Source organism: Nicotiana sylvestris, chromosome 1, assembly GCF_000393655.2.
Source record: "Nicotiana sylvestris chromosome 1, ASM39365v2, whole genome shotgun sequence".
NCBI classification, from domain to species: domain Eukaryota; kingdom Viridiplantae; phylum Streptophyta; class Magnoliopsida; order Solanales; family Solanaceae; genus Nicotiana; species Nicotiana sylvestris.
Window position 1 is genome coordinate 82,309,541 of NC_091057.1, and position 72,089 is coordinate 82,381,629.

The 72,089-nt window shown below is 38.2% G+C and overlaps 2 protein-coding genes and 1 long non-coding RNA gene across 9 annotated transcripts; 1 reads left to right on the forward strand and 2 right to left on the reverse strand.

Moving 5' to 3' along the window:
* Nucleotides 1-21,163: 21,163 nt before the first annotated feature.
* LOC104242890 (uncharacterized) lies at nt 21,164-25,117 on the reverse strand. 7 transcript variants are annotated; one of them, XR_715104.2, is made up of 4 exons: nt 24,937-25,111; nt 24,192-24,311; nt 23,708-23,761; nt 21,164-23,490 (listed from the first exon to the last, which is right to left on the reverse strand). It is a non-coding gene; the product is annotated as an uncharacterized lncRNA (long non-coding RNA). The 7 variants fall into 7 exon arrangements; XR_715102.2 differs by having other exon boundaries at nt 23,708-24,311; nt 24,937-25,117; XR_715105.2 differs by having other exon boundaries at nt 21,164-21,435; nt 23,322-24,311; nt 24,937-25,117.
* Nucleotides 25,118-62,700: 37,583 nt separating this feature from the next.
* On the forward strand, nt 62,701-70,010 carry LOC104242889 (protein LIFEGUARD 4-like). The gene is made up of 5 exons (XM_009798004.2): nt 62,701-62,909; nt 62,997-63,287; nt 64,065-64,178; nt 69,330-69,487; nt 69,596-70,010. Exons 2-5 carry the CDS (start codon nt 63,020-63,022, stop codon nt 69,791-69,793), a joined length of 738 nt encoding a protein of 245 aa, XP_009796306.1. The 5' UTR covers nt 62,701-62,909; nt 62,997-63,019; the 3' UTR covers nt 69,794-70,010.
* An 864-nt stretch (nt 70,011-70,874) lies between these two features.
* Nucleotides 70,875-71,231, reverse strand: LOC138871944 (uncharacterized mitochondrial protein AtMg00810-like). Its single transcript, XM_070149871.1, has one exon. The coding sequence runs from the start codon at nt 71,229-71,231 to the stop codon at nt 70,875-70,877; it is 357 nt and encodes a 118-aa protein (XP_070005972.1).
* Nucleotides 71,232-72,089: the final 858 nt, after the last annotated feature.

The following is a 72,089-nucleotide window of genomic DNA, read 5'->3' on the forward strand; positions in this document are numbered from 1 at the left end:
TGATGGTCTTCAAGGAGCTGGTTTTTTCCCTATGAATAGGTCGAAAGATGCGGCAAAGGTTTTTGGTTGGCGGATAGGTTCGTGACCGATAGAAGAACTGATCGTGGCTAGAGTAATAGGTTGTTACAGGACAAGGAAACTTTGAGTTCTTGAGATGCTTCCTACCCCAGACTTTCCAAATATAACTTCAAAGTCAGCATAGTAGAGTTGGTATCGGCTATGAGAAACATTAAAGAAGCACGGTTCCCGAAGCCAATGAGATCTGATCCCAGCTAGAGGGATCCTAATTTATGGTGCGAATACCACGGGACAAACGGTTACTAAACTGGGGACTACTGACATCTGTGTTAAGAGGTGGTGATACTACTGAAAAATGGCCATCTCAGGGAATTCTTAAGTGACCGTGCTAAGAACAATTATTGTCACAATCGTGATAACAGGAAGAGCTCAAAAGTAGGAGAAGATCCCCCGCGCCTAACGATCAACATGATTTTTTGGGGGAACGAGATTAATGGGGTTACCTTCTCGATAGCAAAAAAGATGAAGGTATCAGTAACCTACCGCAAGAGACTCCGGGAAGTCGATGAAGATGACATCACTTTAACGGAAGAAGACGTAGATGGATTGTTGCTTCCGTACATTGATGTATTGGTAATTTCTTTAAATGTATTAGATTTTAAAATCAAACGTGTTTTGGTGGATCTAGGGAGTTCGGCCAATATTATACAATGGATGGTAATGGAGCAAGACAAACTTACTAGAAGCATCATTCCGACCACAAAGATCCTTATCGAGTTCAACCTAGCAAACGTGACAATCGGAGGAGAGATTTTGCTGCCCACGAATACCGAAGGGGTGATGAAGACGACCCTTTTTGAGGTGTTGGATGGTGATATGGGCTACAATATTATCCTGGGAAGACCATGGTTGCATGTGATGAAAGTTGTGCCATCGACATATCACCAGTTGCTTAAATTCCCAACTCCCAAGTAAATCAAACAAATAAGGGGCGGCCAACCGGCAACAAGGGATATTAATGCAATTTCGGTCTCCAGTAGTAAAGGGAAAGAGCATGCGGCGTAGCACTTACAGGACCCGATGCCAGCTCCCGAATCAAGTTAGTTGGGGGAGAAGAGGTGTCAAAATCTTATGATGTGCCAAGGTATTCCTAGGTACCAAACGAAATGGACGCAACAAAGTCCATAGCGGAAGAGCTTGAGCAAGTCGCATTGTTCGAAAAGTTTTTGGAGAGGAAATTCCACTTGGGGACATTAGTGCACCCCGAGCTCAGGTATGGGTTTATTGAATTTCTTATATTTAATACCGATTGTTTTGCATGGTAGCATGCAGATATGACACGTATCCCGACGGAAATAGCTGTACATAAGCTAAGCTTGGATCCCAACATTCCTCCGATAAGACAAAAAAATCCTATTGTCGAGGTCAAAAACAAATTCATCAAAGAGGTGGTAACTCGCCTACTTGATATCGGTTCAATCCAAGAGGTAAAGTATCCAGACTGGCAGCTAACGTAGTAGTAGTTCCAAAGAAGAATAATAAATTTTGCATGTGCGTAGACTATAAGGACTGTACGTAGTTCTTCAAAAATAAGGATTGAGGATGAGTAGCTCGATTTTCCGATGTCGGTTAAGGGTCGAGAGAAGAACAAGGAGAAATCAAAAGATGATTTCGACACAGATCGATGGTCTTCAAGGAGCCGATTTTTGCCCTATGAATAGGCCGAAATATGCGGCAAAGGTTTTCGGTTGGCGGATAGGTTCGTGATCGATAGAAGAACTGATCGCGGCTAGAGTAATAGGTTGTTACAGGACAAGGAAACTTCGAGTTCTTGAGATTCTTCCTACCCCAGACTTTCCAAATATAACTTCAAAGTCAGCATAGTAGAGTTGGTATCGGCTGTGAGAAACATTAAAGAAGCACGGTTCCCGTAGCTAATGAGATCTGATCCCAGCTAGAGGGATCTTAATTTATAGTGCGAATACCACGGGACAAACGGTCACTGAACTGGGGACTACTGACATCTGCGTTAAGAGGTGGTGACACTACTGAAAAATGGCCATCTCAGGGAATTCTTAAGTGACCATGCTAAGAACAATTATTGTCGCAATAGTGATGACAGGAAGAGCTCAAAAGCAGGAGAAGATCCCCCGCACCTAACGATCAACATAATTTTTTGGGGGAACGAGATTAACGGGGTTACCTTCTCGATAGCAAAAAAGACGAAGGTATCAGTAACCTACCGCAAGAGACTCCGGGAAGTCGCTGAAGATCACATCACTTTAACGGAGGAAGACGTAGACGTATTGTTGCTTCCATACAATGATGCATTGGTAATTTCTTTAAATGTATTAGATTTTAAAATCAAACGTGTTTTGGTGGATCTAGGGAGTTCGGCCAATATTATACAATGGAGGGTAATGGAGCAAGTCAAACTTACCAGAAGCATCATTCCGGCCACAAAGCTCCTTGTCGAGTTCAACCTAGCGAGCATGACAATCGGAGGAGAGATTCTGCTACCCATGAATGCCGAAGGGGTGATGAAGACGACCCTTTTTGAGGTATTGGATGGTGATATGGGCTACAATATTATCCTGGGAAGACCATGGTTGCATGTGATGAAAGTTGTGCCATCGACATATCACCAGTTGCTTAAATTCCCAACTCCCGAGTAAATCAAACAAATAAGGGGCGGCCAACCGGCAACAAGGGAGATTAATGCAATTTCGGTCTCCAGTAGTAAAGGGAAAGAGCATGCGGCATAGCACTTACAGGACCCGACGCCAGCTCCCGAATCAAGTCAGTTGGGGAGAAGAGGTGTCAAAATCTTATGATGTGCCAAGGTATTCCCAGGTACCAAACGAAATGGATGCAACAAAGTCCACAGCGGAAGAGCTTGAGCAAGTCGTATTGTTCGAAAAGTTTTTGGAGAGGAATTCCACTTGGGGACATGAGTGCACCCCGAGCTCAGGTATGGGTTTATTGAATTTCTTATATTTAATACCGATGTTTTGCATGGTAGCATGCAGATATGACACGTATCCCGACGGAAATAGCTGTACATAAGCTAAGCTTGGATCCCAACATTCCTCCGATAAGACAAAAAAATATGTCCTATTGTCGAGGTCAAAAACAAATTCAGCAAAGAGGTGGTAACTCGCCTACTTGATATCGGTTCAATCCGAGAGGTAAAGTATCCAGACTGGCAGCTAACGTAGTAGTAGTTCCAAAGAAGAATAATAAATTTCGCATGTGCGTAGACTATAAGGACTTGAATAAGACATTCCCAAAGGACTCGTTCCCATTGTCAAACATTGATTAAATGATTGATGCAACCGTCGGGCATGAGTTAATGAGTTTTCTCGATGCTTGCTCCGGGTACAACCAAATTAAGATAAAACCGGAGGATCAGAAAAAAACTTCATTCATAACAAATTTCGGCACATATTGCTATAATATGATGCCCTTCGGACTAAAAAACATCGGAGCCGCTTACCAGCGGCCCGCAAATAAAATGTATGAAAAATAAGTAGGGAAAACCATTGAAGTCTGTATAGACGATATACTTGTTAAGTCTTTGAATGCATGTGATCATCTCAAACACTTGCAAGAGACTTTTGACATCTTGAGGAAGCATAATATGGAGCTTAACCCTAAGAAGTGAGCGTTCGGTGTCAGTTCCGGTAAGTTTTTGGGATTCCTAGTATAACAAAGAGGAATTGAAGTTAACCCGACAAAATAAAAGTCATCGAAGACATTCCGGACCAACTATCGAGCGTAAAGAAGTTCAAAGGCTTGTGGGGAGATTGGCCTCTTTGAGCAGGTTCATTTCCTGGTCTTCAGAAAAATGCCATCATTTCTTTTTGTTACTCAAGAAGAAGAATAACTTCGAATGGACTCCGGAATATCATCAGGCCTTAAAGGATTTGAAAAAGCTACTTGTCAAGTCCTCTGTTATTATCAAAGACAGAGGAAGGCAAAAAATTATTAATCTACTTAGCGGTCTTAGAAGTAGCGGTAAGCACCGTTTTAGTCCATGTAGACAAAGGTACGCAATCTCCAATTTATTACATTAGTAGAATCTTAACAGGAACAGAAACTCGCTACCCGCATTTGAAGAAGTTGTCCTTAGTTCTTGTAGTCGCCGCTCGAAATCTAATGCCTTATTTCCAATGTCACCTGATAGTGGTAGTCACTACCTTTCCCCTGCAGAATATCCTTCATAAACCCGAACTTTCGAGTAAGCTGGCCAAGTGGGCCTTCAAAATGAGTTAATTTGACATAGAATATAAACTAGAACTGCGATTAAGTCACAAGTTTCGGCCAGCTTTGTGGCCGATTTTGGTCCAAGATTGTTACTTCTGGCTACCAAAGAAGTAATGATGGTGTCAGAATCGACATCAATAGTTTGGAACCTATGTAAGAATGGATCTTCCTACGTAAAAGAGTCCAGGCTTGGCATACTATTGACCACGCCTTCAGGAGAAACCCTAAGACAAGCCATAAGAATGGTTCCTCTGACTAACAATAAAGCGGAGTATGAAGCTTTGATTGCAGGACTCGAATTGGCCTGATGACTAGATTTCGAGGTCATAGAAATCAAATGTGACTCCCAGCTAGTGGTGAATTAGGTTTACATGATCTTTGAAGCCAAAGAGGAACATATGCAATAATACGTAACGAAGGATCAAGCCCTATGGGGTAAAATATGGAATATTAAATGATCGTATGAGAAAGTGACACGTGGAGTCGAAGATAGAGGATGGATGAAACTGAAGGCAATGATTTCGTATGTTACCAGAAATAATGATACTCATAAAGATGAAATAAATGTTTACCACTCGGTAGCATTTAATGAAGAATATTCTATAACATTTATTACACTGCCTGTTATAAAAGAATATGGCATTCATGCCCGCTATTACACATTCTTCAATGGCCCTCATAATTTACATTAGATTAGAGCTTGATCCTAGGACCTTGTTCCCTAGGTGCAACTATAAAGAGTGAGATCTATTATCATTGCAAAGGATACAGATTTTCTAGCAAAATAAGCTCATTCTGTTCAAAGCTTAATATAATTTTGTCTTATTGCTTCTTGATTTCATTATTGTTGTGCCCGAAAACCCCGCTCCCGGAACTATTATTTCTATCATTTTGTCTCCATTTCAAGGCTAGATATTACAATTTTATCCAATTCATCTATTATTTCAGGATCAAGTTAATTCACTTGTCTATAAACCACATATAAATTCAACTGTACTAATATTGAAATCATTCGGTTTGTCAATGCTTTTGTTAAAGTTGGTAAGGGAAGGATATTACTGGCCCCGAATGGAGCAATACGCTAAAGCTTTTGTTAAAAAATACGATAAGTGTCAATGCTACACGTTGTTGGTACATCAACTAACAGAACCATCAAACTCGGTTTGTCTCCATGGCCATTCATGAAGTGGGGGATGGATATCGCTGGACCTGTCACGACCCAAACTGATGGGCCACAACCGGCACTCAATACCTTACTCAACCGAGTAACAACATAACATATCTTTCATATCATTATATCATAGATAAATGAACCGGAATAAATCATGAGGGAATACAGGCTTATACATATGAAGTATGGGCCTATAAGGCCAGCATGATTCTTTATATACTCAAAACATAGGCCGACAAGGCCATACAAGTATACATATATATGACATCTGTCTACAAGACTCTAAGAATATATAATATCATAAAGGTCGGGACATGATCCCGCCATACCAATCAATACATGCACTTATCATACTAATCAAAGAAGCAACTCTGGAGCAAATGAAGCGCACCAACACCTTCCGCTAAGCTAATAGCCTATTTGGAGGACTCTCGACCTATCTATCAGGACCTGCGAGCATGAAACGCAGCATCCCCAGGCAAAAGGAACATTAGTACAAATAATGTACCGAGTATGTAAGGAATGAAAATCAGTAACTAGTAGACATAAGAGAAACATAGAGTAAAAGACTCAACATGTATATCTGAATAACTCTGTGAATCATTTAATATTATAATGTCGTGCATATGCATATAAATGTCATATCATGCATGGGTATATGCCTTCATAATATCATCAAGCCTCTGAGGGCATCCCATCATATCATCTCGGCCACTATGGGCAAATCATCAACGTACACCAGCTGATCAGGTGGTGATGCATATATAACGCCATAACTTTTTCCCATATCCCATATACATATATATATATATATATATATATATATATATATATATATATATATATACGCATATATAACATCATCTGGTCATGGGTCAATGTAAATGAATGCAATGCATGAAAAGTACGTCAGTAAAATCTCTTGGTGTGTCATAAGACCATTATGCCTTTGAATAATATCATGAAGTAAACTTTTTCAACTTACGTGTTTTTCTGGGACTCATGAACACATGATTCAATAATATGACACATGAGGAATCAAAAACATAAGCATCTCTAATATTTCTATGAATAGAGTCATGTATGGAAATTATGCATTTGCACGTTTTGTTTGTATCGTATGGATCATGCCAAAAGAAAGAAGGGATAGCCTTAACATACCTGGACCGATTCTCTTGACAATTCCTCTATCACACATCTTTTGCGAAGAACATATAATGGTGGATCGAAGTAGGGAAAAATTCGTATGATGTTCCTGAGAAAGATTGTACCGTGCCCCTCCGAATTGCGTCTCATACTGCTGTGGCGTTGTGATATTCATATGAATTCATTTGTTGAGAATTTCTCCGTTAGAATTATCCAGCGTTGCTGGTAAGGCAATTAACGTTATCATGTAAGAAACCATACAATCAAGTAAGATTGTATGTGTCTTGTTCCATTTGTTTAAACTTCTTGATAAAGTTTGCATGCTTAATGTTAAATTGGATCAAAGTAGCTTTAGATCCTTACATGAGTTTTAATAATGTTGCTGATCTTTGCAAGCAAAATTATCAAATAAGAAACCAAAGGACTCTAAATTACATAAGGGCTGGTTCTATTTTCAATTAAGAGATCACACAAGCAATGTTACTAGTCCTATTCTCTAAACTATCCAAAGGGCTCTTACGTGTAATCAAGGAAGCTTATATCTTTTGATTTATCATCATATTAGTCCACTTTGGCTTGGCTTAATGCCATATGGAAGTCCCAAAAAATTCCTTATCCACTTAATCCTACTTAACAATTATCCCCATCATTAATTAATAATTATTCGATTATCCACATAATTAAGAATTATTCCAAATTACTTAAAATACTACGCACTTTTAACACACTCATATACCTTAATATCATGGTCATGTGGTACCTTGTATGACAATAGTCCATAAATACAGAGTATTTATAGTCCAGACCGTATTTTATCTCAAAATGCCAAACTTCGACGAAATTTATTTTCATTGATTTGATTACCCTCTTACCTTCACGATTCACTTGCTTGAAATAGCATAATACTTATAATCTCAAAATAATCCCATTCCCCAGCTTTCATCAATTCACTCATGGCATACTTTCATGTATGGAAACATGGAGTGTAACACCATTCCCCTATTTGGATTATTCGTCCTCGAATGTTGACTGATGCACCTATCATTTTCATAACTTATGTCTTTTGAATACTTTAGTACTCTCCTTGCCATCTAGGCAACCGTTCTGTGAATAATTCCAAAGGCCAGGGCATTCTCCCCTTTTAGACCTCTCTCATACCACGACTTGTGGTCGAAATCCTTCCAATCTCATAATTGTTTCTACCTTCTATCATGCAGCCTGTACGACTCTGATCTTGTAAGTGCGCCTATGTGACTCTTCTCTCATTTTTCCTTGAGCTTGTAGCCAATTTCTAGGCTTCACTTTGTTTGCATATACAGAGCTTGATAAGAGGTCCCAATGAGCATATATGGGTATACTGAAGTTCTTCGTTCGGTACTTTGTTGAACTCACAATTATTGCTATACCTTTTTTTTATCCATCCGTATGACTTTACTGTACCTAGGTAGGTCATATTATACCATAACTCTTACCTAGATTTATCCTTACTGAGGTCTGCTACCAATTCCCGGTTACTTTCGTTGCTTATCCCATATGTATGAATCCAAGTCCTTTAATGCTTCCTTATTATTGTTCACCTAAAGGATGACAACCTAATCTCATCTCATACTTTGTAACTTTTGTCCATCCATTGTTGATTCACCTTAATATTGATCCACAATTTACCACTGAAAATTTGGAACTTCTTACGTAATCACCAAGGCTCACATGGCATTGAAGAAATTTGAAGTGATTTTCCTTACCCAGATGGGGACGATACTATACTTCCATAACTGTATTTCCTAGCATTTCAATTTGATTCACCTTACATGAGTAAATTATTCCTGTACAATCCATGAATCCTTTTCTTCAAATCATTGCCCAATCGAAGGTCCAAAAGTCATCCTTTATCTCCCACAATTATACCCTTATTTTACTATTAGGGCAACATTCCTTCTCTTTTAAATGCTACTTATGATGAGTAACTCCTTTGAGTTCATTCAGTCTATATTGAGCTTTCTATAACTTCGAGAAATCATCAGATCTCTTGTTTTCACGGGCTTAATCCCGAGAACTTATCTGTTTCTCGTCACCTTCTCATTCGCCCTTTCTTGTCCTTATTCCTGTCTTCCTAAAACTTTGTTGCTTTACCATACTTTAGCTTGCGTACTACATATATCTATTTATACTACTCACAACCTTCCTTTAACTTACTTGCACCACAGATTTCCTTATGTTATTCTGGAACATCAAGCAAGATATCACGTCGTCTCTAGCTCTTCTTTGCTCTCCTAACTAGGCCTCCCAATACCTAGAAACCATAGGCCGGAAAATATACCATTGACGATGTTGTTATCATTCCTAGATATTGAATCCCCGTGCTTCTAGCCTTCTATCCGAAGTATAGACTATTCATAACCTTTTGCATTTGAGTATCTCGTATGTTGTTTACCTTTATCTTACTTACCTTAAAATCTTGCATCACATCTTCTATATCTTTCATAACCTCCCTTCCACAACTTGAAGCTTTATTATAATACTGCAATATGGTGGGAGCTTCATAATAACTTCTTATGAGGCTGTCACTTTTCTATCTGGCTTTATTGTAGAGTCGTTATAGACTATGGTTGTTGTACTACCTCTCTTGTACCTCTGATATTAAGGCTGGTCCTGCAATGTTCTCGATCACGATTTCTATAATTTTTTAGGTCCAATAATCAGACTCCTGATTTACTTAGTTGATGTAACTCTTTAGTTTCCTCTTCCATTTGATCAACCTTCGTGTAGGCTTAAGCTACCTTCCGATCTGTGGCTCATGGTATTAATTATTACTTTAGTCCTTCATGGATGCTATAGAATATCCAGGATATAATCTTCTAACAATTCAATTCTTTGTCTATGACCTGGACTCAATTCTTTCTTTTAACTTTTATCGGAGTCCTCTATGGCTATATGATTGTCAACATATATGTATACTCTGAAATCGTAAGTACATTCAAAACGTAACTAACTCTGGATCATTGATCGAATAGTTCCTTTCATTCCTTCTCAATTTTCTTTAAACGTAAGCTATTATTTTTCCTGGTCTTCTGCCTCCTTGTTGCGTGCATACTTAGCTTATCTTAGTGTCCACACATACCACAGTTTTCGTGCAACTCATATGATCTTGAATATTACTTTTAATTTTACTTCCTATTCATTAGCCACAGTAGGTGCCACTTTCCTTTAGAGTGCTTACAATGTTGTTGTGAGACTGTTGTTACACGACCATTTCCTCTTTAGGTCATTGTGCTTAGGTTGAAATTTTCTTCCTTATTTCCTCAGGTAGTCTTTCATTGTAGTACTTACGGAGAACTCTTGACTCTCGTAAAGCCTTATTCCTTGCCTATAATCATCCGTAGTTGCTTACCTCCATGCCCTTGTGCTTGTAGGGTTGCTTCTGAACTGATATTTTGACTGCCTTCCCAGTGGCACTTCCTTGTATCCCCGTAGCACTCATACGGTACCTTTAACTACCCTGATTCCTGTCTAAATATATCTCAAGTATTATAATGACATTACTACAAGGATGAATTTACTATATTGGGTTTTAATATGTTTATCTTGCACGATCTGTTGATTCGTCTGTAACCACCGGTCTAGTCATAACTAGGCTCTTCCTGAATCAACTGCTAGCTTCTCGTTGGCCCATTATCATATCAATATTCCACGTAAAGTTTCTTGGGTTATTTTCTTTGTCTTAACTTACCTCTCGCACTGGCTCTTTTTTTTATCAATAACATCCTAGGACAGAACCTTACTTCCTCTCCGTGACGTCGTGCTTGCATAATATTCTGGAATCGTAGCATATCTATAGGATTTGGTTAAGTGCAATCTCATTTATCGCATTCTTCCTTTACCATTCCATAATTACTAGAATCACTTAATTCTGACTTAACATCACATCACTCCCGTATTCCCCCCTTTTGGGGAGTACTGAGAGTTGGAGCTACGACGACCTACCTGTAGATGTTTTACCTCTTCATCTTTGGCGTCCTTTCATATCATCGATGAACCTTACTCACCTTGCGGTAATCCTTCTGTACCAAGGATAACAAAATTCCTTACTTGCAATGGTGGCAATTAGTGTAACCGGCACATATAGTCTATTAAGCTTAACTTTGCTCACATTGCTTGCTTTAGGGAAGCGTATCCCTGAATGACCATTCTCTGAATTCATCATGGATCATTTTCTGTTGTCCATTCTATTATTGCCGGAATACGATCTTAAATTCTCATGATGCTGACTATTATCAAATCACTTAGTTCCTAATTCATGTTTAGTTTATCTTGTTCACCAGTCCTGTCACAACCCAAATCGAAGGGCCGCGACGGGCACCCGGTGCCTTACTCAACCGAGTACCAACGTAACATATCTTTCTTAACATGTTATCATGAGTAAATGAGCCAGAAAACCCGTCATGAGATAACAAGAATAAAACATAAGGGAATACTCAACATATGAAGACCCAACATGATATACAAACTAATATATGTGACATACGGGCCTATAAGGCCGACATGACCATTAGTAAACTCGAAACATAGGCCGACAAGGCCATACGATTATCCATACACCTGAAATCTGTCTACAAGCCTCTAAGAGTACATAAAATCATAAAGGTCGGGACAGGGCCCTGCCATACCAATCAATACATATCCAAAGCATACTGACCAAATAGGCAACTCCGGAGCAAGTGGAGTGCACCAACACCTTCGCTGAGCTGATAGCCTACTAGGAGGACTGTCAACCTATCAATCGAGACCTGCGGGCATGAAATGCAGCGTCCCCAGGCAAAAGGGACGTCAGTACAAATAAAGTACCGAGTATGTTAGGCAGGAAAGCTTAAACAAGAACAGTAATGTAAAGAGAGAGATAGAGGAGATACAACCTGTAACATCTGAGTGCCTCTGGGGGTTACTGATATGAAATGCATAATACATATATATACATAAACTTTTTAAAACATTCGCCTCTGTGGGCATCATCATCATCATATCGTACCCGGCCTCAAAGAGGACTCGGTAAAAGCGTACCCGACCATCATAAGGTTCGGTAGAATCGTACCCGGCCACGTGGAGCTCGGTAAACCCAACTGATCAGTGGTTGCACAATAGGTGCCATACCCGGCCGACTATAGCGCGGCTCGGTAGAGTAAAATAGATACATATATATATATATATAATGCATGCTCGACTCATGGAATTACGTTCTAACCCTTTCGGAGTGATGTAAGGTCATTGCAGCTTCGATTAACATTATGGACATCCCTACCATCAATATGAACCTTAGTGGGATTTAAGGATTATACACACTTGCTTAGAATAACTTTATAAGGAAAGAACATGGACAACCTTAGTTTCTAGGAGTATATCCGTTATGAATTAGCGTACCGTTTATGTTCATGTCACTTTAGATCATGCCAAAAGAAAGAATTAAGTGCCTTAACATACCTTAAACCCGTTGAGTCCTTAATCACTTCCAAGAAACTCTTCAAACAAGTCAACTCAATCTATCATAGTATAAGGAGATTCAAAATCAGTGCTGAACAAAGGCTAAGTCTATAACTTAAGCTAGTAGCTCATTTACGTAAATTTTGGCAGCATCTCCCTTTTAACAAGGGCCTCCTGCAATACCATATACAAACAACAATGACCAGAGAAATCCATCAATACATAATTATTAATATCAAGACACCATATAACAACAACAAGTCACAACTACATTACGACGAGCGGCAAGCTCCGATTGGAATCTGTATACCCCTTATCAATCCTTATAGACTTCTTACTTCAACATAAAAGTATCATTAACATGATAATGAAGTCATTAATCAATGATTCCAGCCTTAAACCATATATTTATAACAATGAAAATAATCCACAACTTCAACTATCCTCAATTAGCAACTTTATTCACTAGTTCATGTCTAGCCCATCCATTTAACTTAATCAACATCAAGATAACCTTAGGCACAAGCAAGATAACAATATACATACCTTATACAGTAACTTCAAGTCAAAATCCAAGTTATATTCAGTTTACAACAACCCTCAATAGCAATACAACACCATAGAAGTGACTTAAGTTAATCCAAGTATTATCTTGTAGTTTATCATCCTAACAACTTAACCAACATATAAGCAAGATTAATCACAATTAGTAGGCTGTTATACTCACCATAGAAAGCAGCAACAACTTGGAATTTCATCCAAATACAGCCCACAACAATCCTCAATGACAACACAACCTCAAAGAGGTGTTGTTCTTCACTAGAACTAAGTTTTGATGTTGAAATATGGTGTAATCACTTCAAACCCTTGTGGTATATGTTTAGGAGGGTTAGTAGAAGTTTGGAGATGAATTTTAGTTGAAAAATGAGCAAAAATAGGCGTTCAAATCGTTTATAAATTGAAGTAGGTCAACCACCACCTAAGTGGGTCCCATTGGGAGTTGCTTGCGCGATCTCGCGAAAACATGAATATCTGTCTACTCCGATGTTGTATTGACGAACGGTTTAATGCGTTAGAAAGTAGACTCGTAGACCTTCAATTTGGTAGGTAGAAAACCCCATGATTCCAAGTATATTTAGATAAATTCTCAGATACATTTGACCTAAATTTCAGCAAATTTATGAATGTAACTTGTGATGACCTTTGCCAACTCTTGTTCCACAACTTGCTTGCCTTCAAAATGTTGAAAATGATTATCATACGACTAAAATAACTCATAGAATATCCTCCTTATCATGTTAAGAACCCTAGTCTTACCCCAAAGTACATGTTATAACATTCCAAACTTGTCGACTTTTGACGAAACTTATTTTCTTCAATTGGTTTAGCTTCTAAGATTTCCAACCCTCTTGGTACTCGTTATTCATGATCTTAAATATTTGTAACCTCCAAGGTAACATGATTAACTTACTTTATTTTCTTCCAAATATAATCTCATTTCTGAGCTTACATCAATGACTTACGACGTACTCTCACGTATGAAAACTTGGGGTGTAACAAGTCCATACTGATTTCTATTACTCTGGGGTTTTCCTTTTGTTAATCACGTTAGGGTCCCGAACTTATTTCTCGAAATGAGGATGTGACTGTATGGCCTATATTCTTTTTTTGCCTTAAGGTCCATCGCCTTTCGTCTCTTTCTTCATTTGACTATAGGTTTTGTAGCACTCTACCATTGTCATCCATGTATCATATCTCACTTATAATTCTTCCTTATCTCTCTTCTCATTACTCTGCTAATATTTCTGCCCATCCCTTTCTTGTGGAAACTTCAACACAACATTCTTTCGCTTTTAGCTCCTCTTGCTTCATTCATCGGCTCTTCGTGTTGCTTAACGTCCTCGCTTTACTAGGGACGAGAGTCACACTAAGGTAATATTTATCCCTTCCCGATTTTCAGTGCCTATCTTCTGAATTTTTTTGATCATGCTACTCATATCTAATTGTAATATTCTAGAGTGCACTATCTGGGTGTCTCACAAAAAGATCTATTAGCACATTTACAATATACTTCAGCAATGTCAACTAATACAAACATTTCATCCTCCATTTTGGGTTACTCTAACCCCATCCGGATCCTGATATCTCGTCCTTTTCTTAAATCATATTTGTTAGCTCCCATAGAGCATAACTTACGTATTTTCTGAGACCCATGAACATATGATAGAATAATATGATACATGGGAAATCAAGAACATAAGCATCTCTAATATTTCTATGAATAGAATCATCTATGGAAATTGTGCATTTGCATGTTTCGTTTGTATCGTATGGATCATGCCAAAAGAAAGAAGGGATAGCCATAACATACCCAGACCGATTCTCTTGAAAATTCCTCTAACACACGTCTTTTGCGAAGAACACATAACGGCAGATCAAAGTAGGAAAAAATCCATATGATATTCTTGAGAAAGATTGTACCGTACCCCTCCAAATTGCGTCTCATACTGCTGTAGCGTTGTGAAATTCATATGAATTCATTTGTTGAGAATTTCTCTGTTAGAATTATCCACCGTTGCTGGTAAGGCAAGTAACATTATCATGTAAGAAACCATACAATCAAGTAAGATTGTATGTGTCTTGTTCCATTTGTTTAAACTTCTTGAAAAAGTTTGCATCCTTAACGTTATATTGGATCAAAGTAGCTTTAGATCCTTGCATGAGTTTTGATAATGTTGCTGATCTTTGCAAGCAAAATTATTAAATAAGAAACCAAAGGACTCTAAATTACATAAGGGCTGGTCCTATTATCAATTAAGAGACCACACAATACTAGTCCTGTTCTCTAAACTATCCAAAGGACTCTTACGTGTAATCAAGTAAGCTTATGTCTTTTGACTCATCATCATATTAGTGCCACTTTGGCTTGGCTTAATTCCACGTGGAAGTCCCAAAAAAATTCTTATCCATTTAATCCTACTTAATACCACAATTATCCACATCATTAATCAATAATTATTCGATTATCTACAAAATTAAGAATTATCCCAAATTATTTAGAATAATACTCACTTTTAACACACTTCATATACCTTACTATCATGGTCATGTGGTACCTTGTATGGCAGTAGTCCATAAATACAGGGTATTTATAGTCAGGACCGTATTTTATCTCAAAATGCCAAACTTCGACGAAGTTCATTTTCATCGATTTGATTACTCTCTCACCTTCACGAATTTACTTATCACTTGCTTGAAATAGCATAATACTTATAATCTCAAAATAATCTCATTCCTGAGCTTTCATCAATTCACTCATGGCATACTTTCATGTACGAAAAGATGGGGTGTAATAGGACCACTGCCACGGGCCCCCGAAAAGGTAAGGTTTCTTTTGATTTTAACTGACTATTTTTCTAAGTGGGTTGAAGCAGGTCCTTATCTGAAGATCGGTGAACGTGAAGTGGTGGATTTCTTGTGGGAGAACATAATTTGCAGATTTGAGATACCAAAAAAGATAGTCTGCGACAACATGCCACAATTTATAGGCCCAAAGAACACAAAGTTCCTTGAAGATTTGAAAATCAAAAGGATCACATCTTCTCCATATCATCCAAGTGCAAATGGTCAAATGGAATCAACGAACAATGTGATTACACAAAACCTCAATAAGAGATTGGAAGACACAAAAGGAAGATGGCTTGAAGAACTATCCCGAGTACTATGGGCGTACCGAACAACGGCCAAATCGAGCACAGGAGAGACTCCTTTTTCCTTTGTGTACGGAGCAGAAACCGTGATCCCAGTGGAAATAGAGGAGCCTACCTTGAGATACTTCCAGGCATATGAAGAAGCAAATAACGAAGCAATGTTGGTCGATTTGGAGTTTCTCGATGAGCGCAGGTACTTGGCGCATATAAGGATGGTAGCTCAAAAGCAGAGAATAGAAAGATATTATAATCGGAGAACCAACCTCCATTATTTCAAAGCGGGAGACTTGGTTTTAAGGAAAGTAACTCAAAACACTTGTGAACTCAGTACAGGGAAGCTAAGTCCAGCATAGGAAGGCCCTTATCGGGTTTCAGCTGTCACCGGAAAAGGTTCATATAAGTTGGAGAATCAAGATGGAGAAAAGTTGCCTAGAAATTGGAACGTGGCACATCTCAAGAGATACTATTACTGATGAACATAACCTATACTGAAAGTATGTGCTGCACTCTTTTTACTTTCGTTTAGTTTTTGTCCCAATTGGGTTTTTCTAGCAAGGTTTTTAACGAGGCAACAACGGAAAGCATACTACGTAGAAGGTTTCAGCAGCAGTAATAAGAGCTTTTAATAGAAAGTCACATAAGCGAAGAACCACTCAGGAGTGGTTAGATAATCTTTTGCTCGGTAGAAAAGTTCCTAGTGGGAAGTTAAGTTTTGCTATCGAACAAAGGTTACCCGATCATTCACAAGTGCAAACTACTAGGGTATTGTCAGATAGTCTTTGGCTCGGTAGAATAAATTCCTAAGGGGAAGTGAAGTTTGTTACTGAACTGATGATTATCTAGTAATTCATTGGTGGAATCCTCGAAGGTTCAAAACTTCCAGTGTTCAAATTTGCATTCTTCGCATTCGAATACTAGGGGGGATGATATGAGGATGCGGCAACAATAACTACCTTGTCGACCGGAATATAAAAACGGGAAACATATTTGTATCATCGGAACCGGACACTCTGCGGCCAGCCCCGTAGAAACAAGTTGTACATGTTAGCCAGAAGAAATGACAATTTCTTTTTAGCATAACGAATGCTTATGTACTTTTTGAAAACGGAAGGACTAAAGTAAAGTCCTTTTATTTCTATCTTGTTTCTTTTCTGAACGATGAATTGATTTTATCATTTGAAAGTTAAACAAGTACTTCAAATGCTAGTGTCGTAATGAACATGAGACTTCCTCTTCAAGAGAACCGTAAACATAAGAGAGCCCTCTCTTATAAAAACCCTCACGTTAAAGGGTTGATTTCGGAAGAACTTATGCCCGGTATCGTAATGCTTTCAAGGAAAAATACACCTGAAGCCTTGCATGATTAGACGCAAATAATAAAACTTGGGCAAACACTTAAGCAAAAAAAGATGTATAGAACAAACTTGCGCAAATGTTTAAACAAAAATATGCAAAAAGGGAAACTTATATGATACTTGAACAAAAAAGTGTTTTTACTTACAAAAAATTTTCCAAACGACACAAGTACAAAAGATTGAAATGGAAATCAAGAATTAAGCTTCTGCATCTTCGGAACCCAAAGGAAGAGAAGCATCGACGCCTCCAGGAGAAGTGGGTAGATCCGACACCGGTTCGATATCCTGGCCTTCATCATTCTGGCCCTCAGCATCATCACCTTTCAGTTCCTCTTCAGTTCCCGAGAACTCAGAACTGAAACCAGAAGAATCGGTAGCATCACGCCTGACCGAAAGACCCCTTCAAGCAGCCAACTCTAGCTCACGAGCTTTAGCGATTTCAATATCAAAGTCAACGACACCCACTTTAGCCTCTTCCAAGTTTTTTCTCCTCATGTTGTACATAGCATATGTTTTTTCAACAATGAGGAAAGCCGCTCGACGCTGAAGTTCTCCTTTAAGTTGGCCGACCTAATCATAGAGGTTATCTCGCCCGAATCTCATGGATTGGAGGTTGGTTTCAAAATCACGGACAATTGAGCCATAAATCTTATTACGCTCTAACGCTTTCTTATATTTCTCCTCCAACCGGGCATGCTTTTTTCCGACAACAGAAAGTTCTTTAGCCTTGGAGTTTAAGGCTGCCTCCAAATTATGCAATCTTTCAGAAGAGGCAACCTTACGATCGAATGCAGTAAGGATAGTATTATAAACTTTAACCAATTTGGCCTTAGTTTCTTCATATTATGCCCTTAATGGAAAACCCTCTTAGCTAATAGTCATTGCTTCCTATTTGTTTTGCTGCAACTGAGCCTCCAATTCAACAACCTTAGCAACTCAAGTTTCAAGTTCTGAGAGGCGAGCAGCAATTTGGCCCCTCTCGGCCGAAAGTTGATACCTCTCGGAGGCAAGTTCCTCCTTATTACGAATCAACCTTTGAAGGCCCTCAGAGTCAAGGAAATTGGCCTGCAAAACAAGAATGCAAATTCAAAACTTTTCCATTACACAAGTAGAAGAAACAACCAAAGAAAACAAAGACTATACCGTCATTGCATTGTGTATGACATTATTCAACAAACATTCTCCCGAGTGAGTTTGTATCTTTTTCCAATCTTTCTCTGAAGTTAGGGGCTTCAGATAGTTATCAAGTTCCATCAGCCGAGACAACAGATTGCATCCAGTGGAAACCGAGAGGGTGGCGCTCCTCCTCCTTTTGGGATCTCTTGAGAAAGAAGCATAATTTTGCCTCAAGTCCCATGAATTGGGAAATGGGGAAAAGGGACATCATCCTCTCGGGTAGCTGTGGCCGGCACAAATGATGTAGTACCTACTGGTGGCGAAGGTTGAATTAAATAAGAGGGAGATGAATCATATGGCATTGTAGGGCGAGAAGTGGTTGTGGCAGGTGCAATAATAGTTGATGGTTGCTCATTAATCGAAGATGGAAGAAGCCCGGTACTTCGCCCTATAGTACCGGGCGCAACAGCTAGGACTCAAAAGCGTGAGTTAGCATCTTCTACCATATCAAACTCCCTCAAGAGTGTCGAGGCATCATCCCCGATTGGCACAGCTAACTCAACAGATTGGGCATTCCGTTGAGTTGATGGAGATTGTTGTCCTCTATGTAGAGAAGCCCTATCATCATTGTCTTTTCCATCATCATCGATCACCATGGTTTCTGGGACCAGCTCGAACGCGACGCTTGTCACCAAAATATCAGAAGACAAATCGGGTGTTGCGCTGTTTGCCTTTCTATTTGTTCCCCTAACCGCAGATGAGCATCTTTTTTTTTGTCGATTGTTCTCTGGGCGGGGAATCCGAGAAGAAGAACTTGCACCAGAAGCAGGCCCGGAAATACCTATTTGCGTATAGGCTTTCTACATCAGCCTCGCCGCATCAGTAGGATCAGCCAAAACGTCCTCCTTAGGGACAACAACTGAGCCCTAGGTAGAAATGAATTCAGCAAAGGAAAAAAGGGGGAAACAACTTCTTTACATGAAAAGGAAAGACGAGATGAGTTTTGCTACCATGATTTTTAGCTTTCCATCCGTGTTTGAGGGCTAATTCCTTCCACGTGTGGGTTTCTGGTGTAGTGACATCCAAAATCTTTTGGACCCACTTGTCCAAACTTTCAACCTGCGGTGGAACCCACTGAGTTGCTGAAACAAATAAAAGAGAAGGAATCAGTAACGACATGACATGATCTTTAACTAGAAAAAGGGATAAAAGATGGACTTACTGCATGGTTCCACAACTCCGGAAAGGGTGACGTTGTAGCCAGAATGATGTCCTTGGTAGCAAGGCATGGTGGACATATTTTCTAAAGTTTATCATTCCCCCCGAGAAAAATCTTGGGGGAATAGAGATTCATTAACCGAGATAGGGTTAGCTCATCTCCTGTCTCCTGGCACAAATGCCGAAGACAAGCGATTATCCTCTCAGAAGGACTTATCTGTGCTAAGCTCACTTGGTAGCGTATGCAAAATTCAACAATAGCGGAATCAAGCTCTCTGCTCAAAAAGAATGGCTCCAAAGTGAAAGGATACGTATAAAAATACGTGAAGCCCTTCTTGGGGATGGTTATTCGCTCCATCAGATCAGGAGCAATAATGTCTAAATCTTGGCAATTGTAATCTTCCTTCACAACAGGAATACTAGAAGGATGGATGAAGAGGTGTATCTGCCAACAACCCACATACAAGGGTTAGCAGAAGGAAACTTCTCTCCAAAATCTTTGGTGGTATTCAAGTTCTTTGGGACGATGGAACTAACCGTACGAGGAGTAGCATCATCAGCTTTGCCTTTGTTCTTTGAAGAACTAGGTTTTCTTGAAGAAGAGGTCATTTTTTATTAAAGGGAGGGTTTTTCTCTCAAAGAAGGGAGCTAAAGAAATGTTAAAGTCTAAGGATGAATTGAGTAAAGAAAGTCTTAGAAAATTTAGAGTATTATGAAGTATAAATGAAAGAAGTTGATGCGTATAAGTGAAGGTATAGGCGGCTAAATTCGTGTCTATAATTACCTCGATAACCAGCAAAACTTATGCGAAATCGTGGGATGACGCATGTTCGAGGCATTAAATGCGGAGAAACGTGCGTCCAATCAACCGTTAGAAACCTTTCAGATGGAGTCAGTAAATTTTCCGCCAAAAAGAATATTTCTACCAACTTCCCGGTGATGCAAAATTATGCCACTGGAAAGCAGGGAGAATATCTGTATGGGGTAAAATACGTTATAATGAATAATCGCACGACAAAGTGGCACGTGGAGTCGAAGATAGAGGATGGCTGAAATAGAAGGCAGCGATTTTGTCTGTTACCGGAAAGAATAATACTCATAAAAATGAAATAAATACCTGCCACCCGAAAGCATTTAATGAAGAATATTCTACAACATTTAGTATACTGCCCATTATAAAAGAATATGGCATTCATGCCCGTCGTTACACATTCTTCAATGGCCCTCATAATTTACATTAAAGAGGGACTTGATCCTAAGACCTTGTTCCCTAGGTGCAACTATAAATAATAAGCTCTATTATCATTGTAGGGGATATGATTATTCTGGCAAACATAAGTTACATTCTGTTCAAAGCTTAATATAATTTTATCTTATTGTTTCTTGATTTCATTGCCATTGTGCCCGAAAGCCCTGCTCCCGAAATTATTATTTCCGACATTTTGTCTCCACTTCAAGTCTAAGTAGTACATTTTTATCCAATTCATCTATTATTTCAGGATCAAGTTAATTCACTTGTCTATAAACCAAATTCAACAGTACCGTTTCACGAGTAAACAATCACTAATAACGAATTCACTTTCTACACCTTCTAAAGTAACTAGTAGTGCATGCCCGTGCACTGCACGGGCCCAACATGAGTAAAATTTAAATTTGGGTATTTTCGCTCCAGTCTACGCAAGCAGTTTCAGCACTAGTGAACGGCCCACAAGATCGCAGGAATTATGTATAAATTTTATAGTCAAGCATCACCTAGTTAAATAGCACAAATATCTAATTTATAACCATTATCATGACAAACTTGAGTCTCTAACAAAAACAAAATAGAACTTGAAAAATTAACAGGTACATACACATTAGACAAATTGAAGTAGTGGTGTCATTTTTCTTTTCATACTACGCCACTATCCATGTAATGCCAAGAAAGATAAATACCAAGAAGTCCTGCGTCTTTTCTCCTTCCCTGCAGCGTTGAGAAGATCTTAGAACAACTATTACATCAATATAAAATATGAGACATGTCAACTAAGACTACACTATTACTATCGTGTTGCCTTTTTTTTTCAGACCTGTTTTGAAAATCGCTTTTCTTAAGCCGAGGGTCTATCGGAAATAACCTCTCTACTTCCACAAGGTAGGGGTAAGGTTTGCATATAATCTACCCTCCCCAAACTCAATTGAATCAAACTCATAAGACGAAATTGCTATTGCTTTCCTATGGCTACCACAGACGGAAATACAAAATACTTAATTCTCACTCACGGGCAAGAATAACAAAGAAGTACCAAAAATGGCTATCATTAATTCCTTTTCAGCGTAAACTCACCTTTATCTGTATGAACAACACATGCAAAACAAACCATAATAGAACGGGATGGCTACAACAGCGTAACAAGGTATTTAAGGGCACCAATATGGCCAATGCTTCCTTGTGGCCATGGAAAAGAGTGAATTTAGCTGCATATTCATTACATATATGTTCAATAACTTCATGAGCTTTGTAATGCTACAATGTAGCTGGAAAATAGCACTATCAATGTCTTTTCCAGACTAATAATGTAAAATCATCATTTGTGTATGTCAATCATTAGTCGAGCACAACAATGGACTTCTTCCTGAGTAACTTAAAGCTCAGTGACAAATATTACTTAATTACACCTTGATGCCTCGTATGATTTTTTTAATGATATTCTCCCTGTTCTTGTTCATATTCCTACTGTACCAAATATATATACCATGCACAAGATTCACCAAACACGACAGGCTCTAGCTATGATCCAAACCACTTTTATCCATGCCGAGCTTATGTGTTTTAAGAGTCAGAGGACCATAGTTTCTTGATTTAGCCTCAATTGGTTACCTTTTCTCAATGTTCTTACAACATGATCAACATTAAGTATGGTAAAATTGCTTATCAACAAACATTTAGTTCCAAAATCCTTACCCACTTCCCAATCTGTTGAGGTTGACGATCTAACTATTGTGCCAACTAATGTCGACAGAGCTGCTGTAATAGAAGTCCCAGTATTTTTCAAGCCTCCCACAATAGGACTCAATCCTAAAACTAAGCCAGATATCTCATATTTTATGTATGCTAAGCCTGATATCTCATAATTTATGTATGCTAGCCTTCTGATAACATTTCTTATATTCCTTCGAGATTATGTCAACCCACAATTCATAAGGGAGTCTAATGGCAGTAATCCTAAGATTTTTTGTACCATTTTCATTCCACTTTCTAGGCTTTCTAACCTTAGTCAGCCAGCACTTTCAAATATACATGCAAACAAATGGAGATATAACTTTGAATAATTAAAAGCCATACCTAATTTTTCTTGTTAACACAAAATTAGACAAAGTAGCAGTAGTGCAATAGAAAACACATGCAAGCAAACAGAGTAAATTTCAACATGTTTCTTATACACAACTACAAATACAACAAATATATTTTACCAAACTCTTGCTCTTTCTTTTTTTTCCTTTCTAAAATTTTTCCTACTTCCCAACTCTCTAGTTAAGATATATATTTTCCAGTTATAGTTAAAATTAAAATAACAGGGAGTAAATTGCAAAAGCAATTTCATACATTTTTTCCTTTGGTAGAGGAATTTCAAAATTCATGTTCCAACTACATAGCCAGCATCTTCTAATATTTTTCCCCTAAAATCATATTTGCATCTACAATAAAGCACCCACCAATATTAAAATAAGCACAAGGACAATAAAAATGGTCGTAGAATCCCTATCATAAGCACAATCTGTATCCATTTCATTTTTCTGGTTTCTTGAGAAGATAAATGCAATGATACATAGGTTAATATACTGCAAGCTCAATAATAAGTTACATACCTTCCAAATGAAAATCACTATGTCGATTGGGTGTTATAAACAATCATTCATGGAACATTAAGAGTCATTCAGAACCTAATAAACTCTTATGTATTCAGCTGTATGTCTAGGGAAGTACTCTCTGCTTTTTCTCCCACAACCTTGATTTCAAATATGTCCTCACTTTTATCTGCAAGATTAAATTTGTTAATTCACCATCCTTTAACATGCTTCACCAACACTAAACAGATTTAGCTTTTAAGGAAGCTGTTACCTTTTTTCAATTTCATTCTCACCTGCTTGACATGCTATAAAATAAGAAGCTATTTCTTTTCATCTATGTATAGCCACAAAAGGCTCTTAGGTGCAATAGCCAAATACAGTAAAGCAATAGAAGAAAAACTTACTCATTACTAATCGGACAAGGCAAGAATGCTGGAGCACAAAATGAATGACATCTTCTGAAAATTGCAGTCATTATTAGCCTTACATCGAACAACCATAAAATAGCAACACAAAATTCATTGAGAAAAAAATCCAATTTTGCCATACTTCTGCTACTGTCAATTCATTGTCAACAGAACATAAAGCTCTAGAGCGTCAAAAATATGCCTTTTCTACCTCCACCGTTGCTTGATGGGGAACGCCTCAAGGCGAGAGAGAAAGAGAAAGAGATTTACTTTGCCTACTCTGAAGATGGGCAAATTCATGTAGTACTCAAAATTACCATTTATTTTGGGTAGCAAGAAACTAACCACAAAAGAAATTAACAGAAGAGCAAGGTACAAGGTACTGATGTCATTATAACCATAAAATACACCCATTTAAAGCTAAGAACACAAGCATCTTTATCATATAGATTCGACATTACAAATAGAGAATTCATATCACCTGTTGATAAATTTAAGTAACATGCAAATCAACAGTCAAAGGAGCATCCATATCTTCCATCTTGGATGCAAGCGACAAACATGCCGTAGCTAACATCTGAAATTGATCAGCTTTACTTCCCTGCAAAACCAAAAAAAGTATAAATTGTAATTGGATTTGGAATTGTAGCAAATTCATAGAAAAATATATATCGATCTAGGTAATTTATTCACATATAAAAATAGAGACCTCCAAACCCAGAATTGACATGAGCCTACAAAGAACAAAAGGCAAAAATCAAATTGAGAAAATAAAAAAAAAAATTCATATTGCATTTTCATTTAAGAACAATATAAACAGTACCCCCAGAAGAGAACAAACATATAGAAATCAAATTTTAAGTTTAAGTACTGTAGAAAATAATAATAAGAGCCAGTTGATAGTTGACTCCCAATTTCAAGAAAAGCCGAAAGCTTAATAGAATCCAACATCTCTCCAAATGGAAAGAGAATAAAAATAAATTACTTCAGCATAGTTGATCTAAAGGCATCAAGCCCTAGTTTTTTTAAGCCATGCAATCACAAATTAAAAGTTAATACACTCATACAAAATCAAACACACGACATTCAAAAAAAGAAGCAGGAAAATCACGGAAAAATCAAGTAGATGACAATATAACCCCAAGTACCAACTTCTCGATTTCTTTAGATATTTAGCTTTGGCGAAAATATCTCTCCTTTAATTTATGTAAGATGTCATCACTTACACTTGACAAATCAATGGATCTTCTGATCTTTCACTGCCAAAGACAAAGCTTTTAATGTAGTTTTGGAGGGTTTAAAACAAAGACCCATTACAATGAAAGGACATACAAAAAACTTCCGGCAAATGCACCAAAATCATGACTCAGAAAAAAGAAAGGCGAGGGAGAAGAACAAAATAAAAAGTGGAGTATATGGGAAATAGAAGTGAAAATGGAACTAATAGTCAGTTGTCGAAAAAAGGGGAAACTATAAAACACGTGTCACTTGGAAGACGAATATGGGAGCGCTGCAATTGAAAGTTTGAAACTGAAATACCGAAATGCCCTTGAAAAATAACTACAATTCCTAAATTACCCCTGTTCGTACATTGTTTGTACATTTGAACTCCCGTTTCTATATAGTAGTAAAAATTTGCCCAAATCATTTACAAAATGATCCAGCAAAAGAGTAGCCATCCCCTCAAGAAGCTTTGTAGTGATACAGAATTAATTGCCATATTCAAAGAGGAAAATATCAGAAAACTGAATTGGTAGATAAAATGACAAGGAGAGAACAAGTGAATCAAGTTTAAGTAGGCTTCGGAGTTGCTCCGCCTTATACTTTTGTTGACAGAGTAACAGATTCCAGAAAAGACAGAACTTTGGCCACCAGGTTATTTTCTGTAAACATTAACTTAAAAGAATCCAACTAAACAAACACCGGCGTTATGAGTACATGTCAAAAGAATTGTGGCCGAGAATCCTTACAAAGTTTCTGGATGCTTTACTCAGCCAATGTAAGGATTTGAACATTTAATGCTTGCTAAATAAAGAAAAATAGCCAAAGTAGTGGAAGTTGGGTGCAGCCACGAATTCAAAAAATCCATAACCAAGCCCTGAGGTGAGTAAGGTACCTCTTTTGGTTGGAGTTTTGGGTCGAGACAGTGAAAGATTCTTACCAATCACCAATCTCTTTATCTTTAGGTAGTAGAGATTAGCCATTTAATATGGACAGAATGGTCTAAATTGAATTGGTACTGCATGACTTTAGTATGATCTAACCATACTATTAGTTTGTTGTATAATTAGAAATAAGGGAAGTTTAAAAACATGCTAATTCTCCTTCAACGCACCTTTTGGGACTGATGCAGATTCCGAAGTCTTTTATGAGATCATACTTATTGCAGCAAGCAACAGGTCATTGCGATCATCAGATCCCTCAAGACTCTGCATCAATGAAACTTCAGGTGGCCGATTGGTATTGTTAAAACAGAATTTGTTCGGAGAAGGTTAGTTCTTATAACTGTATATGTTATGATTCTAACAGCATCTTTCAGATGTTTTTTAGATACAAGTGTTGAAAAATAATTTTTTTGTTGTTTCCATTTTGAACTAAGTCTTTCATGTATGTGTTGTATTAATTAGGATTTCTCCTACAACAAGAAGCCTGTCGCCATGGCTTTTCGTGAAGGTGTATGTCTTGTTCGTCTGAGAGAAGAATAATGGAAGGCAGTACCTACTACTACTAGGAAAAGACAACGGAACTGCATCGGGGTAGCATCATAATGAGTCAGACCCGGGTTCGAAGATGAGGCATCGAGTCCAAAGATCAAAGTGTTTGCCAAGATCGAGGCCAACATCAACCAAGGACATATATGACAGACTTCGAACGAAGCACAATAATAGAAAAGCGAGATATCCGTAACCGGTCGAAGATTACGGTGAAAATCTCGGAACAGATCAAATCAAGGGCGGTTATTTGTGTCAATCATGGGATTTACTTCCGTAATTAGAATTGTACCATAATTAGGATTCATCTACTATATAAAGAGGAGTCCCCATCATTTTTAGACACCTTACATTCACACATATCAAAGTAATATATAATTCTCTCTTCAATTTACATTCTCTTTGTTTATCAGCTTGTTACGTTTTAATTGTTCTTGTTCTACTAGCTCGAGGGCTCTGCTCAAATATTGGTTTGCTTTATTTTACTGCTAATCTCCATTACTTATAGTTACGTTAATCAATCAGTATTAGGTGAAATCATATATCCTTAAAACCACATTATAAATCATGTTATCCGGCGAACAATTGCCAAATAATTGGAACATATCAACACGAGGTTGTTCCAATTATTTGACAATTGTTCGCTGGATAACATGGTTTTAAGGATACGTGATTTCACCTAATACCAATTGATTAACGTAAAGATAAGTAATGAAGATTGGCAATAATATAAAGCAAACCAATATTTGAGCAGAGCCCTCGAGCTGGGATGCCCTCGAGCTAGTAGAACAAGAACAGTTAGAACATAACAAGCTGATGAACAAGAGAATGTAAATTAAAGATAGAATTATATATTGCTTTGATCAGTGTGAATGTAAGGTGTCTACAAATGATGATGACTCCTTTTTATATAGTAGAGGAATCCTAATTATGATACAATTCTAATTATGGAAGTAAATCCCATGATTGGCACAAATAACCGCCCTTGATTTGATCTGTTTCGAGATTTCCGCCGTGATCTTTGACCGGTTACGGATATCTCGCTTTTCCGTTATTGTGCTTCGTTCGAAGTCTGTCATATATGGCCTTGGTTATTGTTGGCATCGATCTCGGTAGGCACTTCGATCTTTGGACTCGATGTCTCGTCTTCGAGCTCGGGTGTGACTCATTATTCATTACGAGGCTACCCCCAATGCAGTTCCCTTGTCTCGATCAAATAGCACAATTGGGTAGGCCCAGTTTTGACCGTATACAATATTATCAACGTCGTATCATCCTAGTGTGAATGGACAGGCCAAATCAACAAACGAGACCATCATTCAGAATCTAAAGAAAAGGTTGAACGACGTTAAGGGAAAATGGAGAGAAATTTTGCCCGAAGTCCTTTGGGCGTATCGAACAACGTCAAAATCCAGTACGGGGGAAACACTGTTCTCCTTGGTATATGGTGCCGAAGCTCTTAGTTATTGCTAAGGCAACACCGTTCTCTTAATAGTTGGAACATATCACTCCTCAAACGATATTATTGCTAAGGTATGACTTTCTCCATTTTCATTTGTGTTTGATACTAACTTATTGTAGGTGTTCGATCGAAGACATCGATAAATTCTTCAACACGAAGACCTTAGGTTTTAAGCACGCGTTGCACTCTTTTTCCCTTAGATCGGTTTTTATCCCAAATGGGTTTTTCCGACGAGGTTTTTAACGAGGCAACAATTATTTGTGCTACCTTGGGACAATTCAACAGTATCCGAGGCTTCTTTACAATCAACCTCGAATACCGGGGCATCACCCTCGGATGTTATGTTCTCAAGCAAAATACTTCGTATCAATAGGGTCTCGATATGAAAATTTTGTTAAGGGCCAAACGGTCAAATGAACCTTGTCCATATAGATTACTCAAGCCCCGATGGCAAAACATGTACGCTTGAATGATCTATTGAAAGAAGTATTTTTCCTTACTAGATGTTGCATGACTTAGTGAAATTTCTACTTTACAGTTTCTACTATACTTATGATCTATTGCAAAAATTGGCTCAAGTGCCGATCGCAACTAAAGCTCGAGCTATCAACCCCGTACTCAGGAACTGCCGCCCAAAAGTCGACATATTCGAATTATTAAACTTCGGACCATAAGACATTGAAAAGGCAGTCCTCGGTTTTATAGGCCACTCCCACTCCCACTCGGGGACTGACACTTCGAACAAGTCCGAAGTGTAATCGAGGAACAAGCCCAAAGGAAAAATCTCAAGTTAAAGGCTATGACCATACTAACACGGTTCAGAGACGTTCAAATTCCGTAACAAAACAGGCCTTCAAATATCTTCATAAAATCGGTTAAAAAGGCTACCCTCGGCAAAATTACAAAGGGTTTCGACAAAATCAACCCTCAAAAACCTCAAGGGGTAAAAAATTGTTCGAACTCTTGAACAAGATTATGTTAAGGCATAACAGAGTAAAGGGTTTCAATAAAACTAACCCCCGAATAACCTAACAGATTTATCTCGTGCTAAGGCATAACAAAATTTTATACGATTAACCTTTTAAGTCGAAAAGGGAGAAAAACCATTCTTTTTAGAGCCATATCAACCTATTTCAAGAGCCTAAGGGCCATTTTGTTGAGTTCAAGAATCCACCCTCGTTCAACTGAAACCTAAGGGTTTTTCCTACTCTGAGTTCGAGCAAGTACTCATTCGATTATAGAGGCTATAGTAATCCGACTTCGACAAAATTTTCGCAAGGCAACGAAGTGAGTCAAAATTCTCACAAGATATAAAGTATATCAAAATTATCATAAGGTGAAAAGTAAAACAGAGTTTTCACAAAATAGAAATTGGAGACGAGTCAGAAAGAAAAAAGATCTTTTATATATGCAAAAATATTTACAAAGGCCACTCAGGGTCTTACACAAAAAAAATTCTAAATGCCTAATCTTCCCCGGGAGACTCATCTTCATCATCTCCGCTCTCGGATCTACTCACGCTCCCGGAGTCATCATTATCAGAAGAAAGCAATGTTATAGCTTCGGCCTCGAGTACTTTTGCATTCTCAATCTTGGTAGCAAGGAAAAGCCACGAGCATGAATCTCCTTGAGAGTCTCTCTCCGATACTGGCATTTGGCATGCTCAACAACGCAGAATGCTCGAGCTTAGCAGCATCAGAAATTTCCTTTGCTCGAGCATGAGCAGGTTCAGCATCAGCTCGGTAGACGACCATGACCGCCTCCGCGTCAGCCTTTGTTTTTTCTGCCTCAGATGTGGCCTTTGCAAGCTCAGTGGCCAACCAAGCCTCGAGCTCCTCAATTTGTTTGGCTGGGTCCAAGTTTTCCTTCTTCATGCTTTGGAGTTGACGTTCGACCGAAGACAACTAGGCCGAGCAGTATATTTCTCCGAGGCAAGGCGGTCCATGTTTTGTTTCCATACCAAAGTCTCTGCCTCCTTCATCTTGGCCTCTTCAAGGAGCTGTTAGATCTTCTCGACCTTTTGCTGAACCTGCAGGATCGAAATATTAGTCATCATCCCCGAACTGATACATCACACCTCTAAAAAGTTTTCATTACCTGCTCAATCAGGTCGGTTTTCTCTTTTTGAGTTGTTGCCAATTCAGCCCGGAGATCCTTGATCTCCCCTTCTATTTGTCCACTGAGAAGTTTTAGGGCATCTCTCTCCTCCGTAAGCCTTTTAAGATTGTCCTCACACCAGTTCAACTCTGCCCGGGATTTAGATAATGCTTCCCAATGAAACGTCAAAGCCTATGAAGAAAGAAAGGAAATGAGACATGAGGAAATAAAGACAAAGGTGATATTGATAAAGGGAGCTAAGGCGTACCTGACTCATGAGTCGATGAGCCTCATCGAAGATACTTGATGCATCACCCAGGTCGGAAGCATCTTCGACCCCCGTGAAATAACTGCGAAAAAGGTCCTCCTCTTCATGGGCCGCTTCCACATCGGGGGTCCCTATGGCCTAGGCTTCCTGAATTTTCCCCTGGAAAATGTAGGGAGGGGCGGCAAATCACTAATGTCTATTGCCCCAAGCGGGCCACTTGGGGTGTTCTCTTCATTTTGAAGGGACTCAGAACTGGCTTTTTTAGGTACTTCCACCGATTTCTCATCATGGCGGGAGGCATTTTCAGCCTCTGATGATTTGGGGGCTTTGCTCGGACCATCCTTCGAGATTTCCTCGGTCTAAGGCTGAACCTTTTCGGTCATCACTGGCTCAGCGACCTTTGGTACCTCGGCGCTGCTCTTTCGAACCACCAGCTCGAAGGCAGCGTCTTCATCCACCTCTTCTTCATCTCGTAATCACTGAACTATATCTGCAGGCAGGACGGTAATGTCTTTCTTTGACCTGCGAACCTTGTTCTATTGGGCTTTGGAGTATCGGAGGGCGAGACCCTTTTTCTCTTATTATCTTTGGCCAGCTTCGGGGCCTCCTCCTCCTTCCCAGACGGGGGCCTTATGACAGCATTGTCCCCGAGACATGTATGAAAGGAAATCAAGTAGAAATAAAAAAAGAAAAAAAACATCTTAGAGAAGAGCATCAAACACGAGTAAAGAAGCTTACCGTGATTTTTAGCCTCCCATTGGCCCTTTACCAAATCGCGCTATGAGCGCTTTGCATACGGTGAGGTCAAGGCCAGTTTCCAAACCCAATCCTTAAGGTTCGGGATTGCACCGGGAACCCAAGAAACCGTTGCATCATAGGAAATGATGTCAATAAGAAAAGGCAAAAGAAAAAAAACAATAAACATAAGCTATAGGTAGATTTGTACTCACGCTTCATGTTCCATTCTTTGGGTAATGGCATCTTTTCGGCCGGCATTATGTTAGAAGTCCTCACTCGGACGAACCGGACCATCCATCCTTGATCCTTGTCCTCGTCTATGCTCGAGAACAACACCTTGGTAGCCCAACGCTAAAGCCTTATTAATCCGCCTTGATAGAGACTGGGGCTATACAGTATAATGAGATGGTCAACGGTAAAAGGCATCCCTTTGACTTTGATCGCGAAGAATCGAAGCAAAATGACAATGCGCCAAAAGGAAGGATGGATTTGGCCTAGCATTATTTGATATTGGCGGTAGAAGTCAAGGATAACAAGATCGAACCCTTTAAAACCCTTTAGAACCTGAGTAAGTAGTAACCACTTTAGAACCCTTTCACGTAAGTAGTGATGTCCTCTTCAGGGGTCAGAATCACCACCTTTTTGCCTTCCCAATAGAATTCTTTCTTTACCTGCTTAAGGTCGCCCTCAGTTATCGAGCATATATATCTCGACATTGGCTCACATCGGCCAAGAACCGACAAGGGTTTCTAAACCTTGAAATTGTTAAGTGAGATTGCACATCCCGGGAATACAATCCTCGATGCATGGCTCCACCAGCGTTTTATCGCCAGCCGACCACGATGAAGAAGCTTTCTCCTTTTGAGGAATAGTTTTTGATGTTTTTGCCATTTTTATGTGTATTCAGAGAAATAAGAAGATGAGATTTGTTGTTTTAAGAAAAGGTTGACAACGGGATTCGGAGAACTTGCAGAATCAGAGAACTTGAAGGAAGTAGAGTGTTCTGAAGATTAAGAGAAGTTTTGAAAGTAAATTTGAGAAAATTATTGAAGAAGATCTATTTACAATGTTTACTATGACGGTTTGAAGAAGCTAATGGTCGGCCATCAATTGACGTTCATTAATGGTTTTGGGAACTGCACCGATGTTGTCACGACACCAAAACCAACTCGGTCGTCATGGCTCCTATCATGAAACTAGGCAAGCCAACAAAATCCCAAATCAATCCAATATTTCATAATAAGGACGTTTTAAGCTATTAATTAATAAAATTCACAGTATAAGTCTAAATAACAAGTGTGGAAGAAACATAAGCCCGATATCGGTGTGTCGCAAGTCACGAGCATCTACTAAGGACTGTCGGAATACAACTGAGGCTATCACAATCTGGAAAATACTAATATAGTCTAAGAAAGATAAGAGGGAGAAAAGCAAGGCTGTGAACGCCATGCAACTACCTTGCCGACTCCAAATGTCCTTATGGATGAAAGATCAGCGCTTGCTATCACGTCCAGCAACTCCTGGATTTGTACACAAGGTGCATGGAGTAATGTGAGTATGCTAACTCAGTAAGTAATAAAAGTAAATAAAGACTGAGCAGTAAGAAAACACATAATCTACGTCATAACACCATAGTAAGTACAGTATGTTAATAGTATATAAATTAAATCATCTCATTAAAATTCAATTTCGGTAAAAATCCTTTAAAAAATGTCTTTCTAACGGTTTCAGCAGAGATTAAATAAAGTTTAGAATAAAGATGATGAAAATCATAAATAGCCCCTCGGGCAAGACATGTATCATACACTGCCCCTCAGGCATAATATCAATCAGAACCAGCCCCTCGGGCAACCTCACAATCATTTGTAATCAGCCCTTCGGGCATAACACGAATCAAGAATAGCCCCATCGAGCAACATCATATCATTCACTCAGGGTACCCGCGCTCATTGGGGGTGTACAGACTCCGGAGGGGCTCATACAACCCAAACGTTATAACAAGTCATCTCGTGGCATAATAAATTAGGCTCTTGGCCTCTCATATATCACAAATCAGTACAACATGTTGCAGCGCGCAGGCCGATCCCATGATATCCTCAAAATACAGGCCCTCGGCCTCACTCAGTCAGAAACCTCTCAAGCCACCTGGACTATCAATCAAAACAGGGTGCTCAGCCCAAAATATCATTTTATGCATCAAAATGAAGTAAATAAGACTGAGTTATGAAATCAGTAAAACATAGCATAACTGAGTGCAGATATTAAATCAAAACAATGAGGAATAGTAGTAAAAAACCCTAAGGGTCCAAACAACTTTGCACGAGGCCCAAATATGGTATTCAGCTCAAAATATAGTAATACTCTCCAAAGCATAATAGTATCAAACAGTTTCAGTCAAATATGCAACTTAATAGTTGATATGGGATAGACCAAGTCATAATCCCCATCGGTGCACGTCCTCACAGTTGTCATCTAGCATGCGCGCCACCTCAACATAGTGAAACGATGTGAAATCCAGGGTTTCATACCCTCAGGACAAGATTTACAATCATTACTTACCTCGAACCGGACAAAACTCTAACCCGCGATGCTCTTGCCTCTCGACTCGGCCTCCAAATGCTCTGCATCTAACCAAAATCAGTATATGATCATCAATATATGCTAAAGGAATGAATTCCATATGAAAACAATCAAATTAGACCAAAATCCCAAATTCGACTCAACCCCGACCCCCGAGCCCACATCTCGAAATCCAACAAAAATCGCAAAACTAGAAACTCCTTTAGTCTATACATACAAAAACCATCAAAATTAGATCTCAAATGGCCCCTCAAATACCCAATCAAAGCTCTCCAAAACTCAAGCCCTAATCCTTTAACTTCACCCTAAATTCCCCACTAATTTCATGATTAAGTAGTGGAACAATCATTAGAAACACAATTAATAAAACCCAAGTAGCTTACCTCACTGAAACCGCTCGATTCCCTCTTGAAATCACTGTTTCGAGCTCCAAAATCATCCAAAAATGGTGGAAGAATGACTAAAATTCGCGAAGGGGAGCTTATATACTTTCTGCCCAGAACTTCCGCATTTGCGGTCCAAATCTCGCACATGCGCAATCGCTTCTGCAGTCCAAGCAACCGCACCTGTGGTTTTCACTTAAACGTCCAGGACCGTATCTACGCAGGTGCGGTGCCGCAGATACGTCCAAATAACCGCATATGCAGTTCTTCTCCTGAAGGCCAAAACTCCGCAACTGCGATCTCCGTATAGCTTCTGCGGCCTCGCACCTGCAGTCCTCAATCCGCAGATGCGGAAATGACAGAAGCAGCAAAAATCAGCAGCATCAACTTAAAGCCAAACTTTCTGTCAACCACCCAAATTCATCTCGAGGACCTCCAGACCTCAACCAAACATGACAACAAGTCACATAACACCATTCAAACTTATTCCAACCTTCGGAACACTCAAAACAACATAGAAACACCAAATCACCCTCAGATTCAAGCCTAAGGATTTCTAAACTTCCGAATTCCGCAAACGATTCCAAAGCCTATCACTCATGCAAATACGGAGGCAGGGATTAGCCTCATGCAAATACGGAGGTAAGGATTAGCCTCATGCAAATATGGAGGCAAGGATTAGCCCCATGCAAATAAGGAGGCAAGGATTAGCTTCGCATATATAGAGGCAAGGATTAGCCTCATGCAAATGTGGAGGCAAGGATTAGCCTCATGCAAATATGGAGGCAAGGATTAGCCTCATGCAAATGTGGAGTCAAGGATTAGCCTCATGCGGAGAGCAGGTAGCAGATAAGAGTAGTATATGTCTTAGCTAGAGATATATTCGGTGTCTGATGTCCTGATTGATAGCGAATTCTGTTATGTGTATATATTGGTGGATGCTATCGCTACGTCAGATGTGCCTGAGTTCAAAGAAAAATTGTAAGTTTTGTGAGGGGAGGTTGGTTCGTGCCTTCGTCTACTGGCCTTGCTTTGGCTCCGTTCCGGAGGCCTTTTCAAGTTTCCCTGGGTAACACTTGACTACTATGGAAATAGAGTTTTCGAAAATATGCAATTATTGATAAAAATAGAGTCATTTTAGAAACTTATTGATATATCAAGTAATTTTAGATGAACTAGTTACTGTAACACATTTTAGAGACATTGCAGCTTTCTCATGTTAGAATTTTGAGGTCCTCCTCAAAATTCTGCCCCGGTTTGATAGATGCTTCTTTGACTATTCGCGAATAATAGGCCTTGCTGAACATTCTTCAGAATTTTGAGAATCCTTCTCAAAATTTGCAAGGATTATCCTCATGCAAATAAGGAGGCAAGGATTAGCCTCATGCAAATATGGAGGCAAGGATTAGCCTCATGCAAATGTGGAGGCAAGGATTAGCCTCATGCGGAGAGCAGGTAGCAGATAAGAGTAGTATATGTCTTAGCTGGAGATATATTTGGTGTCTGATATCCTGATTGATAGCGAATTCTATTATGTGTATCTATTTGCGAATGCTATCGCTACGTTAGATGTGCCTGCGTTCAAAGAAAAATTATAAGTTTTGTGAGGGGAGGTTGGTTCGTGCCTTCGTCTACTGGCCTTGCTTTGGCTCCATTCCGGAGGCCTTTTCGAGTTTCCCTGGGTAACACCTGACTATTATGGAAATAGAGTTTTCGAAAATATGCAATTATAGATAAAAATAGAGTTATTTTAGAAACGTATTGATATATCAAGTAATTTTAGATGAACTAGTGACTGTAACACATTTTAGAGACATTACAGCATTCTCATGTTAGAATTTTGAGGTCCTCCTCAAAATTCTGCCCTAGTTTAATAGATGTTTCTTTGACTGTTCGCGAATAATATGCCTTGTTGAACCTTCTTTAGAATTTTGAGAAGGATTCTCAAAATTCTACCCCAGTTTCCTAACCAATTTCTAACTTTTTGGCATGCGATGGCGTCAGCTAGACTTACTCCGGAATTTTGAGGGTCCTCCTCAAAAATCTGCCCCAATTTCTGATCTTTGGGGAAACAGAAATTTTATTATGATATGCCCGAACCCATAAGACTGCCTACGTATCCCCTCTTAAATGGGAATTAGGTCAAGCATAGTTCAATTACATTAGATGAGGAAATGTAAATAATCTAAGCATAGTATCTCTTGACTGTGTCTAAATTGATTGGTTTTGGCCAGATTTCTCCATCCATTTTTGCAAGTATGAGTGCTCCTCCTGTCAGCACCCTGTGAACCATATACGGACCTTGCCAGTTGGGAGAGAATTTCCATTTGGCTTCATCTTGATGTGGGAAGATCTTCTTCAGCACCAACTGACCTGGTGCAAATTGCCTTGGTTTGACCCTTTTGTTGAAAGCTTTGGACATTCTGTTCTGATAAAGTTGGTCGTGATACACTGCATCCATCCTCTTTCCATCGATAAGGGCCAATTGTTCCTAGCGGCTCCTTATCCACTTTGCATCGCTGTGTTAAGCTTCCTGTATGATCCTTAAAGAAGAAATCTCTACCTTGGCTGGGATGACAGCCTCGGTACCATAAACCAACATGTAGGGAGTTTCCCCGGGTGATGTGCGAACCGTAGTGCGGTATCCCAATAAAGCAAAAGGTAGCTTCTCGTGCCATTGTTTATGGTTCTCTACCATCTTCCTTAGTATATTCTTGATGTTTTTGTTGGCAGCTTCTACGGCTCCATTCATCTGAGATCTGTAGGTTGTGGAATTCTTGTGATTGATTTTGAAAGTTTCACATATGGCTTTCATCAGATCACTGCTGAGATTGGCAGCATTATCAGTAACAATGGACTCGGGAACTCCGAATTGGCAAATAATGCGATCTTTAACAAAATCTGCGACGACTTTCTTGGTCACAGCTTTGTAAGATGCAACCTCTACCCATTTTGTGAAGTAATGAATGGCTACCAGAATAAACCTGCGTCCGTTTGAAGTAGTGGGCTCAATTGAACCAATAACATCCATTCCCCAGGCGGCGAATGGCCAAGGTGAGCTTGCCTCGTTTGGTGGCACTTTTATCATATCGGCATGCACCTGGCATTGAAAGCATTTGCGGACATACTGGATGCAGTCTGTATCCATGGTCATCCAAAAGTATCTCGCCCTGAGTATCTTCTTATCCAAGACAAAACCATTCATGTGCGGGCCACAGGTCCCGGCATGTACATACTCAAGTAGATTAGAAGCTTCCTTTGCATTGACACATTTTAGTAAACCCAAATCAGGAGTTCTTCTGTACAATTTTCCTCCGCTGTGGAAGAAATGATTGGACAATCTCCGGAGTATGTGTTTCTGAGTGTGATTCGCATGATCCAGATATTCTCCCTTCGACAAATACTCTTTGATGTCATGGAACCAAGGCTTACATCTGTTTCTTCTTTAACATGAGCACAATATGCTGGCCAATTATGGATCTTCACCGAAATGGGATCAATATAATTCTTATCTGGATGTTGTATCATAGATGACAAAGTGGCCAATGCATCGGTGAACTCATTCTGAATTCTGGGCACATGTCAAAATTCTATCTTCGCAAACCTCTTTCTTAATTCCTGCACATAGTGCAAATACGACAATATCTTGGAATTCTTGGTAGCCCACTCTCCTTGTACCCGGTGCACAAGCAAATCTGAATCACCGATCACCAGCAGCTCCTGGATGTTCATGTCGATTTCCATGTTGATCCCTAGTACACAGGCTTCATACTCTGTCATGTTGTTGGTGCAGGGAAATCTGAGTTTAGTAGATACTGGATAATGTTGACCCATTTATGATACCAAAATTGCTCCAATACCTACTCCTCTAAAATTTGCAGCTCCATCAAAGAACATCCTTTAACCGTCGTATGCTTCGGTAATGTCTTCTCCTATGAATGATATTTCTTCATCGGGAAAATACGTTTTCAAGGGTTTGTATTCTCCTCCCACCGGATTTTCAGCAAGGTGATCTGTCAATGCTTGTCCTTTGACTACCTTTTGAGTTACATAGACGATGTCAAACTCACTCAACAGTATCTGCCACTTGGCTAACTTCCCAATCAGCATGGGCTTCTAGAATATGTACTTTAGAGGGTCCATCCTGGATATAAGGTATGTAGTATAGGCATAGAAGTAATGCCTCAATTTCTGAGCTGTCCAGGTCAAAGCACAGCAAGTGCGTTCTAGAGAGTACCGTGCTTCATAAGGTGTGAACTTCTTACTCAAGTAATATATGGCTTTCTCCTTTCTTCCTGTCTCGTCATATTGTCCCAAAACACATCTGAAGACTCCATCCAATACAGATAGATATAGTAGCAACGGGCGTCCTGGTTTCGGCGGGACCAGAACTGGTAGTGTGGACATATACTCCTTAATTTTGTCTAAGGCCCTCTGACAATCTTATGTCCATCTTATTTCGGCATCTTTCCTCAGCATTTTGAAGATGGGTTCACATATGACTGTGGACTATGCTATGAATCGATTGATATAGTTGAGACATTCTAGGAAGCTTATTATGTCCTTTTTGCTCTTAGGTGGTGGTAACTCCTGAATATCCTTGACTTTAGATGGATCTAGCTCGATCCCTCGATGACTGACAATGAATCCCAATAACGTTCATGCGGGAAACCCGAATGCACACTTTGCAGGGTTCAGTTTCAAGTTGTACCTCCTCAGCCTGTCAAAGAACTTTCTCAAGTCCGCTGTGTGATCTGCGGCTCTCTTGGATTTGATAATTACATCGTCCACATACACCTCTATTTCCTTATGTATCATATCATGGAAGATGGTTGTCATGGCTCTCATGTAAGTAGCCCCAGCATTATTCCGACCAAATGGCATCATCTTATAGCAATATACCCCCCCAAGGTGTAATAAAAACTGTTTTCTCTGCATCTTCTTCGTCCATCCAGATCTGGTGATAACCCTCGAAGCAATCTACAAAAGATTGGAGTTCATGCTTGGTGCAATTATCAATCAGGATGCGTATATTTGGCAGTGGGAAGTCGTCCTTGGGACTTACTTTGTTTAAATCCCGATAGTCAACACATACTCTGACTCTCTCGTCCTTCTTCGGAACTGGCACAATGTTAGCTAACCAGGTTGGGTACTCAACCACCCTGAGAACTTTGGCTTTGATCTGCTTGGTAACTTCCTCCTTGATTTTCAAGCTCATTTCTGATTTGAACTTTCTGAGTTTATGCTTTACTGGCGGACACATAGGATTAGTAGGCAACTTGTGAGCCACTATGGACGTGATCAAATCGGTCATGTCATTATATGACCATGCAAAAATGTCCTCATACTCTTTTAGGAAATGAATGTACTCTTCCTTCTCTATTGGTGACAAGTTAATGCTGATGTGAGTTTCCTTGACGGTCTCGGCGTTCCCCAAATTTACTACTTCGGTTTCGTCCAGGTTGGACTTAGGCTTATTCTCATAGTTTTCAACCTCCCTGACAACTTCCTCAGGTATCTCATCTTCTTTATCTAAATCATTATTCTCATGTTGTGTTACCTCATTACATGTCACAGTCACTGGTTCATCAAAAAAAGTAATAATAACATTGTAGAAAGAAAAAGTGTAAAAAAAATAGTAATGAATAATAAGGAGCAAATGCATTTGATTAAAACCGAAAAATCATCCAGACAAGTACGGTTCGATGAATTCGAGCATTTATTTTGAAACAAGTAAATCTTGAAACAAAATTACTGGAAATCTTAAATGCCTAGAATGGCTATAGAAGTAAAATCTGCCAAGCTACCTAGGGACTCAACGGGCTCGGGATGGTGTGGCGGTCTAGTTCCTGAGAACAGCTCCCTTCTTTACGGTCTAAATAGTAAGGCCTTTCTCCTCCTCCTCCTCAATTATGGTACTGCAGTCCATGTCTTCATCCTCCAAGAACAAATTCTTCAACCAAGCTAGTGCTTCCTCTTCTGCAGTCCCCAATATCATATCAGCTTGGTGAAAAGCTTGTTCTAAGTGTAGCACTAGTTGCTCGAGAGGGTAATACGGTCCGCGCCATGGAGGCGACCAATCATTATATTCTTGCCATGTGTACTGATATCCGAGCCCAAAGGTGGTACCATGACCTTTCAGCCGTATCTATTTAGTGATACCTTAGAGGTTCTTTCCTAACCCTTTGCCGGGTTCATATCCAGACCAGACCAATATGCTTTCTATTTTACTACTCCACCATTTATCCTTCTCGACGGCATTGACCCGCTCAATGTGATGATAGGTTTCCCCTCCTAGCCTTCTTCTATGTCCAATAGCCGGGATGGTTTGACTAGTGTAAATGGGGTTACTCCCATCTCCGTGAATGATCACCTACTGATGATTCCATTCGAACTTCATAGCTTGATGTAGTGTGGAAGGCATGGCTCCAGCAACATAGATCCATGGTCGGCCCAACAGAAGATTATATGAGGCTGGTATGTCAAGCACCTGAAACTCGACATCGAACCAAGTTGGCCCCATCTGCAAGCAAAGGTTGATTTCCCCAATTGTGGCCCTTTGGGACCCATCGAAAGCTTTCACGTTCATGCTTCCTACCCGTATTTCATGAAAACCTTTGTCCAACCTTTTTAGAGTGTCCAACGGACAAATATTGAGGCTTGAACCTCCGTCAACCAAGACCCTGGCAATGAATTTGTCTTCAAATTGCACTGTAATATGCAATGCTCGATTGTGATTCCACCCTCATGCGGCAACTCATCTTCATGGAAGATGATTTTATAACTTTCCAGTACTTGTCCCACCATATTGGTCATTTCTCCGCCAGTGATGTTATTGGGTACATACGCCTCGCTCAACACCTTCATTAAGGCATTCTAATGTGCCTCTGAGTTTTGCAATAGTGATAGGATAGATATCTAAGTAGGGGTTTTGTTCAAATGATCAAAGACAGAATACTCTTTTGCTTGTACTTTCCTCCACAGGTCATCTGGCCTTGTCTCAATGACAGGCTGCCTGGTAGTGGCATCCTTACTTGATCCTCCCAAGTGTTCAGGTGTATAGACTCTTCTAGTCCTAGTCATTCCTTGTGCAGTATCATATTCTTCTACCTTGGCCTTCCCTTTTCGCCGAGCCTTAGCAACGTAATCCTATGGTATTGCTTTTTAGTCGAATAGAGGTGTGGTTGATACTATCATAGTGAAAGGTGTGACCACTTCTACTTCAAATGGAGCGGGGATGGCCACAAGTGGAGCTACCTCTACCTCAAATAGAACCGGTGCAACTACCTCAACCTCGATTGGTAACTGAGTCTGTACCACAATAGGAGTAGGTGTGACTGCAACTTTAAAGTCATAGCCTTCTCGAATAAGCCCAATCGACCCCTCAGGGTCCCATTCTTCATTCGTCTTTATCATATGTACTCCACCACCTCTATGATCAGGGAGGGGGTTATTGCAAACATTAGGTATGGCTTCCTTGGCCTGTATGACCTTGTTTTCGATTAGCGTCTGGATCTTATCCTTTAGTATTCGGCATTAATCAGTGGTGTGCCTCTTCATACCGAAATGGTACGCACAAGTTTTGTTTGGATTGACCCATTGGGATGGATTTTCTAATGCCATAGCAGGAATGGGGGTGACATAACTAGTGGCTTTCAATCTTTCATATAGTTGGTCAATGGGCTCAGCAATGACAGTATATTGTCTAGGTGGCTTGCGGTCAAAGTTTGGTCGTGGTCTTGGATAATTTTGACGGGTTGAGGGTGATTGGAAATGAGACAGTTAAGAGTTATAGGTGTGATGGACAACGGCTGGTTGGGAATATCTGGGAGATGATGGTTGATATGTGGGCGGTGGTGCTTGGTATGTGGGTTGAGGTGTTTGATATGTGGGTGGAGGTGTTTGATATGTAAGTGGAGATTTCGGGCCCTGAGCCACCATTACTGCCCCAACATCTCTCTTCTTCGACATGCCACCCGATTGTAATGCCTTATTTATGGCCTATAGTGCCTCAAAATTCGTTACCATACCACTCTTAACTCCTTCTTCGATTCTTTCTCCAAGTTTGATGATATTAGAGAATTTATGATTTTCGATAACCATCAACCTTTCATAATATTGTGGATCTTGTGCTTTGACGAAGAACTTGTTCATCTGTTCCTCGTCCAAAGATGGCCTGACTTTGGTCACCTCTGACCTCCAACGAGTAGCATACTCACGGAAAGTCTCAGTAGGTTTCTTCTTAAGATTCTGAATGTAGAAAACATCCGATGCATTCTCTGTATTGAACCTGAATCGGTCCATGAAATCCAACGCCATACTCACCCAATTGGACCATTTCTTGGGATCTTGGCTGATGTACCAGGACAAAGCATCCCTAGTAAGACTCCTCATAAAGAGTTTCATTCGGATCTTTTTGTCTTTCCTGACCCCGACAAGTTTGTCGCAATAGGTCCTCAGATGGACCTTGGGATTACCTGTGCCGTCAAACATCTCAAACTTGGGAGGTTTGTATCCCTCTGGCAGTTCTATGTCTGGCTGTATGCATATGTCTTCATAGTTCAAACCTTCTATTCATTTGCCACCTTCAACACCTTAAACTCGGCTTGTCAACTTCTTGAGTTCTTCAGCCATGTTTTTAATGAGTAGGTATTTCTCGGAGGATTCCAGCGTATAGGAGAATTGTTGGATAGAGTGAGATACAATTTCCACATATATTCGGTTGCTTTGATAGGTGCCAGGGACTTGGGTATAATGATGGTCATTGGTGGAGTTTTGGGGATCGGGAATGGGTTGTTGTATATTTTGAGGAGTATGGTAAGTGGTGGTTGGTGGGTAGTGAATTGGTTGATGGTGATGTCGTGGCGGAGTTGGTATTGGCAATGGATTGAGATTTTGGGGTGGAGTTACATAGTGATTTGGTGCGGGAGGATTTTGTAGAAGTTGGTTTTGTGTGTTTTGGGGAGGTGTCGGGTTCTTTGTGTTCTGTTGGTTGATGTCAATGACATTCAGGATGAGTGACAAGCTTGCTAAGTTGCAAACCTGCTCAAGTTCTCCTTGCAGTTCTAGTATCTTTTGTTCCAATCTCAAGACTAGGTCGTTTGGTGCCAGAGTACTCCGTCCATCTGAAGTTTCTGTGTTTTCAACATTCTCTTTTCGGATGCCACTTAAATCGTCCATTTTAGCTTTTCCTCTGCCTTTTGTATTGCTTGGAGGAGGAGGAGGTGGAGGGCCTCTAGATCTGGTATGATACGCTGATGAGGCCAGTATGAGTGAACCAACCTAAGGGGATAGGAATAATCAAAATAAGGAAAAACAAAAGGGAACGAGTCAATGAGGATTGTGAAATGTTTGCAGTATTTAAACACATATTGCGAAAATATAAATTTGTGTCCTAATTTTGGGAGCCTCATTTTGCCCGACGTAGGCCTTGCGATAAATAGATTTGGAGAACTTTGGATGCCAATAAATACTTTATTTCATAATGTAAAAATAGACAAATCCCAAAACGACATTAAGATAATAGAAAAGTAAGTCAGTACTGGCACTTAGCCTTATTACATTTTAGAAAAGCAAATATATCTAGCCTATTTGGTCCCAAAAGGACCTTCTCCAGATTCGATATTCCTAACTCCATCATACAAGTCCCCCAACTCGCGCAGACCCAACAACAAGTAGTCTTTGGCCAGATGTCCTCATTCAGTTCCTTCAGCGTTCTGGCAATCCTCGATCCTTTTTATGACTTTACCTTCTAGCTCCACTATTCCTCGCTCCAGATATTCCAACTTCCTATTGGAAGTGACGCCATTTCTTTCCATTCTTCGATCAACCTCACATTCCTCTCATGTATTTCCTGGTGCTTATTCTCAGAGTCGTGGACCCTCTTGCGCAGCTTGTTGTATTTGACTTGAACTTCAGCTTCTTCGTCTATGATTCTATTCCCTTGACAAGCTCCTGCCATCACCATTCCTTTTAGATTGTCCTCTAACCATCCTGGGTAGAGAGTTCCACACCCCGCATGATACCTGTCTGGATCAACGGTGTTCTTTTCCACAATGATCTTGCAGTGCCGCATGTGCTGAGCTTGGTACTTGTAAGGGACATTGTCGTCTTGAAACTCCGCCTTGAAATGACTCATCTTGGCAACCGTTGGTACAACCTGCTTCCTGCCTGCTTGCCTCATAACTCGGATAAGCACGTAAGGTTATATCCCTCTCAACCCAATCAACACCAGGTGTGGAGCGTCCCTGGATCTGATGATGAATTCGTCTGTTGGGAACCATTCAAACATCCATTGTACATGTTCCTCGGTCAGATTGTCAAAGAACTCTACCCATCCTTTGGCACTTTCCGGCTGAGCAAACCTGTCTGGAATGTAAGTCATCCGCTTGGGGTGATGGAAGGCAATATGGTCATTTCAAGACCTTCGCGAAAATTCTTTGGTGATAGTGACCCTTTTGAAAATGTTCTAACAACCACAACTGCAGCAACAAGTTACAACCCTCGAAATGCTTGACCCCTCTTCGACAGCGCTCTAGAGCCCTATAGATGTCGGCTATGATCATGGGGACTATAGTGTATGTCTGTCCATTGATCCCTTCCATCAAAGTCTTGGTGACCATGGCCAACCTAGTGTGGATTTTTTCAATTTATTGGGAATACTATTAGGCCTAAGAAACATACAATGAACATGTACACTCTGCGGTGGATGTGGCGCAGAGAAGTGAGAGAGAGCCCATCATGGTAGGTACGGTAGGACTTGCTATAGTCATACCTCTCATACAAATATTCGAAGGGTATGTAAGATTCCTTCAGGCATACCAGGTCAGCATTTTTCTTCAGCCCCATCATCTTTAAGAACCCTTTACCGGTACGGTTCTCTAGCACCAATTACCCGAGACTATCCCAAGTCAATCCCGCAAGCCCTCCAATTTCTTCTAGAAGTGGTATCATTTCTATGTCGCCGAAATGGAACACAGACCTCTCACTGCCCCAGAACAAAGTGGAAGCCTCGATCAACTTGTTGTTTGGCTCAATGTCTAGCAGGGAAAGCAAGTTACCCAGGTACTTTCTTACATGTTTCTTGTCACTTGAGGGAAGGTTCTCCCACCAATCTAGCAGCAATGGTGGAATGTTGCTATCTATACCGAATTTGGGGACCTCGTGCCTCATTTTCTGAAAAACAAAAGAGTTAGGCCCTTCTCCCTCACCAGACTCGACTATTTATACATTTATGATTAGCATATTGGCATTTGGTTCTCCAAATTAATGCACAGAACGTGGTTGTATCTGTTGGGATAATGGAACCCCTGGGGGGCTTTTGGATAAGGCTCATCGTAAAAGATCATTATGTGGACAACATAATTGATCCGACTAGGTTTGACCATGATGCATGCATGATTTTGATCAGAGTAAGGTTACTATGGGGGTTTAGACTAGTACCATCAAGCAGACAACTTGAGGGAGAAAGGCACAGAACCGTCGACTGCACCGCTAATCGACTAGTTTTACCGCAAATAAGTCTTTTCAAATTTAAGGATAATAAATAGGAAGAGCGCAACCACTAATCAAGCGTTGCTATAAGATCTAATACGCACGAGTGGAATATAATGTGGAGCATGATATAAGCAGCAATAAATAGCATGTAGTCAAGTATTTGCACGTAGGAATAAATACAGTATTTAAATAATTGAAAGACAGTTACGGAAAAGAAAACAAAGAGACAAGTCTCAGGAATAAAAGAATCATAAATGCTTAAAAGAAAAATAGACAATTAAATCAAAATAAGGGGAAAGGGTACGGGATAAAACATACTTGGACTAATTCACAAAAGATAAATTCGTTATGGTAAGAGCCTAAAGGTATCCCCAACAGAGTCGACATGCTTTCGCTCCCCCTTTTCCCTCCGCGGAGAGAGAAAAATCCAGGTTTCGACATTCATGGGGAGTAATAACTCATTTCCTTTTGGGATTTGGTTATTCGAAGAGTCACCACCTAACGAATTAGGGTGCGTTAGGGCACCTAGAGTGATTAACTCTTAGACTAGTTTGCATTACCAGAGATTTAGGGTAAGGGCTCGAAATAAACTTGAGGGGAATGTGTTAGGCACCCCTCTCGGTCCATAACGGTGGGTCCCGGCCGAACTTATACTTGTGAATTAGTCCTTTTATCAAAGAAATAGTTGAAACACATTCTTGCAGATAAAGGCATGTTTTGACATCCTAAGTACATGTATGGCTCAAATAATAAAAACCGGGGAAAAGGTTTGAACATATGTAAAGAGAAGTAAATTCATTTAAAACATATAGGAGTTGGGAAAAGAGGGGTCCTAGGTTGATTAGCCTATAGGATCACCCCACACAATATCCGGTAAACACTCCTCAATGAGGGGCTATACGTGACATTAGCGTGTAGTCATCATATCCTTACTACCCAATTCCCTCCCCTTGGTCATAGCCTAAAGCGTTCTAATAACCTTGACAGATGTCCTATGTGTGCACTACCTGTCCCTTCCTTGTGGCCTTGGAGGTATTTTAGGACCTCTACTTTTGGATAGTTTTAGACCTTCCTAAGGTTTTAAAGGATAAAAGTCTAGGCGTTAATCAAGAACAATTAGGACTGCATTTAAAAGAGCAAATTACAGGCTCGCAGTCACCTCCACAGATATAACAAGTAAGTGCACGTCTTCAAACAACAGTCAAGTATGTAAGAAAATCCTAGAACATGATATCTAAGTGAGCAGAACGTATACAGCATTGAATTAAGACTGAAGTGTCAAAGACCTATTTAGCTTGCCTACTGATTTCAGACCTGTTAAATCTGAACAGTTTTAAATAACAAAGCATGGTTTTATAGTTGCAGAATTTGAATCACCCTAGAGGCTTGCCTAAACGCATAACAGTGACGTCCTAAAAGCATGGTACCTACATTGATTAGAAGTGCAGTAAAACAGTGAACAGTTTTTAAAACGGACAACTTAAGATCCTATAGACATGCTTTCTAACGGTATTAACTGAAGGCAATATTTGAAAATTTATTAAGAAATGGACAGATTAGTCAACTAATTCAAACAATGAATCAAACTGATTTATTTAACTAAACTGGTTTTGAGTTCTATAGGCAGGATTTCTATTAGAGCTGATTTTAATTCCTATAAGCATGGTATCTAATTATTAAAGCTGACTTTTGAACTTATAGGCATGATTTCTAAGAAGACGAATGTGAATACATGCTGTAATGAAAAACTGAACTTCAATTACTTTATAAGCATGATATCTAATTATAAAACTACTTAGATCCTATAGGCATGGTTTCTAATATCGTAGAAGTAAAGAAAACATAGTAAACGCATTTGAATTAACACAACCCTATAGGCATGATATCTACCCAAGCTAACCAACATATATATAACTATCCACCTTTTTCACTAATCATCCCAATGTTGTTTACTATAATTATTACAGACCAATGAATAAAAATACATAAATACATAGTAGTTAATTTATAGGGAGCCTCCAGTAGGCTTAAATGGCTTCCCAAGCCTCCAATAGCCTCAAATGCTAAAGTTCCATGGACAATTTCGTGTCTAGGTATGTCAGAGTTCCCTAAGGATCTCAAGGATCCCGGGCAGTGCTCACACCTAGACCTTTTCTCAAATAATAACTGACTTAGGTGCAGTGTGGAAAGGCCGCTCTGACATGCTAGAGTTTAGAGAGATCTCAAGGATCTCAAGGCAGTACACATGTCAGAAGGGCAGAACTTAGTATTCTAAGAGTAAAGTGAGAGTGCTTGACATAGCTTTGTTTTGAAAATAGTACAGAGGTGACTCCACAAGTAGAAAAGTTTTTCAGATATATAAATAACTTTAGTGGTAAAAAACAGTTTGAGAAGAGTACCAAACAGAAAACAATCAGTTGGTCATAAGAGACATCCAGATTCAGAAAAGAACACTTAACAAACAGATCTCACATGGGGATAAAGAGACTCTGGCACATAAGAATCACATTAGGGTACGTGGATAGGGATAGAGGAAACATATAGTTACAGATTGCATGCAACACTTAGGATCTTAGAGACTCAGTAAGTAGTTAGGACATGGATAATAGTTGGCATGTCTTGATCATATTAAACATACAGTTTGGACATGCTAGGTGAAGAAGTAAGCAGGAAACGGTGCAGAGTATAAAACAAGCATTGAACATGCCAGAGCTTAGACATGCTGAGCAAAGAAATAAACAAGGATACAAGTTGAATTCATAACTGGTGAACTAGTGCAGGAATGAAACACATAGGGCTTAATTCTCAAAACTTAATTAGAGACACACCAGTTGAAGAAAAGGGTGCAGATATAAAGCATATAGAGTTCCAATATCTAGCCTTGGCTTTCAGACGGCTAGATCAGTGAGTATCACAAGCAGCAGAAGAGAAAGAGAACTTTAGAGTGCAAAGAGTAGTGATTTTTGGAACTAATGTTGTTGTAATAAGAGTAGAAGAAAGCATATATATATATATATATAGTAGTTTGAAAGCTAGGTAAATAAGGTAAGAATCAAATTGTTCAGTAATTGGAGAATCTCGGAATCAATTAAAGTAAAATCAGTCCAAGTCTTCCCTTAATTAAGAGAGTCATTTCAAAAGGTAAAGTATAGGTACCAAATAAGGAAAGAGTTCAAAAGACATAGGTGCAGAATAAGCAATTAGGGGTAGATACATAGAGTTCTAATTAAGGAAATAACAGTAAGAATCGAGCAATAATATAGACAAGGCAAGGGAAAATTAATTAAAGCAAGCAATTCAATCAAATCGAGTAGAGAGGTAAGTATCAAAAGTTTAAGGAAAAGTGTTCAAATCAAACCAAGAAATAAGGAATTCAGAATAATCAAAGAGAAAGTCATGAAAGGGTCAGCATGTTTAACATATAAAATAAGGTAAAACATGAATAGTCAAGAATCGACATATAACTTTAACAAAACAAAAATTTAAACAACACTGATTCAATGAGAAAGATACAGGTCTTGATATAAATAGTCAAGATGAACAAAAGCACATAGAACCAGTGAAAGGTCAAACTAAGAAGTTCAATAGAAGCATATTAAGAAAATCACGGGAAATCACAAGAACCCAAATCAAGAACACAGTCAGATGTACCAGTACTCAGAAACCAAGCGAAGAACCCTAAAAATTAGGGCTTTCTGCACAAGCGAGCTAAGGTTGTAGTAGACTCATAAAATCAGTCAAAATATATGAGAACCAGAAGATTAAACACAATAAATCATCAAACAATTAAAAGAATTTTCGGAAACCCTAGTTTTAGGAAAAGATGAAAAATCATACGATTCTTATAAAGAATCATAAGGTTGTTGTAAAACTCACATAAAAAAAACCAGAATCACCTCAGATCTGTACAGATCTAAGAGGTTTAGAAATTGGGTTAGGTTGGGGCTGAAATTGAAAATAAAATAGGCGAGATTTTAAATAGCCATTTTTAATACTATATAATTTATAAGAAATAATAAATAATTTCTAAAAAATATTTTTGTGTACCAAAATGATTTAAAATAGTTGCTTAATATTTTAAAAATATAAAAGATCATTTTATGCATCAACAATGTAATTATGTGTCACGACCCAAAATCCACTAAGATTCGTGATGGCGCCGGACATCACTGTCAGGAAAACCAATGACTGTCCGGAATACAAATTGGATAGAGAAGAAAATACAGTACAGTACTCTGAAGGAGACTCTGTTGGTTGTGGGTCGTCTCTAGAGGTGCAGCTCACCTAAGTCTCCGTATCAACCATGCCACTACGCCCAACTAGGCCACTAGACATACATGTGCCTGTGAAACAAAAATGCATAGCAAGTATAGTATGAGTACAAAAACAACGTGTACCCAGTAAGTATCCCGTCTAACCTCGAAGAAATAGTGACGAGAAGTCGACTTCGACACTTACTAGTGGTCCAATAATAATGTATTAATAATGTGAATAATCATGGATTTATTAGAAACGACAGTAAATTCAAGTAAATCAAGAAAACAAGTAAACAATCCTTTTTTATTAAGAAGTCTCCAAATTCATATTCCATTGTTTATCAATTTATCTCGGACTAGGGAGGTAATATCAATTTTTGTAAATCTCAAGCAAGAATTACAAGCACGTGCAAATCATGTCGAGGTCGTACAGCCCGATCCAACATAAATGTAAAATGTGCACTGGCTAGGGACGAACAGCGCGAACCATAGATGCATCTATTACCCCGCTCGCGAATTATACATGCGACGCGGTCAAATATAAATAATAGAGTTACATACATTCGACGCAGGTACTTATAGATACACACTTTCAAACAGTCAATTAAGAATTAATCAGGAAACATTTATCCAAGCAAAAGCCAATTCTCTTTTAACGATTTAAGAAAATGAAGTTTAATCCTTTTTTTTAGAAATTCTTTTACTAATTCGATATGATTTAATCAATTTAAGTTGTCAATAAGATTACAAATAGTTCAGGTATAGCATGCTTTTGGGTCCTAGACTACCCGGACTTAAGCATAATAGTAGCTACGCACGGACTCTCGTCACCTCGTGCGTACGTAGCCCCCACAAATAGAAGCACATAACCAATTATTTCACTTATGGAGACAATTCCCTCTTACAAGGTTAAAAAGGAGACTTACCTCGCTTCAAGTTCCATAGCCGGCTCCCAAGCCTTTCAACAACTCGACTGATGCCCAACGCTCCAAAACTCACTTTTGCTTTATTAACATTCACAAGCTTTTAATCCTCCTCCGACATCGTAACATTGAGTAAAATGCTCATACGCCACCAACAAATTGATATCGACAATTATAATCTCAATTACAATCAAACTATGACTCAAAAATATTTATTAATATGGCTCACAAGTTGGCTACAAGCCTCCGGCTCAAATCGTCTAATAGGTTCACTCACTAGCACATTCAACTTTGCTCTTATCATTTAATACCCATTAGAAGTCATCAACGATACTACATTAATTCTCCAACACCGCCAAATTACTATTCATCGTTTTCCTTAACCAACATTTCCAAAATATTTAATTTGGTGATTACTTAGTTGAACACTTCCAACTAAGCTAGAAAATGATTTCATAGGTTCATTACATCCTTTAATTTCAATTCTAAGAACACTATTTATCTTTCCCTCATTTTCTCAAGAACACTATTCATGCTATGAACTAGGGATTATGAAATCAATTATCCAACCATAACAACTTGAAACAAATATTAGAATTACTCTCACCGACTCATAAGTAATGATCTTGAAACATTAGAATTACCTTCTTGAAGCTTTTTCTTAAAAATCCAATGTTAAAAAATTTTGGTGTTCTTGAACAACTTGGAAGATTTCTAGGGATTTCAAAGATTGAATGATGTTAATACTACTGTTAATATGATGTTATTAACTTAAAATATTCAAAAAAAAAAACTCACCTTGTATTTTTAAGTAGTCCCCAAGGTCGAATCCACCATGAAAGAACCAATCCCTAGCTCAAGAAAGCCCCCAAAAATGGTTGTTGCACGACTACCTTATATAGGCATAGGTGCTTCAGCGAGTTGTACCTTGCGTTGTGCATGTTGTACCTCATATTACAAGTTTTTCCCTGCTGGACACCTTTTACTAAAACGTCCATAACTCCTTGTATAAATATACAAATGATGTACGGTTTAAATAATTAGAAAAAAAACTCGAAGAACTTTCATTTGTTAGGTTGTCTACTATATAACTCCTTATATTTTTGAGATATAAGCTTCCAAAGTTGGCTCCACGCATCAGAAATATCTGGCAAAACTGCTTTACTAGCCTTTATTAAATCTATCATAACTTTCTGTACAAATATCCAAATGATAAATGGTTTATCTTTATGGAAACTAGAATGCAAGGACTATAACTTTTATGTTTTATAAATATTCAAATTCCTTATAGATTGCAAAGATATAATCTCTCAAAATCAGCTCTGCGATTGCACCAATGCTGTCCAAAAACAGCTTCTGCAGCAGAAAAATGCAGCAACTCCTATTGTCCGAAATCCATTCCGTTAACCTTCCGAAATTCACCTGAGGCCCTCGGGACCTTAACCAATTATACCAACATGTCCCAAAATGCAATACGAACTTAATCGAGGCTTCAAGCAACGTCAAAAATACGAATTGCGCATCGAATCGAATTATGAGTTTTCAAATCTTCCAACTTTTATATTTTGCACCGAAACATATCAAATCAATTCGGAATGACTTCAAATTTTGCACACAAGTCACATTCAACATTATGGACTTATTCCAACTTTCAAAATTGGAATCCGACCCCGATATCAAAAAGTCCACTCTCGGTCAAACTTCTCAAAAACCTTCAAATTTCTAACTTTCGCCAAATGACTCCAAAATGACCTACGGACCTCCAAATTCACTTTCGATCGCGCTCTCAATACAAGAGTCACCACACGAAGCTATTCCCAGACCCGTAATCCCCAACGAGCATCGATATCATTGAAATGCACTTCAACCCAAATTTGTAAAATTCTTCTAAAATGCTAACTTCCACAATAAGCGCTGAAACACTCCCAGTTCATCCAAAATTCGATCCGAACATACGTCCAAGTCCGAAATCATCATACGAACCTGCTAAAACATTCAAATTCCTATTCCAAGGTTATTTACTCAAAAATTCAATCTTAGTCAATTCTTTCAACTTAAAGCTTCCGAAATTAGAATTAACTTTCTAAATCAACTTCGAACTTCCCGGAATTCGATTCCGACCATGCGTACAAGTCATAATACTTGAAGTGAAGCTTCTCATGGCCTCAAACTTCCGAACGACATGCTAGAGCCCAAAACGACTGGTCGGGTCGTTACATTATGCATTAGTAGGGCTATTATTGCAAAGATATACAATTTAGCTTTAAAATGTAAATGAAAATTATAAAAAAATGTACTACAAATATTTAAATAATATTTTGGCATAAATAAAGAATTTAGAGGAATAAATCACCACAAAAATAATTTGAAGGATAATTATTGGAGATTTTTATAAATAAAAGGGGAGAAATAAATCCATTTAGAGCCTTTAAAAATTATAAACAAATTATATAATGCTTATGCATGCTTATAACTGCATATGTGCTATTTTGAAAGTATATATATGCAATTATCAGCATTCGCATTTTCTTTCCAAAATAACATGCAATCATTAGGGCATGCATGTATTTTTTCATAATTAAGACCCAAATTTTTTATCATGTTTTTAGCTTGTTGAAAGATTCTGATACCTGAGCAAATGGAAATGCCTCTTTTATCAACTCTAACAAATTAGAGAAAGCCATATTACTCAACCCATGCAATGATTTAAGCAAGTACAATCGAATAGTGAAGCTCAGTTTACTAAAATTTCACACCCAGTATATAACTCTTGTTTTCCTTCCTCTAGCAATTTGAAAAACTTCTTTGCATCTTCAGATAGTCTTTCCCCAACTTCTTCTTCATCCCCTGCCTGAACCTCTATATTTCTAAATGGATCATGAAGTAGTCCATCAATATCGTCACGCATAGTAGAACCTTCATCATCATTGCTTGGATGAGGTGTATTTCTCGAGGAAAATCCTTCCCCATGGAAAACCCATTTGGTATAACCATCAACAAATCCATGAACAACCAAATGATCCTCCACCACATTTCTATAATACCAATAGCGATTCATGCACTTTTTGCAGGGGCATAATATGTCATTTCTTTGGGCGGCTCTTTCAAATGCCTTATCAAGAAAATCATTCACTCCACGAATATACTCATCCGTCCATCTCAAGAGATTCATCCAACTTTTATCACCATTATCCATAGATATCCTATACGATAAAAGTAAATCAACAAAACTAACCAAATAAACCAAAAGCATACTAATTTGACATTGACCACTGCTTTTAAGGGTGAAACTTATAAAGTCACAAACACTAAAGCAATTTAAGACCTTTAAAAGTTAACTTCTTAAAAATCATCTCTTACAATATGAACAGGAAAGATGTGATTAAGTTATTATACTTTTCAAAGAATGTATAGAGTCATGTTTAAACAATAACAACCATTAAGTTCCTTCTAATTAATGGCAACGGTTTTATAGCCAAAGTGTGCTAGTATCAGCCATGTAATATTGCAACGGTTAGAACCGTTCCAATAACTGGTCTGTAGGAACGGTTTCTGAACCATTACAATAACGTCTGTTCCAAGTGAACATTTAAGAAGAGAACTGTTGCAAGGTTTCTTTGTCCATTTCATTGTTGATCAATCTATCACTTGATGTAAGTCGTTGTTATTCTTACTACAAGTTAAGTAAAAACAGCTGGCACTTTGGAAATAAGCTTAGTTAATTGATTATATTTTGTAATCTGCTTACACACAAATTAAATCTCACTCCATATTTCTGTTAGTGCGTTAATACTGATTTATTTCCAACATTATAAAATTATTATAGGGACCAGTATACGTACAAAATCAGTAAATTTGTTAAATTAACATCACTTGAAGCTACCAAAAAATGAGTCTTGTTACATTAGCCGTTGGCAAATTACAAGGAATACACACATTTGACATATTCAAGTCAAAGCAAACAAGGAAATCTCAATTGAAGCATCGTCCGTTCAACTCTATAGCCAAATTTGCAATTCTAACCACTTGTAGTGCTAAAAGTACATCTAATCCGCAAGTCAAATCAAGTCAAAATCAAATTTTCAATCGTAAAACTCAAAGCAGAAGAAATAGAGTGGGAAAAGAGAACAAACCAGATTGCTATTATAGCGATCGAGATACAACCTTAAGAAAAACCAAGAATTTGCAGGCAAAAAAAGCTTCAAGTATTAATCTCAGTATGAAAAATTTCGTGCAATAAAATTAAGACGAAAATTATTAGAATATAGTATTATAAAAAGTTAAAGCGATGTAATACAGAAATTAGTGTATGAAAACTAAAGCTTCATGTATAGATAAATGTCTCTAGAACCCAAGTTTTTATTGGCTCATATGAGGCAAATTCAACATAATGCTTTTGTATCCAACAGACTACTTTTGTATTCTGGCAAATCAATGAAAGGGAGTGTGGCCTTCTATAGGTTAGCATTCTGAAAGTTTTATTTGGGCCATGCTTGCCGATTTATTAGTAGGAACACTCAGTTTGTTTGGGGTTTTGCTTGCCGATTTACTAGTAGGAATATTTAAACTTTGATTTTGTGTTTGTCTATTTTAGAATGTAGCCTCTTTCCTCAAATCTTTCACGAGTGGAAGGAGTTATGTTAAACTCTAAACGTTACCATTGCTTTACCGAGATAAAGATAGTTATAAACTGACTAAATAACTACATTCTTAGCACAAAATCATGGCAGAAGCATGATGATTGAAACAAGTGAGCAACTCTCTCATTCTTCGTTTGTTTAATCTATTTTTTCTGAAAACTTATAGAAACAACTACCTCAACAAATATTACGGGTATTCATAGAACATAGGCCAATAGTATCATGTTGATGCTAAGTCAATGGAAAGATGACAATTCTATCTGAAAGAATTGCTAGTACTTGAAAGACAAAGCGATGCACTTTGAAGAATTAAATTTAATGCATTATTATCATATGAGTTAAACTTAACTCAATATTCAATATTCACTTGAAAGGATAGTGATTAGATATTAGAATATTCACTGAACGACACAAAGCCTATATTGAAATGAAATAGTAACCATAACCAGAAGACATATAACATAATAGAACGATGTGCATAATGGGCCGTGGTTATTTACAGTAACCATAAAAGTTGACAAAACCACACTATAAGTTTCTATTGCTATGAGTAGCAGATACATCAGTATGAGCCAAACGGCGGATCACTCCGACAGTTGCAAATGAAAAAAGGGATTCATAAATGAAACTTATATAGCCAAACAAAGTAAACAGAGGAACTTAATAGTTAGCAAAGTTAAAATAATACACAGCTAAGATAATAAATCTTAAATCTTTTTGCCAAGACTACATCGGACACATAAAACACGTATGCATTAAGAACTTTTTTGCCAAGACTACAGCATGAATTAAATACAGAACCCAAAAGACTACAGCATGAATTAAGAACCCTTTTGCCAAGAACTAAAAAACATAGTAAAAATGACCAAAAGAAGAGAGAAAATTACCATGCATATGGTGATTTTGGGCTTTTCTGATTCGAGCACAAATATGATTTTAGAATTTGGGGATTTGGGGAAGGCTAGCAACTGTCCTTGAAGAAGTGGGTATCTGAGTTCATTGGATTTGTAACCTGCAAAGCTTCGGAGAAGTGCCAGAAAGACCGACGGAAAATGGTGAACAGCGACCACGTTTTCGGCTTTGGGAACTCTAGGGTTTGATGATTATTGTGATCCAATGAAGAGGTATTTGCATAGATATAGAGAGAGTGAAAGTGACAAAGTAAATCTGAAAGATTTGGAAGAAATTCGTCCAAGAGAGGATTTAGGAGCTGGATTCTTGAATCCAAGGCAAAAAGAAAAGAGAGAGAGGAGTTTGGATGTATCGACTGTATGACTATACTGGAGGTCGGTTAACGTTTATTATATTTACATTATTAAAATTAATTAAAATATAAAAAATGACAGGTCAGTTGGTGGGCTCACTAAATTTTAGCGAAAAAAATGAGGGGGAATGAACACCCTTCCCATGGAAATTTTTTCCAAAAACCGTTGCCATATATATGTCTATTGGGACGGTTTAAACATCCGTTGCGAAACAAACCTCTATAGCAACGGTTTTGTCACAATTACAACTGTTTGATGGCTAAAGTGTGCTGATACCACCCAAATTCTATTGTAACAGTTGCAACCGTTACTATATCTACTCTATGGCAACGGTTCACAAACCGTTGCCAAAATAACTGTTCTCATAGGCCCATTTTCTGGTAGTGCTATGAGAAGTCTCAAATCACAAAAGGGGATGCTAGAACTCAAAATAATCATTATATTAAGGGTAAAGTAGGAAGTTTAAAGTTAAATTATTTCTAAATAAGTAAGTGTAATTTTTTTTTAACAGACCTAAAAAAAATATGACATATAAATTGGGACAGGGAGTATGATTTTTCCAAGGTTCTAACGTATCTATAGTTGAATGAACTCCACTCACTTTTTCATATATTCTAATGTATTAAGCCTCATTAAAAATATTAAAAAATTAATCATTTATTTATATAAGGCACTAAACAACTATTCAAAAACTCATCATTTATTCAATTTCATAATTACTGAGAAAATTCTTTTAATTTTAGTTGTAGCAACGGGGCAAAAGTAAAACAAAATTTCACTAATCTGAACACAGGAGGATAAGTTTCATGCTTCTATAGGTATTTATTAGAAGGAAGAAAGAAAGAAAGAAAATGGAGGGAACTTACTGTGGAAATAGCAATTGTTTCAAATTACTCATTGTCAGTTTAACTTTTAAATGGACTATAGCTCAATTGGTTTTACTGCTCTTTGTTGAATTATAAGGTTGAAGGTTTATTCATGTAACGAACTAGCCGGTCATTTAGAGAGTTGTAGCTTTTTTCCCCCATTTACTGCTCCTTTTGTATTCCACAGCTATTATACGACTTATCTGGTTTGTTGGTTCGGTTTCGGAGAGATTTCAAAGTGAATTGAGACACTTAGTCTCTTAATAGAAAACTTAAGTTAAAAAGGCTGACCGTATGGTGACTTATGTGTAAACGACCTCGAATTTGAAGTTTGATAATTCTATAGCTCTGTTAGGTGATTTTGGACTTAGGAGCACGTCCAGATTGTGATTTGGAAGTCTATAGTAGAATTAGGCTTGAAATGGCAAAAGTTAAAAGTTTAACCGGGATTGGATTTTTTGATATTAGGGTCGGATTGGATTTTCGGAAGTTGGAGTAGGTTTGTGTGGTCATTTGTGACTTGTGTAGAAAATTTAAGGTCAATCTGACGTGATTTGATAGGTTTTGACGTCGTTTGTAGAATTTGAAAATTCAAAGTTCATTAAGCTTGAATCCGTGTGTAATTCGTGTTTTTGATGTTGTTTGAGGTGATTTTAAAGTTCGACTAAGTTTATATCGTGATTTAGGACTTGTTTGGTATGTTTTGTTTAGATCCCGGGGGCCTGGGCGAGTTTCGGGCGGTTAACGGATCAAAGTTTGATGTTGAAGGATGGCTGAAGTGTTGTCTTTGCTGGTGTAATCGCACCTGCGGATGAGGAACCGCAGATGCGAGCTAGCAGATGCGGAGAGGAGCAGTGCAGATGCGGAGTTAATGTGAGGTAGCAGATGGCCGCAGGTGCGATGGCTTTCCCGCACCTGCGTGATCGCAGGAGCGACAGAAGGACCGTAGAAGCAGATTTGGCTTGTGGGCTGGGCTCCGCAGAAACGGTTATTTCCTCGTATGAGCGAGCCCGAAGGAGCGGAATTTTCGTCTGCAAGAGCGGAAGTTTTTGCAGAAGCGGGCGACTTATTCGCACCCACGAAGCCGCAGAAGAGGCTAAGTTGCCGCAAATGCCGAAAGCCTGGGCCGAAACTATAAATACGAGGGTTCCGAGATGTTTCACCATTTCTATCATTTTGAGCTCGGATTTTGGAGGTTTTGAGGGGATTTTCAAGAGGCATTCTTGAGGTAAGCCCCTTGTGTTCATTTTTCTACAATAATTATGTTTTCCCCACTGATTTTCCACCTAGTTGGTGTATTTTTGAAGTAAAATTTTGGAGTTTGAGGCTAGAGATTTTGAGAGTGAATTTTGGAAATTTGAATGACCGCTTGGTATCGTATTTTGGTAAATTTGGTATGGTTAGACTCGTGAGTGAATGGGCTTTTGGATTTTGTAACTTTGTCGGATTTTGAGATGTGGGCCCGGGTTTGAGCCGATTTTGGATTTTGGCTATAAATTTATATTTTCTTATGGAATTGATTTCTTTAGCCTATATTGATTGTATTGTACTGCTTGTGGCTAGATTCGGATGTTTGGAGACTAATTTGAAAGGCAAAGGCATGTTGGAGTAGGCCCGGATTTAGGTAAGTAACACTTTCAAACTTGGTCCTGAGGGTTCGAAACCCCAAATTATGTGTTATATGATTGGTATTGAGGTGACGCACCTGCCAAGTGACGGGCGTGCGAGAATGCACCATGTGAATTGGGACCTGGTCTATTCTATGGCACTATAAAGTGGTCCTATTTTGTTAATATCTGTGTTTTCACTATGTGACAAAATAACTGAGATGTCAATCATGATAGAGATCATGTTTAGGCTATATGTTGGTACTATTGAGACCCATAGTAGTCATTTCTTGCTGTTAACCTGCTGATCTCATTGATATTTCGTACCCAGTCATGTTCATTTATTTCATATCATTTCTCATTCTTTGTTGTTATTTGTTGATACATCATATCATCATGTTCGGGATAGTTTCATGACATTTGTAAACTCGTGAGTGAGACTGGAGAGATTGATGACTGAGTAACACCGAGAGCCTGATTATGAGTGACATTTCTGGGATCGGGCTGCACGCCGCAGCGGTTATACTGATTTATGATAGCGCTTGGGCTGAAAGAGCCCCTCCGGAGTTTGTACACACCCCTAGTGAGTGCGGTTGATATTATTGAGGGATGGATCTTCCCTGGACATAGACCTTGTCTGAAGCATTATATACCTGAAGATGGATCTTCTTCACGGGCTGGATTGTCCCTACTTGGTACTAGGTGACTGATGGTCAGTGATGTATATATTCCAGGATGGATCTTTTCTGGAACGTATGGGCCATATACAGTACCGAGTGATTGAGAATTCGAGATTGTGAGCACAGGAGGCTGTCAACATGGTGCATCACATATAGCACGTGCATTGGCATGTAGACGTAGAAGAGTTATATTCTTCATATCATTCAGATTCAATCTATTTTAGTGTACTGAACTATCTATTGAACTTGAAAGCATGCCTACGTTTCTTCACTGTTATTTCTATATTGAACTGTGCCGGTTGAGTTTATCACTACCTTTCAGTCCAAAGGTTGGATTTTTTATTTATTTAGTTAGTTTTACTCACGCTACACACTGCACCTCGTGTGCAGATCCAGGTGCTTCCGGTCATGGTGACTATTGATTGAGGAGTAAGGATTCAGAGAGTATCGAGAGTTGTATGACATTCACATGCCTTGACTCTCCTTCATTATCTTTATCTATATTTCAGCTCTTATTCCCTAGACATTATAGTAGACTGTATCCTAGAATAGATGCTTATGTACTCGGTGACACCACTGTTTTGGGATAAACTATTTTATGTTGCGAATTTATTTCTGTTTCAAAAAGGTTTTCTTATATATTAATTGCTTCCGTCTTTATTTTCAAAGTTTTTGTTGTGTTGAGATGGTTGAGTAGTGGTTTGCCTAGTATCACGATAGGCGTCATCGTGACGGTTGATTTGGGTCGTGACAATTCCTAAATATAGCTCGCATCTTGTATTTTAAGGGGTAAAAGTCTCAAAAAATTATTAAGGCAAGCTGCATCACCAACAATCAAACTATGGACCTTTAAAAGAAAGCTGAAGCTTTTCACGAGCAGACCAGCTGAGGACTTCTGATTCAAGCGATGTCATTTTTTTTTATTTGATCACGCCCAATATAATTCTAGTCCTAAAAAAAATAAGTGGTCGTTGCAAATATAACTTTATAAGTTCAGGATCGAATTCCAGAAAGAACTAAGGCTTAACTATAACTATTTAATATCAATAAGAAAACAAGTTCAAACAATTTCGAGTTATAAAGAATAAGATTTTTGTTTTAAACTACGTAACTATAAAATACTAAAGCAATAAATTTATCAACTAAAGAGAAATAGGTGAATTCAAAAAGAAAAAAGCCTAGGATTGTGATTTTCACAATTATCAGGATGAAGGCTTAACATGTTCACTATAATCTCACCGAATTATTCTTCATTGATCGTAAGTTCTCCTTTACTGCAATTATATCTCGATCAAAAGTAGTAATTTTTGAGAATTCTTCTCTCTAACTAAACCTAGCTAGCAATTCTCAGGCCAAAGTTTTGCTATCTCTATAATCCCATTTTAAATCTAAGTAATTATTCTATTAACTTACTCAAAAGTGACAATATTCAACAACAACCTAATCAAGTATTCTTTCTCAAGTAATACTAGATTTAATAGGCATAGTTAATTGATGGTCATTCAATTAACAACAAGCAAAACGTAATTGAACAAATAGATTATAAGAACAACTCAATTATAGATAAGCATGGTCAATAATTCACTCAATAATTGATTCTATCAAAATCCTAGGAAAGAGGTTTAACTATTCATATTAATACTCAAAAACACATAAACTATTGTCAATCCAATACCCATAGCAAGAAAGATAGAAAAAATAGAGAAAAACTCTTCGATTCGTCGTGTAGAAAAGATTTGAAGATTTTCCGAGCTCAAATCTGCTTCAACAATCTTACTCGCCTTCTGAGGTCAAGTATACGACTGAAATGAGGGTTAAAAGTTTTTATATCGCATTCCTGAGCCAAATGACTAAGTTGCCCTTCAAAATAAAATGCATGCAAATTTGTATTGGCGATATAACTGTGCTTCGTACAGGATTTTGTTAAAATTCCAGATTTTTCTTTGTTTTTCCTGTGCTATGCGAGTTTACTTCACTACCTATGCTTTTCTTGTGCTCTATATGGGCAGTTACTTCACCGCATGGACACAATTTTCCTTTCATTTCTCCAGAATTTACCTTTTAGCTTTATTATTTCTCAAATCTATTTTTCATTCTTGGCTTCCTACATACTCTCTTTGTTCCAGTTTATGTGAACCTATTTCCTTTTTGGCTTGTTCCAAAAAGAATGACCCCTTTCTAAATATGGAAATAATTTAGCTTAAACTTCCAAATCTACCCTTAATGAGAAGCTTTTATAACCACACAAATACCCTGGACCCCTTTTTGACTTGTTTAGGACCACAAATTCTAAAAGTCTTCATTTTTCTTAAACTTTGTGCCCAGTCAAACACGTTCACATAAATTGGAACAAAGGGAATAATAAACTTCAACCATTAAGCTTAATTGGTCATATATCAACCTTCAAAACACCTAAAATCATGTTCAATCCAGGGTAAAATATATCAGATTACATGTAATCTAGCATATTATCATTATTCGTATCTAATATTTCAATTTTCCGTATTATATGATAAATAATTAGTAAAAATATCTAATGAAGCGGTGACACTCATTGTCTCTAAGGTAAATTCTCTCATGTGTATGACTAATATTAGACAATCTGTGGCTTTTATAGAGTACTCCCTCCGGTCCAAAATAAGTGATTTTTTGGATGTTTTCACACAGATTAAGGAATCCATCTTTTAACATTAATGAGCAATGAAATTGACTATATTAACCTTTGCTATCTCTCATAAACACTCCTAACACATACTCCAACACTATTTACTCCAAGGATAATGTAGGAAAAAAATAATTAATTCATTCTTGAAATCTGGAAAATTACTTATTTTGGACCACAAAAAAATCAAAAAATCACTTATTTTGAACCGGAGGGAGTGCCGGATAATAAATTTCGGTATTTACAAAAAGTTAGAATTTGAACGTACTAGCTAGCTCTCATGGTACCGCAAACCGCAGAATGATCCCATGCATGCAAGCCATATTAATTCTCAACCTCTCATTCTCACTTATTGCCACAACTCGAGAAATACAGAAGCCAAGAATAATTTTCCTCCATATTCATCTAAACCAATCTCTTCATCACATCCAAACACATTTGTTATCTGCGTCAAAAACAATTCCAATTTTCCCATATCATTTCGTCCCCTTTCCGGGGTTGATTTGATACCTGATAAAACACACTTCCCAAATAATTCCAGAGGCGAATTCATCATTCAAAGACGGTAAGTGCAGATCATAATATATGTACGCATATTAAAATTAAAAATCATTATCTGCCTATGTTTAATTCAAGATTCGATTTTCATCAGATAATTCAGGAACACTTAACAAAATGTTCAAGAAGGGAGGAGCCGGTGGTGTGGACATTGAGTCCGGCGGCAAAGGCGGAGCCGGCGGTGCCCAAATATACCCCGGAATGACGGAAGATCCAAAGATGAGATGGGCATTTATCAGAAAAGTTTACGCGATTGTGTGCACGCAGCTTCTCGTCACCGCCGTGATTGCCACCGCCATGTTTTTCACTCCGGCCGTCAAAGATTACATGCGCACACCTTTTGGCTTCGCCACCTTGATTGTCCTTATTGTCATCGCTTTTATACGTAAAACCAATTCTTCTTACAAGCTTTCTTATTACATTTTTCTTTTTAGTCCTCTATGTAGTACTTACTAAGTAATTTATTTTTGAGAGCCTTAAAAAATTAAAAGGATGCTTCATCGTCACAATTCATTTGGCATTCTATTCTTTTTTGTTCGTTTAAAAAAGATATTGGCACCCTTGATGATAGTTTTTATTTTACTAGAAGTTTCATTGTGTATCTCACACAATTGACATTAGTTGTGTGAGACTCATTTTTCTCTCACAAATTTGTTGACCTCAATCTTATACTTTTGGGTCCAAAAAATATGGGTCTACAAAACTGTAAGACAAAAAGATGCATCATACAACTAGTGTCAGTTGTATAAGAGACACAAAATATAAAATTTCTTATTTTACCTTCAATTAGATACTTTTATAGAAATAGACATGATTCCTGATTAACCTTATTAGGATACTTTTGGTATATTCTATGCATATTTAGCTTGTTTTTAAAAAGATTCTTTCTTTGTTTTTTTGTTTTATGTTCAGGTAAATAATGCCAAACAAATTGAGACAAATGCAGTTCAAAGTTTGTTGAGAACTTATTCTAAATTTTTTTGGTTCTCAATTTAAGATTGTTTTCTGTTATTTCCCCATCACTGGGATATCTAATATATATGTTATACTTTTTCTTTTTCTGGGGCAGATATTATATTGTTTAATGTCAATTCACAATTTTCATGACTTAATGAAAAGTGTGCTAATTGTTTTCTTTTAATCTTTGGTGTAAAATTGGCAGTTTGCTTCTTCATGGGTCGCTACGGAAGAAAACATCCATGGAACTATGTTCTTATGGCAGTATTCACCCTGTGTCTGGCATTTGTTGTTGGAGCGGCCTGCGCATTTAAAAGAGGTAACTTTTCTTGAATTCAAGTTTTATGTACTAATGATATAAAAATTATTACACAATTAAATCAGAATAAATTAATTACAAAACTACATTCTGCGATGAGCAGCAATCCGTAACACGATAATATTGTTATGTCGAGGAAGAGGCAAACCCGAAAATAAAGAAGATAAAGAACACTAAATTTTAACGTGGAAAACCCTTCAAATCGAAGGTAAAAACCACAGGATCACAAAGATCCAAAAAGATCCACTATAACAATAAGAGGGTTACAAAAATTCTCCAAATTGGCTACACAATAAGTGCCAAACACGGAGCAACAAGAGCAACAACCAATCAATTAAAGAAAGAGTAGAATCCACAAAAATAAAGCTATTGTTCGAGGCTCGAAATCAGATTCTAAGAGCCTCTAAATCCGATCTCCACCGTTCAAATAAAACACCAAGATGTTACGAATACTCAGTCAAAATTCCAGCCCGATCCAACTGTTAACAAATCAGAAAACGTGATTTGAAGTTGGCTGGTCGAAATAAAAATCTACAGTAAAACAAATACTCTTCTTTTCTCTTTTCTCTTGATGAAAGCTCTCTCAAAAACCACTCTTATGTGCTTAAGTCTTTCAAATACTTGTATTAATGAGCATAGAATAATTCTCCAAGGTTGTCTTATTTATAAACATGAGTAGTGCTTTCTCTTAAAGCCAAAACCCACTCAAAATAGGAATAAATACCGAATCCAATTCCGAATAGGAATGGAAACTAAAAGAGAATAGGATTAGGCCATTGGGCCTTTCGCTGGACAACATGGGCATGAGCCCAACAAACTCCCCCTTCAGTCAAGGGGCCAAATGTATCTTCAAGTAGAGAAACTATTAATAGGCTTCATGCCTGCCAATTTTCAGCAAAACACATACTTAACTGCAAGCTTAACTACGAAGTCCTCAGGCTGCTCCATATAAATCTCCTCATCTAAATCACCATGAAGAAAAGTAGTCTCGACATTTATCTGCTCGACCTCTAAATCTAGACTTGCAGCTAAGCCTAGAACCACACGAATAGAAGACATCTTCACAACAGGGAAGAAAATTTCATCAAAATCAACTCCCTTCTTCTGACCAAAACCTTTAACAACTAACCTCACCTTGTATCTAGGTGCAGAGGTATGGTTATCTTGCTTTATTCTGAATATACATTTGTTAGATAAAGCTCTCTTACCTTTCGGCAATTTCACTAACTCATATGTGTCATTCTCATGGAGTGACTTCATCTCATCTTCTATGGCTTCGATCCACTGAATTTTGTGAGTATCTTGCATGGCTTCATCATAATTCTCAGGTTCTCCCATGTCAGTCAAAAGTACATACTCATCAGGAGGATAGCGCATGGATTTTTGCTTCTCCTTTGTAGATCTTATACGAGAGGTTTCAGGAGCATTCGAAGTAGCTACCTGTGCCAGAATTGGTTGCTGATCAACTACAACTTCATCAACCGGAGCATCCATAACATCTATACTATGATGATCATTTTGATCTTGATCACTATCTCCATCATTGTCTTGGGTTCCTTCATGTGCAATAGGTGCCTTAGCAATTGAAACTGGATCAATATCAACTAAGCTCTCATTACCCTGAGAATCTATCTTCTCAGCATTGTCAATATCTTCAATAGTTTGGTCTTCAAAGAATATTGCATCACGACTTCTAATAAGTTTATTGTCAACTGGATCATAAAAATGATACCCAAACTCATCTTGACCATAACCGATAAAGATGCACTACTTAGTTTTGATATCCAGTTTAGATCTCTCATCTTTCGGAACATGCACACAAGCTTTACACCCAAAAACTCTCAGGTGATCATAAGAAGCATATTTGGCAAACCGAACTCTATCTGGGACATCACCATCCAAAGCAACAGCAGGAGACAAATTGATAACATAGGCAACAGTGTTAAGTTCTTCCGCCCAAAATGTATTTGGAAGTTTAGCCTCTGAAAGTAAGAATCTAACTCTCTCAACTAGAGTTCTATTCATCCTCTCTGCCAAACCATTCAATTGTGGCATCTTGGGTAGAGTTTTTTGATGACGAATTCTGTGTTCCTTGCAATAGTTATCAAAGGGACCATAATATTGACCACCATTGTCAGTGCGAATAAATTTTAACTTCTTTCCCATCTGTCTCTCAGCTAAGGCCTGAAATTCCTTAAACACGCCAAGTGCTTGATCTTTAGATTTCAAATGATACACCCAGAGCTTATGAGAATGATCATCAATAACGGTCACAAAGTAAAGTGCACCACCTTTTGACTTTACTTTAAAAGGACCACACAAATCAGAGTGTACTAGCTCCAATAAATCGGGCTTCTTGAGGGAGGATGGCTATGAAAGGAAACCCTTTTCTATTTTCCTGCTAAACAATGGATACACCTTTTCAACTTTGCTTGTTTCAATCCGGAAAGCAAACTTTTCTTAGCCAAACACGTAACCCCCCTATCGCTCATATGACTCAATCTTCGGTGCCATAATTCTGATAAAGTATCACTATTCACAAGATTTATGGAGTCATTAATAATAGAGCCATGTGTTACATATAAATAACCAGACTTGACTCTGCGAGACACTACTAACGAGCCCTTAGTGAGCTTTCATTGGCCATTAAAGAGGGCATTATGGTAACCTCTATCGTCTAATCTTCCTACGAAAATCAAATTGAAAGGAAAGTCTAGAGCATGCTTGACATCTTAAAGAACTAACGTTGAACCATTATTAGTTTTCAAACAAATTGCGCCAACACCAAACACATTAACTTCACTGGCATTGCCTATCTTTAATACTCCAGAATCAACAAGGGTATAAGATATCTTTTCTTGGTGTGACATGTGAGGTTGCTCCAGAATCTACTATCCAGCTAGTCTCATGGGATACCAAATTGATGACGTTTTCATCATAACCAAAAAGAAGGTCATCTCGAACAATAGCAGCAACATCGTTCTCGTTATTTTCAGCTTTCTTTCCTTCTGTAGTGTCTTGAAACAACTTGTAGCAAGACCTTTTGATATGTCCTTTCTTGCCACAGTGGTTGCATGTAATATTATAGTATTTGGACCTTGACTTACTTCTACTTTTACCTCAATTCCTTGAGCCTCTTGTTCTATCTCTCCCCCGGTCTTCTGTAACCAAGATATCTGCTTGTGAGGACGAACCCTGAGATTTTCTCCTTACTTCCTCGTTCAACACACTACTCTTGGCATATTCCATGGCCACCTTACCTCTATGAACTGAATTTGTCAAAGAAACACGAAGAGTTTCCCAAGAGTCTTGGAGAGTATTAAGAAGCCAAAGTCCTTGTATCTCATCATCAAAATTAACTCCCATTCCAGACAGCTGATCAAGGACGTCCTGAAAATTATTTATGTGATCAAGGATAGGGCTGCCTTCCTTGTATTTAAAGGTCATCAATTGCTTTAGCAGGAACAACTTGTTGTTCCCAGTTTCTGAAGCATAAAGAGTCTCTAGCTTTTCCCACAATGATCTCGCATGTGTCTCGTTCACAATATGGTTGCGAACGTTATCTTCAACTCATTGGCGTATATATCCACATACTTGTTGGTGCTCAAAATTCCAATCTTCATCAGATACACTCTCGGGTTTATGAGCTGCAAAAACGGGTAGATGCATCTTCTTCACGAACAACAAATCTTTCATCTTACTTCTCCAAACATTATAATTTCTCTCATTTAAACATACCATCTTGCTCATATTCTCCTCCATTCCGTAATAACCCGGATAAATAACCAAGGCTTTGATACCACTGATATGTCAAGAAAGAGGCAAACCCGAAAATAAAGAAGATAAAGAACACCAAATATTAACGTAAAAAACCATTCAAATCGAAGGTAAAAACCACGGGATCACAAAGATACAAAAACCTCCACTATAACAATAAGAGGGTTACAAAAATTTTCAAAATTGGCTACTCAACAAGTGCCAAATACGGAGTAACAATAGCAACAAGAGAAGCAACCAATCAATTGAAGAGAGAGGAGAATCCACAAAAACGAAGTTATTGTTCGAGTCTCGAAATCTGATGCTACGAGCCTCCAAATTCGATTTCAACCTTTCAAATCAAACATCAAGTTGTTACGAACACTCAGTCAAAATTGCAGTCCGATCCAATGGTTAACGAATCAAAAACATGATTTCAAGTTGGCTGGTCGAAATAAAAATCTGCAACAAAACATATACTTTTCTTCTCTCTTCTCTCTTGATGAAAGCTCTATCAAAAATCACTCTTATGTGCTTAAGTCTTTCAAAGACTTGTATCAATGAGTATAGAATAATTCTCCAAGGTTGTCTTATTTATAGATGATGAGTGGTGCTTTCTCTTAAAGTCAAAACCCACTCAAAATAGGAATAAACACCGAATCAAATTCCGAATAGGAATGAAAACAAAAAAAAAATAGGATTAGGTCATTGGGCCTTAGGCTGGACAACATTTCTTTGAGTATTGCACAGCACTGTTAATTGATTGTCGGTCATAATACAAAATGGGACAGTTTTCCAATGAAACTACCCAGTATATCTCTTCTTCTTTTTCAGAAAAAAATTGACGTACACAAATTATTTCATTTAAAAATTTAAGGAGATAATACTTTGATCAAAATCCAAATACGCTAATTGCGCAAGTCAAAAATAGAATCAAATTTGTACCCATTTCAGTTCATTATGTATGACATAATTTTGAAAATTCAAGTTTTTCTTAGATAAAAAAGAAAGATTGAATATTTTCTATTATCATAAGCTATATACGATCGATAGTACTCCTTATTTAATTTCTAAATAAGTAAATTTCAAATTAAAAGTATTACAAAATAAAAGTATAATTAAGATTAGATAATTTAACCTTATATTCTGAACCCATCACTATTTTGAAACATGATCTACTGTATTTAAAGATAATGAAAAATTAACCGAAATAGCTGCCCACCAACATCTTAAACTAAAAATAGTTGGCAGATGTATAATCAATATATAATGTGTATAACCATGTAAAATCGATGTATAATCAGTGTATACTTAAGAAAAATAAACAGTGAATCTAACCGGCTATTTGTGCAAAGATCCCAAAAGTTCAAACTTTGATGTAACGTTTGTTTCCAGGGCCTACTATCTTGACGGCTGCTGGGCTGACAGTTCTTATAACTGTTAGCCTTACCCTCTACACATTTTGGGCTGCAAGCAGAGGCATGGACTTCAGCTTTCTTGGTCCTTTCTTGTTCTGTGCATCCATAGTCCTCATTTTCTTTCTTCTAGCCCAGGTACGTCTATATCACTTTAATTATATCCACATATATATATATTTCTTCTTAGAATTCGAAAATATGTACATCTTCTTTTTACTAACGAGATGGTTTCCAATGCAACAGTATATTCTTCATTTAGGACGGGAGGTACGGATGGTATATAGCTGTCTGGCGGCACTTCTATTCTCAGCTTATATCATATACGACACAAATAACTTAATCAGGAACTTCACCTACGATGAATATGTCATTGCAGCAATCTGCCTTTTCGGAGACATCGTCAACCTCTTCTTAGCTCTTCTTGGCGTCGTTGGTGAATGATTCATGTATGTAATAATTTTGGTTGCATAGTGTTCGTGTTTGTTAATTAGCAAGCTGGAAATTTCCTATGCTCAGAGATTTATTATGTTATTCCTAGTCTTGAGAATGTCATACATTAGTACTGCCCTTCATGTATGGTTTGTTTAATGTACAATTGGGTGAAGAAATATATATATTACCATTGAGTCTTCCTTGGCTTGATTATCATTTTGTAGGATAATCATACTACTTAAGATATGTGACCTTTTATTCTTAATTGGATCGACCCTTTTCTTTTTCGCTCATTTACTTAGCATTTTATACAACTATTGTATTAATAGTTTAGTCTTTAGAACAAAAAAAAGATAGTTTTTGGAAAAGAAAGCTTCATCTTTATTTATTCGAAGGGGGTGCGGCCGTTTGTGGGCAAAACACTTCCTGAGGAGCGTTGAAATCTAGCCCTAAGTTCCGCCATTGGTGAGCTTGAGAGAGAGAGAGCAGAGAAGACGATAGAGAGAGAGAAATGAGAAGCAATTTTCTGTTAATTGGCTTGAACTGAAAATGAGTTGTACATCACCTATTTATCCTAACTAACACAACCTACTTTGTGAAAGAGGAAATTAACAACTAACTTCTTAACTAACTACCTTCTAGAAGAGTACTACATAAATACAGAAATGTACAACTATTTACAACTCTAATTTCAACACTCCCCTCAAGTTGAAAATGAAAAAATATCTTTCATTCCCAACTTCGAGACTAATGCTGCATGTTGCTGATGTCCAAGTGCTTTGGTCAACATTTCTGTTGGTTGCTCTTGACTGGCAATATAAGATATCTTGATCAGCGCTTCTTGAATTTTTTCTCGGATAAAAAGGCAGTCTATTTCTATAGTCTATTTCATGGGCAGTTTTACACACTCAACTCTTCCAATAGACCCTTCAACCACACAAGTTCATCTACTGTGTGTGGCATGCTTTTGTACTCAGCTTCAGCTGAGCTTCTAGACATAATGTGATGTCTTAGCTTTCCAGGATATGATTAAACTTCCAAGCTTAATACAGTATCCAGTAACAGACTTTCTTGACATAGGACATGACGCCTAGTCTGAATCACAGAATGCTTCTATTTCTTCTTTGTTGTAACTTGACATTAACAGCCCCAGCCCTGGTTGCTTCTTGATGTACCTTACTACATGAAGTGTTGCTTCATAGTGAGATTCCTTAGGTGCATGCATAAAATGACTTAGGGATTGCACTACATATGAGATATCAGGCCTTATTATTGTTAGATACAAAAGTTTCCCTATGAGCCTATGATAACTCCCTCTGTCTTCTAGCAACTTATCTCCCTTACTTGTGTTTGTGCAAGTATCAAACTCAGTGCTTGTCAACTTCAAGTTCTTCTCCATTGGTGTCTTTTTAGGTTTAGAACTTGCCAAGCCTACATCAGATACCATCTCTAATGCATTTTTTTTTGAGTGATAAGGATACCCTCCTTTGATCTAGCAAACTCTATACCTAAAAAATATCTAACTTCTCCAAGTTCTTTCATTTTAAAATGTTGATGAAGAGATTCCTGTGCAATTTTAATTTCCTACAAACCATTTCCTGTAACAAAAATATCAACTACATAGACCAAAATCAAAACAAACTTGTTATCGATATTTCTAGTAAATAAAGAATAGTCATGCTTGATTCGCTTAAAACCGGACAAAGACAAGGCTTGAGAGAACTTCAAATTTTATTGCCTAGATGCCTTCTTGAGCCCATATAAGGATTTAAGTAGTCTACAAACCTTATGTTCCCCTTGGCTACTAAATCCTTAAGGAAAAGTCATGTAAACTTCCTTTTCAAGGTCTCCATTCAAAAAAGCATTTTGAACATCCATCTGAAATATATGCCAGTGCTTGAGAGCAGCAGTGGCAATAACAGCCCTCACAATAGTCAGCTTAGCAATAGGAGAGAATGTATCATGAAAATCCAATCCTTCCTATTGTGTAAAGCCTTTAGCAACCAGTCTGGCCTTGAATATTTCTATAGAACCATCTGCATTGTACTTTATTTTATATACCTATTTGCATCCAGTGGATATTTTACCAACAGGCAAGTCAACTACAGACCAAGTGTTGTTCGGTTCTAATGCTTCAATTTCAAGTTTCATAGCTTCAACCTATCTATCATCCTTACTAGCTTGATGAAAATATGATGGTTCAACATCAACAGAAAAAAAAGTAAGAAATGCTCTAAAAGGAGGAGAGATGTGAGTATAGGAAACAAAATGTTGGATGGGATGAGATGTAGAAGAAGTGGATAGT

What these genes read in the sequence shown, in the direction of transcription:
- LOC104242889 (XM_009798004.2), top strand. Translation starts at nt 63,020, where the DNA reads ATGTTCAAGAAGGGAGGAGCCGGTGGTGTGGACATTGAGTCCGGCGGC. An exon ending in TATTGTCATCGCTTTTATAC is followed by an intron (nt 63,288 to 64,064) that starts GTAAAACCAATT and finishes TAAAATTGGCAG; the next exon opens with TTTGCTTCTTCATGGGTCGC. An exon ending in TTTTCTTTCTTCTAGCCCAG is followed by an intron (nt 69,488 to 69,595) that starts GTACGTCTATAT and finishes CCAATGCAACAG; the next exon opens with TATATTCTTCATTTAGGACG.
- LOC138871944 (XM_070149871.1), bottom strand. Translation starts at nt 71,231, where the DNA reads ATGGTATCTGATGTAGGCTTGGCAAGTTCTAAACCTAAAAAGACACCA.